General features: G+C 37.1%; 1 protein-coding gene across 1 annotated transcript; it reads left to right on the forward strand.

Annotated features, from left to right (window-relative positions):
- The first annotated feature begins 17,743 nt into the window (after nucleotides 1-17,743).
- WDR36 (WD repeat domain 36) lies at nucleotides 17,744-55,471 on the forward strand. The gene is made up of 23 exons (XM_029219103.1): nucleotides 17,744-18,152; nucleotides 19,405-19,432; nucleotides 21,084-21,184; nucleotides 22,625-22,742; nucleotides 24,547-24,679; nucleotides 26,154-26,208; nucleotides 27,437-27,569; nucleotides 28,140-28,315; nucleotides 28,634-28,754; nucleotides 29,260-29,325; nucleotides 30,295-30,381; nucleotides 31,583-31,728; nucleotides 36,501-36,615; nucleotides 37,115-37,280; nucleotides 38,068-38,176; nucleotides 40,168-40,247; nucleotides 46,239-46,346; nucleotides 49,047-49,144; nucleotides 49,569-49,714; nucleotides 51,950-52,069; nucleotides 52,257-52,338; nucleotides 53,820-54,007; nucleotides 55,129-55,471. Exons 1-23 carry the CDS (start codon nucleotides 17,991-17,993, stop codon nucleotides 55,276-55,278), a joined length of 2,688 nt encoding a protein of 895 aa, XP_029074936.1. The 5' UTR covers nucleotides 17,744-17,990; the 3' UTR covers nucleotides 55,279-55,471.
- The last annotated feature ends 16,618 nt before the right edge of the window (nucleotides 55,472-72,089 follow it).

Here is a 72,089-nt window from a genome sequence, read left to right on the forward strand (position 1 = left end):
CCCACGCGCCTAGAGCCCATGCTCTGCAACAAGAGAAGCCACTGCAATGAGAAGCCCACGCACCACAATGAAGAGTAGTCCCCGCTCGCCACAACTAGAGAAAGCCCGTGTGCAGTAACGAAGACCAAACACAGCCAAAATATATAAATTTATTTAAAAAATAAAAAGATATAGAGCTGACAGTGCTTAACGTTTTTCTTGTAGTTATCTCAAGCCTACAGTTTAAACTGATTATTAGTGCCAGTGAATGAAGACTAACACTGCAAATGAAATTTGGGGTTATGAATATTTTTGCTTTAGTACGTAATGATGCTTTCTTGGTACTGTGAGTCAGAAGTCAACCCCACATCTGCAAAATAAAATAATGTCTTGTACTTTATTAAGTGTTTGGTGTGAAAAGAATGCCAACTGGAAAGCATTATTCATTTTTCCACAGGTAGTATTAATGTAACATTTTTTTACTAGAAAGAAGAAAAGGGAAAAGATAAATCATATTCAACTCTTCATTTCTGCAAATGAAATTAAGCTATATAAAATATCTCTGTGCTGCTAATGCTGATCAATGAAATCTCAGAGTCTGGCCTTAAAATGCGATTTTTATATTATCAAAAGGAGTTTTAGAAAAAGATGAAGGAGCTCTATCACTTCTGCACCCACAGAGGAAGAGAGATCACTCTTGATCATAAACTATTCCAAAGAATCTGATTTGATAAAACATCATATTGCAAATTTCCACAAAAATAATCTGGTTTTCCTAAGAAACATTTGGACTTAAATAATCACAAATTTTATCAGTTTCTTTTCTGTCTGTTACTATAACTCTGATTTTGGAAGTGGTTTTTGGTCTGAGGATTCTTGTAAGATTTTAGATATTGTTGTCAATTCTACGATTATAATTTCTGCAAATAACCTGTAATTCTGATTGGTGCCATGTTCATAAAAGAGGGGTGGGAGATACCAGGAAGGAAAGTCAACTAATGTTCATTACAGTTTTTGATAGAACAAGACATTGAAAGTTCAGTGGGATTTTAAATTAATATTGTTTTTAAAGTATTATGTCATTTTAGTTTTAATTTCCTGAGAGGAGACAGTAGGAAAAAAGAGAACAAAGAACTCTTCTGCTAAGATCTTGTCCTGTAAAAAACATAAAGAACTCGACTTTCATGTTTACCTGTTAGGAACAGCATCTCTAAGTTGGAAATTTTTAGGCTCTTTGGACTGGAATATGCCAGAGTACAAGGAAATGATCTACTTATGCTTCAAGGTTGCTGCTGTAGCTGGTGGCAGGGACCACCTCCCTCTAGCAATGTTGAAAAATGCCAAAGAGTTGTTTTCTCAGCCTCCCCTGCCACTAAAAAGTGAGTGTAGAATGTAGTTTTAGTCAAAAGAACCTGAGGTAAGTCTGCTGTGGGTCTTCTGGAAGAGCTTTCCTTCCTTATTCTTTTTCTTCTTATTTTTATTTTTTCCTTGTCTATAAATAATGTTTTACTGAAACACAGTTATACGCATTTATTTACATTTTACTGTGGCTGCTTTTGGCTACAATGACTGAGCTGAGTAGATACAATAGAGACCATATGGCAAATCTAAAATATTTACTCACTGGCCCTTTATACAAGTTTGCCAATCCCTGATCTACAAAAGTGGAATTTTTTTTTTTAAACACATATGCTGGGAGTTATACTTGTTTTTTTTAACATCTTTATTGGAGTATAATTGCTTTACAATATTGTGTTAGTTTCTGCTGTATAATAAAGTGAATCAGCTATACGTATACATATATCCCCAAATCGCCTCCCTCTTGCATCTCCCTCCCATCCTCCGTATCCCACCCATCTAGGTGGTCACAAAGCCCCGAGCTGATCTCCCTGTGATCTCCCTGGGTTATGCGGCTGCTTCCCACTAGCTATCTGTTTTACATTTGGTAGTGTATATATGTGAATGCCACACTCTCACTTCATCCCAGCTTACCCTTCCCCCTCCCTATCCTCAAGTCCATTCTCTACGTAGGCATCTTTATTCCTGTCCTGACCTTAGGTTCTTCAAAACCTTTTTTTTTCTTTTAGATTCCATATATATATGTTAGCATACAGTATTTGTTTTCCTCTTTCTGACTTAGTTCACTCTGTATGAGAGACTCTAGGTCCATCCACTTCACTACAGATAACGCAATTTCGTTTCTTTTTATGGCTGAGTAATATTCCATTGTATATATGTGCCACATCTTCTTTATCCATTTATCTGTTGATGGACACGTAGGTTGCTTCCATGTCCTGGCTATTGTAAATAGAGCTGCAATGAACATTGTGGTACATGACTCTTTTTGAATTATGGTTTACTCAGGGTATATACCCAATAGTGGGCCTCCTGGGTTATATGGTAGTTCTATTTGTAGTTTCTTAAGGAATCTCCATACTGTTCTCCATAGTGGCTGTATCAATTTACATTCCTACCAACAGTGCAAGAGTGTTCCCTTTTCTCCACACCCTCTCCAGCATTTATTGTTTGTAGATTTTTCGATGATGGCCATTCTGACTGTTGTGAGGTGATACTTCATTGTAGTTTTGATTTGCATTTCTCTAATGATTCGTGATGTTGAGCATCTTTTCATGTGTTTGTTGGCAAACTGTATATCTTCTTTGGAGAAATGTCTGTTTAGGTCTTCTGCCCATTTTTGCATTGGGTTGTTTGTTTTTTGGATATTGAGCTGCAAGAGCTGCTTGTATATTTTGAAGATTAATCCTTTGTCAGTTGCTTCATTTGCAAATATTTTCTCCCATTCTGAGGGTTGTCTTTTGGTCTTGTTTATGGTTTCCTTTGCTGTGCAAAAGCTTTGAAGTTTCATTAGGTCCCATTTGTTTATTTTTGTTTTTATTTCCATTTCTCTAGGAGGTGGGTCAAAAAGGATCCTGCTGTGATTTATGTCATAAAGCGTTCTGCCTATGTTTTCCTCTAAGAGTTTTATAGTGTATGGCCTTACATTTAGGTCTTTAATCCATTTGGAGTTTATTTTTGTGTATGGTGTTAGGAAGTGTTCTAATTTCATTCTTTTACATGTAGCTGTCCCGTTTTCCCAGCACCACTTATTGAAGAGGCTGTCTTTTCTCCATTGTATGTTCTTGCCTCCTTTATCAAAGATAAGGTGACCATATGTGCATCGGTTTATCTCTGGGCTTTCTATCCTGTTCCATTGATTTATATTCCTGTTTTTGTGCCAGTACCATAATGTCTTGATTACTGTACCTTCGTAGTATAGTCTGAAGTCAGGGAGCGTGATTCCCCCAGCTCCGTTTTTCTTTCTCAAGATTGCTTTGGCTATTTGGGATCTTTAGTGTTTCCATACAAATTGTGCAATTTTTTGTTCTAGTTCTATGAAAAATGCCACTGGTAGTTTGATAGGGATTGCACTGAATCTGTAGATTGCTTTGGGTAGTAGAGTCATTTCAACAATGTTGATTCTTCCAATAAAAGAACATGGTATATCTCTCCATCTATTTATATCACCTTTAATTCCTTTCATCTGTGTCTTATACATTTCTGCATACAGGCCTTTTGTCTCCTTAGGTAGGTTTTTTCCTAGGTATTTTATTCTTTTTGTTGCAATATTAAATGGGAATGTTTCCTTAATTTCTCTTTCAGATTTTTCATCATTAGTGTATCGGAATACAAGAGGTTTCTGTGCATTAATTTTGTATCCTGCTACTTTACCAAATTCATTGATTAGCTCTAGTAGTTTTCTGGTAGCATCTTTAGCATTCTCTAGGTATAGTATCATGTCATCTGCAAACAATGACAGTTTTACTTCTTTTCCGATTTGGATTCCTTTTATTTCTTATTGTTCTCTGATTGCTGTGGCTAAAACTTCCAAAACTATGTTGAATAATAGTGGTGAGAGTGGGCAACCTTGTCTTGTTCCTGATCTTAGTGGAAATGGTTTCAGTTTTTCACCATTGAGGATGATGCTGGCGGTGGGTTTCTCATATATGGCCTTTATTATGTTGAGGTAAGTTCCCTCTATGCCTACTTTCTGGGGGGGTTTTATCATAAATGGGTGTTGAATTCTGTCAAAAGCTTTTTCTGCATCTATTGAGATGATCATATGGTTTTTATTCTTCAATTTGTTAATATGGTGTATCACATTGATTGATTTGCGTATATTGAAGAATCCTTGCATTCCTGGGATAAACCCCACTTGTTCATGGTGTATGATCCGTTTAATGTGCTGTTGGATTCTGTTTGCTAGTATTTTGTTGAGGATTTTTGCATCTATGTTCATCAGTGATGTAGGCCTGTTGTTTTCTTTTTTTGTGGTATCTTTATCTGGTTTTGGTATCAGGGTGATGGTGGCCTTGTAGATTGAGTTTGGGTGTGTTCTTCCCTCTACTATATTTTGGAAGAGTTTGAGAAGGATAGGTGTTAGCTCTTCTGTAAATGTTTGATAGAATTTGCCTGTGAAGCCATCTGGTCCTGGGCTTTTGTTTGTTGGAAGATTTTTAATCACAGTTTCAATTTCAGTGCTTGTGATTGGTCTGTTTATATTTTCTGTTTCTTCCTGGTTCAGTCTTGGAAGGTTGTGCTTTTCTAAGAATTTTTCCATTTCTTCCAGGTTGTCCATTTTACTGGCATAGAGTTGCTTTTAGTAATCTCTCATGATCCTTTGTATTTTTGCAGTGTCAGTGGTTACTTCTCCTTTTTTATATCTAATTCTATTGATTTGAGTCTTCTCCCTTTTTTTCTTGATAAGTCTGGCTAATGGTTTATCAATTTTGTTTACCTTCTCAAAGAACCATATCTTAGTTTTATTGATCTTTGCTATCATTTCCTTCATTTCTTTTTCATTTACTTCTGATCTTTATGATTTCCTTCCTTCTGCTAACTTTGGGGGGGTTTTTGTTCTTCTTTCTCTAATTGCTTTCAGTGTAAGGTTAGGTTGTTTATTTGAGATGTTTCTTGTTTCTTGAGGTAGGATTGTATTGCTATAAACTTCCCTCTTATAACTGCTTTTGCTGCATCCCATAGGTTTTGGGCCATCGTGTTTTCATTGTCATTTGTTTCTAGGTATTTTTTGATTTCCCCTTTGATTTCTTCAGTGATCTCTTGGTTATTTAGTGGCATATTGGCCTTCATGTGTTTGTATTTTTTACAGATTTTTCCCGTAATTGATATCTAGTCTCATATCGTTGTCAACGGAAAAGATATTTGATATGATTTCAATTTTCTTAAATTTACCAAGCCTTGATTTGTGGCCCAAGATATAATCTATCCTTGTATATGTATAACTGATTCACTTTGTTATAAAGCAGAAGCTAACACAACATTGTAAAGCAATTATACTCCAATAAAAAAAAAGATATAATCTATCCTAGATAATGTTCCATGAGCACTTGAGAAGAAAGTGTATTCTGTTGTTTTTGGATGGAATATCCTATAAATATCAATTAAGTCCATCTTGTTTAATGTGTCATTTAAAGCATGTGTTTCCTTTTTATTTTAATTTTGGATGATCTGTCTGTAGGTGAAAGTGGGCTGTTAAAGTCCCCTACTATTATTGTGTTACCATCGATTTCCCCTTTTATGGCTGTTAGCATTTGCCTTATGTATTGAGGTGCTCCTATGTTGGGTGCATAAGTATTTACAATTTTTGTATTTTCTCCTTGGATTGATCCCTTGATTGTTATGTAGTGTCCTTCTTTGTCTCTTGTAATAGTCTTTATTTTAAAGTCTATTTTGTCTGATATGATAACTGCTACTCCAGCTTTCTTTTGATTTCCATTTGCATGGAATACCTTTTTCTACCCCCTCACTTTCAATCTGTATGTGTCCTAGGTCTGAAGTGGGCCTCTTGTAGATCGTATATATATTAGTCTTGTTTTTGTATCCATTCAGCCAGTCTATGTCTTTTGGTTGGAGCACTTAATCTATTTACATTTAAGGTAACTATATGTATGTTCCTATTCCCATTTTCTTAACTGTTTTGGGTTTGTTATTGTAGGTCTTTTCCTTCTCTTGTGTTTCCTGCCTAGAGAAGTTCCTTTAGCATTTGTTGTAAAGCTGGTTTGGTGGTGCTGATTTCTTTTAGATTTTGCTTGTCTGTAAACGTTTTAATTTCTCTGTCCAATCTGAATGAGATCCTTGCTGGGTAATCTTTGTTGTAGGTTTTTGCCTTTCATCACTTTAAATATGTCCTGCCACTCCCTTCTGGCTTGCAGAGTTTCTGCTGAAAGATCAGCTGTTAACCTTATGGGGATTCCCTTCTATGTTTTTTGTTGCTTTTCCTTTGTTGCTTTTAATATTTTCTTTGTATTTAATTTTGATAGTTTGATTATTATGTGTCTTGGCCTGTTTTCTCCTTGGATTTATCCTGTATGGGACTCTCTGTGCTTCCTGGACTTGATTAACTATTTCCTTTCCCGTATTAGGGAAGTTTTCAACTATAATCTCTTCAAATATTTTCTCAGTCCCTTTCTTTTTCTCTTCTTCTTCTGGGACCCCTATAATTCGAATGTTGGTGTGTTTAATGTTGTCCCAGAGGTCTCTGAGACTGTCCTCAATTCCTTTCATTCTTTTTTTCTTTATTCTGCTCTGCAGTAGTTATTTCCGCTATTTTATCTTCCAGGTCACTTATCTGTTCTTATGCTTCAGTTATTCTGCTATTGATTCCTTCTAGAGAATTTTTAATTTCATTTATTGTGTCATTCATCATTGTTTGTTTGCTCTTTAGTTCTTCTAGGTCCTTGTTAAACATTTCTTGTATTTTCTCCATTCTATTTCCAAGATGTTGGGTCATCTTTCCTATCATTACTCTGAATTCTTTTTCAGTTAGACTGCCTATTTCCTCTTCATTTGTTTGGTCTGGTGGGTTTTTACCTTTCTCCTTCATCTGCTGTGTATTTCTCTGTCTTCTCATTTTGCTTAACTTCCTGTGTTTGGGGTCTCCTTTTCACAGGCTGCAGGTTCGTAGTTCCCGTTATTTTTGGTGTCTGCCCACAATGGTTAAGGTTGGTTAAGTGGGTTGTGTAGGCTTCCTGGTGGGGGGGACTGGTGCCTGTGTTATGGTGCCTGTGTTATGGTGCCTGTGTTATGGTGGATGAGGCTGGATGTTGTCTTTCTGGTCGGTAGGACTGTGTCTGGTGGTGTGTTTTGGGGAGTCTGTGCACTTTTTATGATTTTAGGCAGCCTCTCTGCTAATGGGTTGGGTTGTATTCCTGTCTTGCTAGTTGTTTGGCATGGGGTGTCAAGCACTGGAGCTTGTTGGTCGTTGAGTGGAGCTGGATCTCAGTGCTGAAATGGAGATCTCTGGGAGAGCTCTTGCTGATTGATATTATGTGGGGCCAGGAGGTCTCTGGTGGTCCAATGTCCTAAACTCAGCTCTTCCACCACAGAGGCTCAGGACTGACACTCAGCCAGAGCACCAAGATCCTGTCAGCCACACCTCAGAAGAGAAGGGAGAAAAAAAAGCTAGAAAGAAAAAAATAAAATAAAATAAAACGAAGTTATTTTAAAATAAAAATATATTATTAAAATTTAAAAGTAATAAAGAAATAAAAATGTAATTAAAAAAAGAAAGAGGGCAACCAAACCATTAAACAAATCCACCAATGATAACAAGTGCTAAAAACTATACTAAAAAAAAGAGAAAAAAATGGACAGAGAGAATCCTAGGACAAATGGTAAAAGCAAACCTATATAGACAAAATCACACAAAGAAGCATACACATACACACTCACAAAAAGAGAAAAAGGAAGGAAAAAAGATACATATTTTAAAAAAAGGAAGAGAGCAACCAAATCAATAAACAAATCTACCAATTATAATAAGCTCTAAATACTAAGATGAACATAAAACCAGAAACAAATCAGGTGCAGAAAGCAAACCCCAAGTCTACAGTTGCTCCCAAAGTCCACCTCCTCAATTTGGAATGATTCATTGTCTATTCAGGTATTCCACAGATGCAGGGTATACATCAAGTTGATTGTGGAGATTTAATCCACTGCTCCTGAGGCTGTACGGAGAGATTTCCTGTTCTCTTCTTTGTTCGCAGAGCTCCTGGGGTTCAGCTTTGGATTTGGCCCCGCCTCTGTGTGTAGGTCGCCCTCTGGCGTCTGTTCTTTGCCCAGACAGGACGGGGTTAAAGGAGCGGCTGATTCCGGGGCTCTGGCTCACTCAGGCCGGGGGGAAGGAGGGTACGGAGCTCGCAGAGGCCAGCGTGACGTTGCACCAGCCTGAGGCGCACCGTGCGTTCTCCCGGGGAAGTTGTCCCTGGATCACGGGACTCTGGCAGTGGCGGGCTGCACAGGCTCCCTGGAGGGGAGGTGTGGATAGTGACCTGTGCTTGCACACAGGCTTCTTGATGGCTGCAGCAGCAGCCTTAGCGTTTCATGCCTGTCTCTAGTGTCCGTGCTGATAGCCGCGGCTCACACCCATCTCTGGAGCTCATTTAGGCAATGCTCTGAAACTCCTTTCCTCGCACACCCCAAAACAATTGTTTCTTGCCTCTTAGGCAGCTCCAGACTTTTCCCGGATTCCCTCCCGGCTAGCTGTGGCGCACTAGCCCCCTTCAGGCTGTGTTCACGCAGCCAAGCCCAGTCTGCTCCCTGGGATCTGACCTCTGAAGCCTGAGCCTCAGCTCCCAGCCCCGCCCACCCCGGAGGGTGAGCAGACAAACCTCTCGGGCTGGTGAGTGCCGATCCTCTCTGCGGGAAGCTCTCCACTTTGCCCTCCACACCCCTGTTGCTGCGCTCTCCTCCGTGGCTCCGAAGCTTCCTCTCCCACCCCCACCCCCGTCTCCGCCAGTGAAGGGGCTTCCTAGTGTGTGGAAACTTTTCCTCCTCCATACCTCCCTCCAGAAGTGGAGGTCCCATCCCTATTCTTTTGTCTGTGTTTTTTGTTTTTCCTTTTGCCCTACCAAGGTACGTGGGGAGTTTCTTGTCTTTTGGGAAGTCTGAGGTCTTCTGCCAGCGTTCAGTAGGTGTTCTGTAGGAGTTGTTCCACATGTAGATGTATTTTTGATGTACTTGTGGGGAGGAAGGTGATCTCCGCGTCTTACTCCTCTGCCATCTTGAAGGTCTCTGCCTTATTCTTCTTAACTGGATATTTTGTTTCTGCATATTGTGCTTACAATGACTACATCCACCTTGTGACCATGAAGTGAAAATTATCACTGACTTACTGACAATGCAAAGTATAAAGTTGGAAAGTATCTTGGTCTGTGATGATACTGTTGAGTTAGTGAACCAACTCTGGGTCCATACTACCTCTAAATTCCTTGAAACTTGAGATAATAAATAGCTTTATTGTTTAAGCCACATTTAATTGAGTACTCTAGAACTTTCAGCAGAAAACAGAATCCATCTCTGTGTGTAATAGTGGACCTCCATTCAGCTGGCTTAAATAATGAGAAAAATGTACTATGTCATATAATAATATGAGAGAAAAGATGGTTTCAGGGTTTGGTAACTTAGTAGTTCAAATATATCATCAAAGACTCAGATTCTTTTTGTCTTTCTGCTCTGTTTTCTCATCATGTTGCCTTTTCCTCAGGATTTTCTCCCCATGGTTTTAAGGTGATTGCAGGATTTTTAGGTTTTATATGCAGATGCAATAACTTTAAGCAGAAGAAAGCCATTTTCAATTATGTCCCCCCCACCTTTTTGTTTAAACAGACAGACCTTTTCCCAAAACCTCCCAAAAGACTTCCCTTAAAATCTAAGTGGCCAGAATTAGGTCTCAAGCCTTTGCTTAAACTAATCTCTGGTGAGAAAAATATTAATTACCATAATTATATTAGATTAATAAATATTCACCTACTCAGGGGAGGGGATTAACCCTTAGTGAACCATGAGACCCTCTGCTATGTGAACATAGTGGGGATTCTGTTAATTAAGAATGAGAAGAAGTATGTGTCTGCCACAGAAAACAAGCACTAAGTGAAGTGATACTTAGGAATTCAGAGAAAAGAGAGCTCCTTATGGACTGAAAAAGTCAGAGAAGGGTTTGCAGAGAAGGCAGAACTTGAACTGGGCCGGTAATATAAGGGAGAATGTTTGCTATCCAGAGGGGAGCTTTGAGGACACTATGCAGAGAAAAGAGCTTAAGTAATCGCGTAACTATTATAACAAGGTATTTAATGTGTTCAAGTTACTATTGCTGTAAAATAAGCCACTCAAAACGTAGTGACCTAAAACAAACATTGTATTGTGCTATGGATTCTCTGGGTCTAGAATTCAGAAAGGGCACAGCTGGGATGGAGTGTCAGTTGAGAGAATTGAAATCTGGGAGTGACTCGACAGATATGAGCTGAAACATTCTAGCCCATACTCTCATGCCTGATGGTTCATGCTGGCTGTCAGCTGAGACCACAGCTGGGTGACAGGCTGAAATACTGCACATGGCCTCTCCATGTGGTTTCTCCACATGAACTATTTTGGGCTTTTTCTCTGAATGGAGGCTGACTCCAAGAGTGAGCATTCCCAGAGAGCAAGGTGGCAATACCAGGGATTTTTATGATCTAGTCTTTTTTTGTTTGTCTTGTAATATTTATTTATTTATTTTGATTTGAATTTTATTTAATTTTTTATACAGCATGTTCTTATTAGTTGTCTATTTTATACATATTAGTGTATATATGTCAATCCCATATGATCTAGTCTTGAGAGTCACATAGTACCATGCTTACCATACTTTATTGTTTGAAGCAGTCAAAGATCCACCCAGGTTCAAGAGGAGAAGACAGAGATCTCAAGACTCTATGGTAGTAATGTCAAGATCACACTGTATTACAGGCATGTGGGATGGGCAATAATGTCATGATCATTTTTGGAAACGATCTACTACAGGGTGAAACTTTTTCTAAAGTCTCAAAGCTGAGAACAATAAATGATAAATAACTCTCCTATGCCCATGAACCTTCTGAAGAAAACTTGCAAGACATTCAGTTAGGACTTGCTTAAGATATTGCCAGCCTGATCTAGTGACTATAACTGGATCACAGCCAAAGTAAGAGAAAGCTAGATAGTAATTAGAGGGTTCTTTGGAGAGAATCTGTAGATGTAGAGAGAGCTATGGTTTTCTCACCAATCTCACCAGGAAGGAGGGAAGTGCATTTCCCAACACTTCCAATTCTCAATCTAAGTATGTGGCTCCAAAAACAAAACAAAACAATTATAGAGACTAGGGTTATGTACAAGCATGTGAAATTGACGACTTACTCCAAGTTTGCTGAATTGCATAATCTTGTAGGCTCAAATCCATGCCCACCTAAATGAAATATAAGACAGTTCTTGGAAGATCCTCTTATGTATCTTTCCAGGTAAAGCACAGTGCATAGAAAATAATGCCTACCTCTCATTAGGAGAAATCTGAGGGAGGGAGATTAGTCAGAATAGCCTGTAATTACTGGGCTCTTGAAAGGGATCAAGAGTTGGGCAAGCTGCATGAGACAGAGGACATTTCACAGTTAAGAAAGTACTACCAAGAGTACCATCTAAATGGGATATTTTCTTCACATCCTTTTCCTTCCCTGATCCCAAAGGAGTAGACTCAAGATGGCAGGGGCAAGGATAGCAAAAATAAAGAAAGAAAGAAAGAAAAATTTAAAAATAAAAAACAGGAACTGGGCTGGCTGCTGTCCTTTTTGAAGCACCATTCTCTAACTTTTCCTTTAGTTCTATATGTAATCCCATATTGCTCCCATTCTTTTTCCCCCCATAGACTAGGCAGATCATTTTGTTTTCCAGTTTGCTTGTTTCGTTGTGTGTCCAACCCAAACATTTCCAACCAATACAGAAATAAAGGGTATGAGGGGAATGAAGGAGGATAGGTAGGGGCAAAACAAGAGTTTTCTTAGGAAAGTCAATTTCTTATTTTTGAAATATTTTGATAAAAGCTTTATGTTAAAAGATAACCTCTCCTATAGTGTTCTGATTTTTTACCTTAGCCTCTCCATCCAAGATTTTTGGAATAGAGCTGTCTTCTCTTGTTTTGCTTTGTTTCTTAAGGACTAGACATCGTGTGACATATTTGAGAATATAACCTGTTTTACTCAGTTATTTAGTCATCCACACACTCATACATTTGTTCATTTACTGCTTTTTTGCTAATTTCTTGATGTGTGGCGGGCAAGCATCTGATTCACAGGAAAATTGGAAAGTAACAGTTACCCAGAGAAACAGTAGCTTAACCAGAATTACAATCCAGGGATCCAATTTGTAATAGTAAAAAATTATAAATAGCTAAATGTTGTACAATAAGACCTGATTAAATAAATTATGGTATATGAATAAATTAAAAAGCAAAAGAATGATTATCACAGAATTAGTAACGATTATTTATGATTAGGGAGAATTGGGTATGTAATGTTGAAAAGTTACTTGGGAAACTTCTAAGTTACTATCAATGTTTAATTACTTTATGTGAATGGTGATTACATGGACATTTGTTTTATTAACATTATTTGAAAATACATATGCTATGTAAGTATTAAATAATATTGTCAATATTTAGTTATATGAGTTTAATATATTTTTTGTATCCTACATACTCATAATGTATATAGGATACAAAAAATATATTTTACCCAATATATTGTTCAAACATTACCTTTTCTATGAGAATTTACCTGGCAAAGTCTTTAAAATTGTAACTCTGACACTATCTATCCCTCTCTATGCTTTTTTTCCCCCAGAACACTTATCAACATCCTTCAAAGTTATTATTTACTTCTTCTTTATTGTCTACCTCTTTCATAGAAGACAAACTTCATGAGGACAAGTTTTTGTATGTTTTGATTATGTGTATGTCTGAAACAAGTCTTGTATATCTGATTTGATTATGGTGATATCAGAAGCATCTAGAAGTGCCTGGCATTCATTAGATGTTGTATAAATACTTCCTGAATAAAATGTAGGTTATTTAGGTGACAGGCATTCTCAGCATGAGATCACCAAACGGAAGCATCTGTAGGTCTTTTCTTTGGAACTGTCCAGTTTTCCTGAGTTTTCCTGCAATCTTCTAGGTGTATACAGGCCTGAAGGTTGGCTTTCTGGGAACATGGTGTGGAAGAAATTGGGAGACCCACTGGTCAGTGTGTGATGTTCACTTCATCTGCCAGTCTCAGCTGCAACGTCTTTCTGTGCCTGCTGTCCAAATCTGGATTACTTAGGGTTCACTTCTCTAGAAAATAAACTTTAGTCTCTAGAAGAGTAGAATAATAGTCTCATTATTCTTAAAGGGCTGCAAATAATTCTTAATGAGATTCAGTTATTCCTCTCCCTGGAACTTCCTTGAAGAATTCAGGGTGGATGTAATGAGATTCAGGACCATATATGACTGAGGTTTTCCATCATGCAAGACCATGTAATTTCAGCAAAGCCCTTTCTCAACTGGTGCCAGAGAGTTTGAAGCCTTGATAACAAGTACTGGAAGCACACATTCTATGATCTCATGCATTGCCAGTATCCAACAGCATCACTGTTTTCTCACCAGCCATTTCCTCAACAGTCAGTAGGTTTCAAAGTGGCTTGTGGACTACTGGTATCAGAATCACTTGGGAAGCTTGTTAAATGCAGATACCTGTAGTCCACCCCTCTCCCCCTGAATCTGAATACTGGGTGGTAAGGCCTCAGTGATCCTTTCACATACTGACCACCACCAGCGACAATAATTTAGTCAGACATTCAGCCATGTATTCAGTTATTTAGAATTCTAAACTGACCCATGAATATAGTTTTATATGGCCTTTTGAGATTTATAGCAGGATAAATTTAAAAAGGTGAAAAAGAGAACCACAAGAATCCATTATTCCTTTCAAATTTCTAGTTTTGGAGAGGTCTTTGATTGGCAGGGTATTGCTTCTGGGGAGACCATTTTTGCACCGGTGGATGCTAATTCTGTACCAATAAGATAAGCATGGGGAATTATGCACTCACAATTCTTCTTACCAATTTTCCAGGTTGGTGGATACCTCTAATCATAATATCCTCATTTTGTGTTTATTATGTACCTAAAATCTGCTCAAATCATATTGACAACAAACCATGCTCACACTGCCCTCTAGATAATTATATCATGAAGATCCATTGCAAGTTAAGAACCTCTAACGGTAACTGCTGGTTAATTTCTTCCATTTGTTCTTTCCTTTTCTTTTTTTTTTTTTCCAGTTCTCTTAGTCTCTTAGTGTCAGGAAGGTCTGATAATGAATGGAGAAGAAAAGTCTCTATTACTATCAATGTAGCATAGGATATTTTTTTAAATGAGGATAAAAGAAAGACAGTGACCTTACTGTCAGTGGGCCTACATGGGTCTAGTCTCATACCAGATATTCTATTCAGGGAAAAGACTTCATGGAATATTTAGGAAAAGCTGTTACATGAAAGGCAATGTCATTTGGGAAGGTCACATTTTACAAATCATTGTGGGGCCAGGATTTCTGGCACTTGGGTCAGAAAAGTCCTCAAGAGAACAGCAGAACATTGAAGGTCATTTCTACAATATTGTCATCTGATGCTGATAGCCCATGTGTCCTCTAATCCTAGCTCATGGCTATGGAGAACTTCAGCTTTGAGTTCCCACTATGACTGAAAAAAGAAGTAAAAGGATATTTAAAATAAAGAGAACTGCTCCAGCCTGACTATGGAAGAGGATAATGTTATGTGGATGCTTATACTGATGGCAAATCCTAAGCATACTCTTTCCAGAGAATTGACTCTTCTTTCAGGCTAAGTGCTACCATAGGCACTTTCAAAGAACTGATTCAGGGCTTCCCTGGTGGCGCAGTGGTTGAGAGTCCGCCTGCCGATGCAGGGGACATGGGTTCTTCCCAGTCTGGGAAGATCCCACATGCCACGGAGTGGCTGGGCCTGTGAGCCATGGCTGCTGAGCCTGCGCGTCGGAGCCTGTGCTCCGCAGCGGGAGAGGCCACAACAGTGAGAGGCCCGCGTACTGCAAAAAAGAAAAAAAAAGGATTTACACGAAAAGAGTTGAAAAGAAACGGTTTGTTGCTAAAGAGGTTTCTCTATGCTGCCACATGTAAGTGACATTTCTCAAGGAAGCTGACTAAAACAAACATTTCCTATAGTCTCCAAACTCTAGATCAGAATTGCCATTACAAGATTTTAGTGAATTGTACATGCTTACCTGTAGAACAAATAGATCTGACATATACAGCAAATCTCTTATTTCTACCCTGGTTAACAATATCTCAGAGCAACGTGTATTTTAGTGGTTCTGCTCAACCAGCAACAGACATGTTTGTGTACATTTTCCACCAGCAGAGGAAAAATTGGGGCAGCCAGAATGAACAACTCCCCAAGGTAGAAAGTCTTAGATTGAGAATAAGGAGTACTGATATATGGTGCCTGCTCTTTTATCACCTAACTTCACAGTTGTAGTCCTTAGTAGTTCACTCATCTGTGAAATAAGGGGGTGGACAAGCAATATCTTGAAACCTCCTTGGGTTTCTGACATGCTTCTGCCAATACGATGAAATGAACTATATGCATTTCTAAATTTGATTAGCAAGGTAAGTATAAATATACTGGTTATATATTAATGTGTAACAAATTACCCCCAAATTTAGTGGCCTAAAACAGCAATTAACATTTATTATGTTAAACAGTTGAGACTCAGGAATTCAGGAGTGGCTTAAGAGAGTGATTCTGGCTTAGAGTCTTTCATCAAGTTGTAGTCAAGATGTCTGCATGGCTGCAGTCATCTGAAGGCTTTCCTGGGGCTGGAGAAGATGTTTTACTCACATGTCTAGCAAGGTGGTGCTGGTGGCTGGCAGGAGGCCCTCAGTTCCTTGTCATGTGAAACACTCCATAGGACTGCTTGAGTATCTTCCCAATATGGCTGTTGAGTTTCTGCAGAGCAAATGACCCTAGAAGGAGCAAGTCAAATGCTTCAATGTTTTTTATGACCTAGCCCTGTTACAGGTCAACCCTATTCAGTGTGAGAGGGGACTACACAAGGGCGTGAATACCAGGAGGTAAGAGTCATTGAGGGCATCTTGGAGGCTGGTAATCACAATACCAGTAACAAAAAAGAAATGGTCTTTATTATATAAACTAATCAGAAAAGTCATATTTAACCCTTTTTTAAAAGTTAGATATGACAACACGACATAGCTATACTTTTAATTTACCTGAATATTCTGAAGTCCCAATGCATTGAATCAAATTGAAAATGATCATTTGTCAATGATCGACTACATCCACCACGTGGCTTGCAGGATCTTAGTTCCCCTACCAGGTATCAAACTCGGGCCCCCTGCAGTGGAAGCCTGGAGTCCTAACCACTGGACTGCCAGGGAATTCCCTACCTTTCTTTTATTCTAACTTGGGACTACCATCCTTAGGGGCATCTCTAAGTAAAAAGAGCAGTAGCTAGGTCCTTCTCTCCCACTACACATTCAAACACTTTGCTGGCAGCTAAATAGCAAGAAACTCAGGGAGGCAACTGATGGGGAGAAATGTACTCTGACCAACTGCTAAAACTGGAAAACTCACAATCAGCCCGTAACATGGTCCCTTTAAAAGATCACAGCAAAATAGCTAACATGCACGTCTACTGCTACCATATGACTAGATTTTCCATGACAGTTCTAATTTTTAAACTTTTGTCTTATTGTCCAGATGTAGGTCAAAGAACATAAATCTAATTGTCAGATAGGCCTACATTCAAATTGCTACACTACCATTAATTAAGTGACCCTGGACAAGTCAGGTAATCTCTGGGAACCTCAGGTTTCTTATCTAATGCGAACACACACCCATCATGTGGCCCATGATGTGATCTTGAAAATCAGATTGCTGAATGATTTCTCCCACCCTCCAGCTGCCCCTCAGTGATCTCTACTTATCCTTTTCTAAACCTTGTGCTAGTCTGGATTTTGGCACTAAATAATCTTGGAACTGAACAAATCATTTAATCCCAATGAATCAACTTCCTCATTTGTAAAACAACAATATAATTTTTGCCCTAAACACCTCACAGTCTTAATTTGAGGATTATATTAAGATAATGGGTGTCATCAAAGGCTTTGTGAACTGTAAAGTCCTGAACAGGAAACTTTTTCAATTTTCTCCCCAAACTGTCAATATAGACAGAAGTCTTTGTGATTATAAAAATAATATGTGCATTATACAAAATTTAGAGAACTCTTAATGTTTATCTAGTAATTAAAAACATTTGTACATATTTCCATGACTCACAGGTAAAAATTAATAATCCATTAATATTCCAATTTATATTTTACTTTAAACAAACTCAGTAAAAAGCAAACAAAAATATTTTTATTATGGGAAATTTTGATTTTAAAAGGAAGCAGAAGGACAGTATTATGAACTCTCACATACTCATTCCCAAGATTAAATAATTACCAATCTTATGTCATCTAAACCATACACCTCATTCCCAATTATTTTGAAAACAAATCTCCAGATACATAATTTCATCCATAAATACATATCTCCAAAAGATAAGGACCTTTAAAAACATAATTACAATACTACTATCACATATTTAAACAATAATGTCTTAATATCATCAAATATCCACTCAGTGTTCAAATTTTCTTGGCAGTCTCATCGTTTCACACGTTTTCAAAATCACACGTTTAACCTGACTCCATCTGAGTTAAGACTTCGGTTTCCCCTTCACCCTCCTGGCCCTTGTGCTCGCTTCCCCAGTCTTTCCCCTCCCCTAAGGTCCCGCTGAAAAGCGACTCGAGTGTCTTCCAGGCCCGGGAGAGCTGGGAGCATCGTTAAACTGCTGAAGACTGTGGACGGCGGAACTGAAGTCGCGCCTCCCCTTCGAGCTCCGCAGGGAGCTCTTTTTCAAATGCACTGAGGACAGTCTCCGCTCACGCGATTGGCAGCGGGGACCGGAAGCGCTTGGGAACCCGGCAAAGGATTGTGCCACGAGACGCGCAGAGAGCCTGGGTGCGCGGTTTCCACCGGGACTGGAGCCCAGAGGGAACCCCACCGCGGCAGCAATGGAGCGGAGCGCAGGAGACCGCACTGCCAGCGCCCTTTTCGCGGGGTTCCGGGCTTTGGGGCTTTTCAGCAACGACATTCCACACGTGGTGCGGTTCAGTGCGCTGAAGCGCCGATTCTATGTGACGACGTGCGTGGGCAAAAGCTTCCACACCTATGACGTGAGTGACTTCTTTCGCCCGCTTCCCGGGTATCACCCTCCCCGGCCCCCAACTCTGTGGCAATCCCGCTCTCCTCCGTCACCTACCAAGGGCTTTCGCCACCGCATTACATCCACGTGTTGATTTAGCGTTCGAAGTCTGCTTGGGAAGAGTTTCGGAGGCAGTCTGTCTAGGGGGAGGTACTAGAGAACATTTCAGTTCAATAGCAATGTATTTGCTCTGTAAATATTTGTTGTTCTCTTGAAGATGTAAATGTGATTTTAAAAACTCCCTGGCGCCACCACCTTCTTCATTAAAAAGACTTGCAAGCAATTTTGTGCAATTCGCGACAAGAGCTGGGTTAGAAATACAGGCTAAAAAACATTGGGATAACTGGAGGGGGTGCGATTAATTATGTTGTAGGGGACAGTCCACATTTGATAGCAAGCTAATTTCCCTAAACTTCCCCTGAGTAACTTTCTCAAAGTCACATAGCTGGATCAGTAACCATAAATTGGGGTCCACAAACTGCAGCCTGCAAGCCAGTTCTGCCAACAGTTTTTGTATGACCCATGACGTTTTTATTTATTTATTTTTCTGTGTATGTTTGTGTTTATTCTAATATAGCATAATCTCCAAGTAAAATTTGCATAGCAGTAGGATGCAGTATAATCAAATTTTGACGTGGGATGGAGACATCCATCTACTCTTGATTAAGACAGATTATTTAATTAATCTTCAAGGGCTCTTTCAGTCTTACACATCTCTAGGGTATGAATTTCTCCTTATACCCCTCTGAGCTCTGTGCTTCTGAGATGAATGGTTTTGACGTTTTTAAATGATTGGGAAATAATCCAAAGAAGAATAATATTTCATGGCATATGAAAATTTTGAAAATTACAGTCTATATCCATAAGTCAAATGTATTGGAATACAGCCATGCACGTTTGTTTTTGTGTCATATATGGCTGCTTTCGTGGTACATTATCAGTTGAGTAATTGCAACAAAAACCACACAGCATGCAAAGCGTTAAAATATTTACTACATGACCCATATAGAAAACTACGTGTGACACCTATCCTTCCATCTGATGAAATAGTAGAAAATATAAGCTTTCCTAATAATGAAAATTAGGGTCAGTTAAGTGTCTCTTTAAGGAAGGACAGAATAGCAAATTTATGTATGAGGTTAGATCTTAATCTTCAAATGTTAGATTATTATAGTTGTTTTTGTTAGTAAAAATTTAATCATTTCTTTTTTTTTTTAAGACAGGTTCAGAAACTTAGTCTGGTTGCAGTAAGTAAGTATAGACTTTATCCTGAATTTGTGCGTGTTTAGTATCTTAAAATTTTTTATAATTTTGACATAATTTAAGACTTGCAGAACAAGGACTCCAGTGTGTATTTATAGTAAACTTACATAGCAACAACAGCAAAAAGTCCAAGACAGGATCGTGTGTTGCCTTCAGTTGTCATGTCTCTTTGGTCTTCTTTAATCTAGACTAATTCATCAGACTTTCTTTGTGTTTTACAACATTTATTTTTTGAAGAGTATAGGCTAGTTCTTTTTTGTTTTTTTCTTTTTTAGGCTAGTTCTTTTTTAGAATATTCTTCAATTTGACTTTTTCTAATGCTTCCTGATGATTAGATTCAGGTTATGCAGTATGGCAATAATAACAGAAATGATGCTGAATTCTCAATGAACCATATCAGGAGGCACATGCTGTTGGTTAGTCTTATTCCTGGCAGTGAAAACGTTGATCATTTGGTTAAGGTGACATTTATCAGGCAGCTCCATTTTAAAGTTTTACCCTTTGTAACTAATAAATGTAATAAGTGGTAAGATACATTGAGACCATGTAAGTGTCCTTTTACTCTACAAAGTTTCAGCTACTGCTAGGTTTATCATTTAGTGATGATTCTTGCCTGAATCAGTTATTAGTAGGATGATTATCAGTGATTTTCTGATTCTATCATTCTATTGTAAGAAAGAGTTTTTCCGCATTTTGATTTTTTTTTCCAATGGAAGGAATTTTTTTTTTTTGAAAACTCTTTAATAGAATAAAGAGCTTGCCAGGGCTGAGAGATTCTAGTTTCACCATCAAATATGATCTTTGTAAGAGAAACAGAGCTATAAAGAATCCAGTGTACATGTCTGATAAACTTACATTTTTAAAATTATAGAAGGCAGTAGAAGGGCACTAAAACCTAAGTCAAATACTAAAGCGAATGGTAAACCAATAAAAATAGTATTTTGGAAATGAAATCCCAAAGCAGAATATCAGCATGAAAGATACTTAAAGTGATTCTCTATATTTTAAGCCTCCTGCCCCCAAAATAGGAAATAAAAAGAAAAGGCCAGTGTGACCATGGTAGTGGGAGAGGAATCAAGAAATCCTATCATAAGAAATGGCTAGAGGTGATAGGCATATTTATCTTGGAGAAGACTGAGTGGAAACCGTATTATTCACTTGAAAGGTCAGCATGTAGAATATCATATGGAGGTTTTTTTAGGTTACTCTGAAGGGTAGAGTTAGAGTTCTAGGTTTTGATTTACTTTTAAAATTTTCCTGCAGTTATTAGGAACTTGATGTTCCTGAAGGCATTCACATGAAGGCTAGGTGACCATCTGCCAGAGTTTTGTGTATTTAGTGAGGATTTTTTTTTTCCAAATAACGTCAAAAGCTTCTTCTCATTTCTTTAGGATTACATTTTTATGTCTGCAAATACCAGACATTAATTCTCTAGGGAAGGTCAAGGTGATGTCATATTTTTAGTGTGATAGTTACTATTAGATGTCTAAAATAACATTGAAGTCTAAATTTTATACTCTGATTCTCATACATACATATTTTTAAATTATAGTCAGGAAAAATGTTATACATATACTTGAGGTTTCTATTTGTTCCAAGATCTTAAAAATCCTTACTTCTTACATTTCCTTTTTCCTAGGTAACTCCCTTCCACAGGATATCTGTTGTATGGCAGCTGATGGGAGGCTAGTCTTTGCTGCTTATGGGAATGTTTTCTCTGCCTTTGCCCGTAATAAAGAGGTTTGTATCACTGAACTATTTTAATTTGTTTGTCTTTTGCAGTCAGTAGTTGATTGTCATGGTAGTTGAGGGAACTTTAATGTTGTTATTCTTCATCTGGGACACTCTGGACATTTTTTTTTTTTAATGTATATTCACTTTTCTGGAGGAAGAGAAAGTTGATTTCATCAAATTCTCAAAATTAGTTAAAACTGGTGCTTTAGTTCAGTTTTCTTTGCCAAGGATCAATGTTAGAATTATTTGCACAGCTCGTAAAACATTTTTGTGACCAGCCACGTCCTGTCTCTGGAGTTTTCTACTTTGTTTATTTGGTTGGGGTAGGATTTAGTTAAGAGTAGTTTGAAAATGTTTTCCTAAGAGATTCCTATTTGCACTACTGCTTTATGTGGATTGACTTTTTCATTATGAACAACACAGCCCATGACTCATTTTCTAAGAACCAAGTGCTTGTTTCCTACATAGAGAAAGCTAGATTCTCTGTTTTCTCTACTAAGGAAGGATCTTTTCTTGTTAATTTACTCATTCATGTCTAAGTTTGTCCTGGAACAACTGACTTGAGAGGCGACCTGGCTCTAGGGGTCCAGAATGAAAAGGGAAAGTGGCCATGGGGATGCCTAGATAGCCAAGTGATAGAATCACTGTGCTTTTCAAAGTTTAACTTGGACTGATGATGTTTGTTCCCAACATTTTCCATCATCACTACCTACGGCAGAGGAAGGCAACTTACCTGTACAGTTCTTTAATGGGAGTTGTTTTGACTTTTAGAGAGTCAGGAAAAGTGTCTTTTTTTTTTTGCAAAATATTGCAATTTGTAGTTTTCCCTGGGAGATAAACATAGAAAGTAGGGGTAGAAAGGTATCAGAGACTATCAACTGTAGGAAGCGGTTACCATCCCTAGGGCCAAAGGGACAAGGAGAAGAAATAGTGTTTCTGGAGCCTGGTGGGAACTGAAACCATGGGGGAGGGGACTGTAGTTATTGAGGATGCAGCTGCTGCTGTAAGGGTAAGGGTGTCTGTGTCAAGACAGAAAGATATATGGAAGGAGTATCCTCTATCTCTCTCCCTTGTCTCATGTGGAAGCCAGCTGGTGATGGCTGTAGAGGTCAGCCTTCTAGAACATACCATCAGCATGGAATTGCGCTGATTGGATGGGGTGAGGGACCCAGCTGTGTGCATGCTTCCTAAGCTCGGTTGAGAAGCTGAGCCTCAGAGATCTCATTTCTGTGTTCCTAGTTCATGTTTCCTTATTGGACTGGCTGGGGGAGCAGGTAAAAATGCCTGATTCCTTGCTATTTGTTAATCTAACCTTGGGTAATCAAAAGTTGGACCACATTTCTTAACACGAGCATCTTCAGGATTAGCCTGTTTTTGGATAATATGAATAATAATACATGATGAATGAATAATAATATGAAATTCCTTTGAACTTTGACATTGTAGGTAGTACATACCTTTAAGGGTCATAAGGCAGAAATCCATCTTTTGCAACCCTTTGGGGATCACGTTATTTCTGTTGATACTGATGGTATTCTTATTATTTGGCACATATATTCAGAAGGTAAGAACCAATTTATTGCTTTATCTTGGGGTAGTATGTGTGTAGCTAAAATTAAGTATCTAGGCAAGCATAACTTCTATATCAGAGGAGTAAAGCAGTAAAAAAAAATTTAAGAATCTTTAACACGTGTAAGGAAAAAGGTTCTAAGTAAAAAATGGGTAAGTATCAATAATTTTAGTCAGCTAGTTGAGCTAACTGTTTATAACCTGCTTAATGTGTTTTTCTGAACTAAGACTAGTTCAGTATTAGTATAGCAGTTCTCCAAGTTTAATGACATATTATTTTCTCTGTGGGGTGAATTTTGGTGTATGTTCACATCTGAGTAATACTTGGTTTGTATTTTCAACTTTCAGTAAGTGAAATTATAATAGTAAACTTGAAGATCCAGTAATCTGAAGGAAAATATACATCCTTTTTCTAAGAATATGAGTCAGTATCCTTTAACTGTGATATTCTTAAACAGTGTCACTGAGCTCTGTTTATAGGACCATGTTATCTTCAAAGGTTAGGAACTTATCACCAGAATATCCCCAGCTTTCTTCATGTAAAAGACTGTGGGGTCTCTCATGAATTAAAGCTTTTAAGTTTTTTAATCTGTTACATTTTTAGCTTTTGTTATCTCTTGATTAACTCATTTTTTGATGTAATGTGTTTATTTTTAGTAAAAATCCTAAAAAGATTGCCCTCCTGGGAGTCATTCCATGTTCTCGTTCAGATTAGTCACTGTTTGTTTTGTCTTTGCTCAGATGGAGGGAACAGAATTCCAAAAGTAGTACCTGTGCAGATGGATGTTAAAAGGCCTTTTATAAAATTAGAGAACCTGATTCTTAGAGTTCAGTAGGCTTTCTGTTGATCCTTATGTCCAACTTTTTGTTGCTGTTGCTGCAGCACAGTGTGTTCAGGGAGCTGTTTGTAGTGATCTTAAGTAAAACTGTTAGTTAGGAACAGAGGCAAGAATCTTTTAAAATAGTATTTAAGTAAAATTTGTGTAATTCTCACCTGTTAATCTATTCTCCTTACACTGGGGTACACATACCCCTGGGAGTGTGTAGCAACCAGATAGTATGTGAAACTAAAGATTAAAAGAAATGTACCTTCTCTGATATTCAAATTTATTAGGAAATTCAGTGAAAAATTGTTTTCATCGTGGATGAACTGTGAAGTAGAAAAGAAAATTCACACATAGGAATTTTAAACATACGTGGCATTTCAGAAATGTTTTGATTTGCAGCAAGAGACAGCTGGCTGTGCCATTTTCTACTCCACGGGGCTATAAGGTCTTCTCCTCTGCTAGAGGTTCTCCTGTGAAAATGTGAGAAGCACTGCTCCTTTCACTGAAGTTTGCCTCTGACTTTTACATGTTTGAGGAGCCAGTCAAGCTCTCTAGATATTTGGTCCTTCACTCCCTAGAATAGCTCAGCTCAGTGCATGCGCTTCACTTGGAACATTTGCTGCCTCTTGATCAAATTATAAAAATACTAAGTCTGATCCCTAGCATCATTTTTTTTTTTGAACCCTTGTTTTCATTCCTGTAAACCAATTTGTCAGTGAAATTTTAAACAGTATTGATATTAGAACTTTTAGAAAATTCTTGACAGTCAAAGTTAAATTTGCAAGTTGACCCTCATCACATTTGTTTAATTTCTCAGGGAATGTTTATAGGTTACCGTATGTCTTTGATTTATATTAGTACATAAATCTTTGATATGGTAGATTTTAAGTGCTAAATATATGGGTATATGAAAAATATTTTAAACTATTTTATTAAAAAGTTACATATTGTTTATAACTTTTACTTTCATAGAAGAATACCTGCAGTTGTCTTTTGATAAATCAGTATTTAAAATTTCTGCAATTTTGCATCCGAGTACCTACTTGAATAAAATACTTCTTGGCAGTGAACAAGGAAGCCTCCAATTGTGGAATGTAAAATCCAAGTAAGCACAATATTTAGAACATAAGTGATTCTTACCTAATCCTCATCACTACTCCCTGATGCGTACTTAAGTCTCTCAATTCTCCTTGCCTTTATATGTTTATTTGGAGAGCTTTCAGTAAATATACCTGTTTTGGGAGTTATACTCATGGCATCACATATGTGAAAGCTCAGATATGGTCTTGGAACATGGTAGGCAGCTTCATAAATCCTCGTTGAAAAGTATATACTAATGGCCTTAGTCACTGTAAAGAATTCATAAAGCTGTAAAGAAGGCTCTAGTACACAGGATCAGAAGATAATTATGAGATTGTCATTGGGAAGCTTTTAGTTCTCAGTAAACTAAGAAAGGTAAGATGGCAAAGCAAATCAGTGTTAATTTAGTGCTAGCATTTAGGATGGTTTTCAGGGTAAAAGTATATTGATCATCAACCACAGACATGACGGATATCTACTTTATATTATTGGTATAGCTTGGGGTCTAGATAAATGATTTTAGATACCTCTGCCTGTTATTTGAATGTTTATCCAGAGAAAAAAGTGTCAGCTCACTTTTCTTTGTATAGCATTAAAAGGGCAAACAAAAATATTTGACCATCCAAATTGTTCTTTCCAAAGCCCTTATAAATTCGAAAAGGGAAATAAGATTTTCAGAGGTTTAATGTTTGTCCTAGTTCTAATTCAGTGTTTCTGTTCAATTTAATAAATATCATCGACTACCTACTCTGCACTAGGCTGAGGGATAATGACTGAAATACTCTGTGCCCTAAGGTTATCTCTTTAGGTTGTTTATGTGATGTTTACACTCTTTATTGTACATTAAGTATCCCTTGGATAATCATTGAGTGATCTAATCTGTGCCCCTTAAAAAAGTTAACATATGCTTAAGTACTTTGTCATTATAACAATTTCGTATATCTCTGCTCTATGGATTCTTTATCATTTATGGCTTGATTCTGAAATTTAGAGCAGCGTCAGTATTGTCGTATAACAGTCATGTAACATACAAGGAGTATTGTAATTATAATATATTCCCTTTTGTGATATGTTTCTAGGAACACGTTGCAGTGAAAAATGAGATCTGCCAATATTCTAAGATTTTATTTTAAATTGTATCTGTCATATAACATGGTTACTCATGTATTTTTTTCTTTCTATTTAATTTCTTAAAGATGTTGCATAGTAGAGTAGTTCTTAGCAGCTTAGGATCTGGAGTTGGTCCTCTGGGCTCTGTCAATTTTAGCCATGTGGTCTTAGCTTGATTTTTTTCACATAATTAAGTTTCTTAGTTCCTTTATCTGGAAAATGGTGGTATCTACCTCATGGAATTGTTTTAATATATATACTTAGAATAGTGTGGGGCAGAGTAAGAACTTAATAAATATCACCTGTTATTATTTCATTTTTTAATATGTAGTTGATTTTGTTTCCCCCCCCCAAAAAAAAATAGCTTTCAACTATTTTTCTTGTTGTAGTAAACTTCTGTATACATTTGCGGGATGGAAAGTTGGAGTGACAGCGCTTCAGCAGGTTAGTATTTTTCTGTTACATCAAAGAAGAAATGAAGCTCATAGTAGTAGCATCTTTCATTTTCAGGGGCAACCATATTTTTGGACCTAAAGACAAAATAATATATAGACTAGTGTATCTTTACAAGTATTACCATAAAAAACAGTGTTTTGGAAATGTAATTGAAAACAGCGCCTTTGTCTATAAACGTTTGTGGAAACCTTTTTGCCTGGAATTAGGCTCTAAATCTGTGGTTGCTATGGAACCATGTTTACCAATCATTTTGTAAGCATGTAGTCCAGTGCCCTGTAAAGAGCGGAGATGAGTTTTTCAGTGAAGCAAGGGAGATTTTAGGTCGTTCGGAGAAATTTGTCAGGATGTTGAGATTTGTAGCTTGAGATAATTGGGGCCCAAATCTTAATAATTCATTAAATGCTTGACTTTTCCAGAAATAACTGCTTTTTGTTTTTATGAGTCTATAGGACATGTATGAATGAATGACTGTATGTCTGCAGAGAATCTTGTATCTGTTTTGGACACATATACAGCCATGTACCCTTGTCTTTCTAAATATCAGTTGCTTATACCTGCCCAGTTTATATACATTCCTTTATTCTCTCACACTACTGTCAGCCTTACTCTGCTTTTACCTACCTAGAAGACCCCAAAGGTATCAGATGATTAGGTCCTTTGAGGGCAAGACATCATACTTGTTTTAGTATACCCAGCTTCTACACAGGGTCTCATGCATAGTAGTTACTTGATGGCAAATTAATAACATGTTTAGCCTGATTCCATTTTGTAATGGTATTAGACGTTGATCTTGTGTGCTAAAATAAAGAAATTTATGGAGTCTGTATGTAAGACCATTTATAAAATGAAGATTATAGGGCTTCCCTGGTGGCGCAGTGGTTGAGAGTCCACCTGCCGATGCAGGGGACACGGGTTCGTGCCCCGGTCCGGGAGGATCCCACGTGCCTCAGAGCGGCTGGGCCCGTGAGCCATGGCCGCTGAGCCTGCGCGTCCGGAGCCTGTGCTCCGCAACGGGAGAGGCCACAACAGTGAGAGGCCCACGTACCGCAAAAAAAAAAAAAAAAAAAAAAATGAAGATTATAATCATAGACTATTAGATTAGATATTCCATTATTTCTTTTGATAACACATAAGTAATGATGTAATCATCAGTATTATTAAAGCTATTAATTTAATTTGATTAAGAAAATAAAAAGTTGAGTAATTTAATTTTCAGGCACCAGCTGTGGATGTTGTTGCTGTTGGTCTTATGTCGGGTCAGATTATCATTCACAACATTAAGTTTGATGAAACATTAATGAAGTTTCGTCAAGACTGGGGACCTATTACTTCGATTTCATTTCGCACAGGTAACTTAACTTTTTTTTTTTTTTAATTTATTTTTGGCTGCGGTGGGTCTTCGTTGCTGTGCAGGGGCTTTCTCTGGTTGCGGCGAATGGGGGCTACTCTTCGCGGAGGTGCGAGGGCTTCTCATTGCGGTGGCTTCTCTTATTGCAGAGCACGGGCTCTAGGCGCATGGGCTCAGTAGTTGTGGCACACGGGCTTAGTTGCTCTGCGGCATGTGGGATCTTCCCGGACCAGGGCTTAAACCCGTGTCCCCTGCGTTGGCAGGTGGATTCTTAACCACTGTGCCACCAGGGAAGTCCTTAATTTATTTATTGATGAAAATTAAGAACACTTGAAATGCATTAGTTAGTTTGAAGCTCATAGAGATTTTCTTAATATTTTCTTATAATTTAATCTAATAGAAATGAATGAAATACTGGAATATAAAGAGCCAAAGGAATATTGATAGATTATTGGTGTATAGTCTTTTTTTAAACTTTATATTTATGGATTAAAAGGATGGAGAGAGAAATTCTTAAGTTTAATTGTTTTATGTTGCATGTTTTTCTTTATGTATTCTATTTTAACAACAGATGGTCATCCAGTAATGGCAGCTGGAAGCCCATGTGGCCATATTGGACTCTGGGATCTAGAAGACAAAAAGTTAATCAATCAAATGAGAAATGCACATTCTACAGCAATTGCCGGACTGACATTTCTCCATAGAGAACCACTTCTTGTCACAAATGGTGCTGACAATGCTCTCAGGGTACTATGATTCTTATCTTTCTTGGCTCATGTGTCCTACCCTTTGGTTATTATAAGCCTGCTGTACTGTATCAGCCTGGAACCTAGCAGATGAAGGGAATATGGGATAAGATATTGATACAGATGAAATAGAACGCATAGCAGGTTACATGATTTTAGTAAAGTGAGAGAGTTACAGCTTAGCTTTTCCCCAGCCCCCACTCCAGGGTCAGTGGTCTGCACGCAATACCCAGTGCCACATTTGTATAGGAGATGATTTGACTGCTTGCAGATCACTTAAAACATTGTGGAAGAACCTTACTTTTTAATTTCTTGGCAGATATGGATATTTGATGGTCCCACAGGTGAAGGCCGGCTTTTGAGATTCAGAATGGGACATAGTGCTCCTCTTACCAAAATAAGATATTATGGACAAAACGGACAACAAATTCTTACCGCAAGTGAGTTTCTGCTTTGTGCATTAATTTATTTCAGCAAGTAATGAGAGCAGAGTGTTTAATATTTATTAGGTAATTAATATTTATTTGGTATTTACACAGTTTTAGATTCAAATGCCCCTTTGAGTGACTTGGAAATCTGGCTAAAATGAGATGATTGTTTTTGAATACTTCAGGGAACACTGTAGCTGCTATTACTTTTATTTGGAGTGTCATTCTATTTACTAATCCTCAGAGACAGAAAGGGCAAATTCCAGAAATGTGGCCCTTGCCTATACAGATAATCTACTGGCAGTTATTAGCACCTCACTTTATCCTTTGTTCTTACTAAATGGCATTCTGTGTGCAGTTGAATATGATAAATTAGGTAGTTGCAATCAGCTCGCCTTTTAAAGTGCTGCAAACTAACTTCAAGCTTCTTGTAGAATCTAATATTATAAGAGCTGTGATTTAAATGGTCCATTGTTTCGATGAAGCTTGATTAGGCATTTTCTCTGTATATCAACAGGTCAGGATGGAACTCTTCAGTCGTTTTCCACAATACATGAAAAATTTAACAAGAGCTTGGGACATGGTACGTCATTTGCAAGATGGAAAAAAAACTGGTGGTCACACACAAAAAATCATTTCAAGATTCTGTAAGATAATCAGAGGAGGTTTCATTGATAATTTCCTTTCTTCAGATGAAATAAAAATCCTTTGTATGAAAGAGTAGTAGTAAGATACTTAAGATCGATGTTGCTATAGAAGTGATTGAGGTGCTACTATAAGGTTATTGAAGAGTTAGATATCTTAGGTGGTAAAAAACATCTTAAGTGGTAAAAACATACTGCTGCCACCGAAAAGACATTAATGATCTAACTTGAGCCATCTGCAGACTATAACATTTTAAAGATGGAAGGAAGCTTAGAGAAAGCATCAAAGTAAGAAGCATCCCATCTTTTTGCAAAAAGGGCTCTTTTATTCTGTATCCCTTCCCATGGTTTCTGTTATTTGAAAGAGTTTGTTTATTAAACAAAAATGTTCAGTTTTATTTATAATTACTCTTCTTTGCTAGCTAATATTCCTGGCTATTCATGCATGTATATACTTCCAGATGAATTTCAGGATCATTTTAAAATCAATATCCAAAATAATTCTTCTTAGAATCAAATTGGAGAGATTTGATATTTTTAAGAATCGTCACATCTAGGAATATGATATATCCTCATTCAAGTTGTCTTTAATGTTCCTCAGTGAAGTTTTTTTAGTTTTCCTCCTATTGGTCCTACATATTTAAGATTATTCAGTGGTATTTTATATATTTTAATATAATTTGCTAATATTTATTTTTTTGCTAATATTGTGACTGCAGTCTGTTCATTTATATTTCTGTCATTGTTAATACTACTGATAATAGTGGTAATATCATCTTTATTTTGCACCTGACTTAAATGGGAATGTCTTGAAGTTTATAGTTATATGACAATGAATAGCTTTTTTTATACATACATTTTTCATTAAGAAGGATTCATAGCTCTATTCCCTTCTCCCCTAACCACAGGATTAATAAATAAAAAGAGAGTCAAACGTAAAGGACTTCAGAATACCATGTCAGTGAGACTTCCACCCATCACAAAGTTTGCAGCTGGTAAGAAACTTCATACTGTGTTTCAAGTTCTGCTCTGTCATTTATTTCCTCCTATGTATTTCTTTATTTCCTCCATTTTAATAAATGTTTTTACAAATATTAATAAGCATCCGGAGGGTAACTCAAAATATATTTCTTTATTTCTCCCATTTTAATAAATGTTTCAGCAAATATTAATAAGAATCCAGGATGCATCCCAAGTGCATGCTAGTCTTGTGTGAAGACTGAAAATGAGTTATCTATAATTTGAACTTGTTATCTAATAATTTAGGCTTTGTTCTCTGTAAGCTATTAATAAACAATATTTGCTATTTCATTTTGTAGCTCTTCTATTTATTCTATTATATGCCTGGTATAAGAAAGTCACTAATGTAAAAAGGTGACAACTGAGAACATAGAGCTCTGGCTAATTTAATAAACATCTGAACATACTGAGGTCTTAGTATACTGTGTCATTTGAGCAGTGCATCATTCGAAGAAGTGATTTTAAGAAAAATGTAAATAGGTGATAAGATTGTTGAGCGAAAACTATCATAGAAATAATTGTATAGGCACCATTTCCATTTCAAGGTTATTTATAACAACCTGATGACTGGTAATTTTTTTTTTTAACTTTAACCCCCCCTCCTGTTTATTTTCTATCTTAGAACCTGAGTGGTCTTTCTAAAAGATCTGAATCATGTCATTTATATGCTTAAAAATCTTTCATGGCTCCTTATCACCTTTTGGGTGCAACCTCCTCTCCTTCACATGGCTTTCAAGACCCTTGGTAATGTGACCTAGTGGCCTTGTCCTCCTCCCACCCCTCTCAAGACACTTACTTGCTGTGCTTAATTTTGTACAAGTTACTCTTGGGCCTGTGTGTGTGTCTCAACCTCTCTTTGATCTAGCAACCCCCGCCCCCCGATTAATTTCTACTTGTTTTACTTCTTTCAAGGACCATTTATTACTCTCCCCAGTTCTCTTAGTAAACTCTTCCTGAGTGCTCTTACAAGACACCATCTTACTTTATTGTAATTTCTTCTAATCAGAATCTCTTGTTAGATTGGAAGCTCATTGCTCTCAGAAATTACCTGTTTACCATCCTGTCCCTAGTGCCTAATTACAACATAGAATATTAAATGCTTAATAAATAAAATACATGAATGAATGAGTGAGGGAACGAAAAGCAATTTGATTTATGCTTTTAATTATGTTTTAGAGGAAGCTCGTGAAAGTGACTGGGACGGTATCATTGCTTGCCATCAAGGTAAGCTATCTTGCTCAACCTGGAACTATCAAAGATCTACAATAGGTGCTTACTTTCTCAAGCCAAAAGAGCTGAAGAAAGATGACATAACTGCAACAGTAAGTAAACTTGTTTTTAAGGGTGTTTTCTCCTGTAAAACTGTCTTGTGGTTATCTTATTATACTCAAGTTTAATAATGATAACGTTCATTGAAAGAACAAAGAACATAGTTTATTAACATTTTGAAATTTTTCCCTAATAGTGTTAAGTTTTCCAGCTTGGAGAGAATTATTTTAAGTTTAAGTTAAGTTTTGCTTAATTAGATGTTGTATATTGGTTATTTTAATTTTCTGATTAATATAGGATTACTCAGGATACACTTTGAGGGGGATTTCAGCATTTATCAATATACTTTCGTACCTGAATTATGTTGAGTATATAGTACTATATTCAGTGAAAGTGAATCTTCAGGTTTCTTCCTTCCTTTTCTTTCTTTCAATGTAGGAGTAAGATTCAGCTAAATCTTTAATGAGTTAAAGATGTAGAAGTTATTTAAATCCTTCATTTCTTACGTTTGTCTGATTGAGTACCGTCTAAGCCTTTTTTAAATATGGTTTTTAAATGCCACTGTTAACTTATAACTTCTTACTCTATTAAAATTTTATTTTGTTTTCTTTTGTTAATAATGTAAGTCATCTATTGGGTTCAGGTTTTAAGGTATAAAGAAATGATGTCAAATTTGGTTTGCAGAATCGTTGCCTCTGCTTTTTCAAAATAAGTTTTACTGATATATAATTCACATACCGTAAAATTCACTCATTTAAAGTGTACAATTTAATGGGTTTTAGTGTATTCATAGAGTTGTGCAGTTATCACCAAAATCTAATCAGTCTAATTTTAGAGCATTCTCATCACCTCAGAAAGAAACCCTGTACCCACTAGCAATAAGCCCCATCCTCTCACTTTTCCCCTTTGCCATCTCCCCAACCTAGGCAACCACAACCTACTTTCTATCTATAGATTTGCCTATTCTGGGCATTTCACACAGATAGAATCATACAATATATGGTCTCTGTGACTGGCTTCTTTCAGTTAGCATTTTTAAGGTTAATGTTTTTAAGGTTCATCCATCTTGTAGCATGTATCAATACTTTATTCCTTTTATTGCTGAATAATATTTCATTTTCAACTTTTGTTTAGCCATTGATAGTTGATGGACATTTGTATTGTTTCTAGTTTTTGACTATTATAAATAATGCTTCTGTGGACATCAGTGCACAAGTTTTTGTGTGGACATATGTTTTTGTTTCTCTATATTTACATCTGGGAGTGGAATTGTTAGGTCATAATGTAACTCTAACGTTTTTGAGGAACTGCCAACCTGTTTTCCAAAGTGGCTGCACAAGTTTATATTCCCACCAGCAATGTATAAGGGTTCCAATTTCTGTATGTCCTAGCCAACACTTGTGCTTATCTGTTCTTTTGATTATTGCTGTCCCAGTGTGTATGAAGTAGTATATCACTGTGGTTTCTGATTTGCATTTCCCCAGTGACTTAACAATGTTGAGCATCTTTTCATGTACTTATTGGCCATTTCTACATCTTTGGAGAAATGTCTATTCAAATTCTTTGCCATTGTTTAATGGGGTTATTTATCTTTTTCCTCTTGAGTTGAAATAGCTCTTTATATATTCTGGATACAGGTCCCTTATCACATATGTCATTTGCAAATATTTTCTCCCATTCTGTGGGATGTCATTTCCTTTTCATGTTGGTGTCATTTCAGCATAAGGGGTTTTAATTTTGAAGTCCAACCTTTTTTTTTTTTTTCTTGTGGTTTTTTGAAAAATATTGCCTAACTCAAGGCCATGAAAAATTTACTCCTGTGATTTCATCTGAGAGTTTCATAATGTTAGCTCTTAAATTTAGATCTGTAATCCTTTTCGAGTTAATTTTTGTGTATGATGTCATGTAGGCATCCAAGTTCATTCTTTACATTTGGATATCTAATTATGTCAGCATCATTTGCCCAAAACACTGTTCTTTCCCCATTGAATGGCCTGGGTACCCTTGCCAAAAATTGTTTGACATGAATGTGAGGGTTTTTTTCTGGATTCTCAGTTTTCTTTAATTGTTCTATATGTCTGTCTGTTTTTATGCCAGTACCACACTGTCTTGATTATGGTACCTTTCTAGTAAGTTTTTTGAAATCAGGATGATTGAATCTTCCAAGTTCTTCTTTTTTCAAGATTGTTTTGGCTATTCTGGTGTATTGCATTTCCATATGAATTTTAGCATCAGCTTGTCAATTTTTGCAAAGAAGGCAGTTAGGATTTTGATAGGGATCTTGTTGATTCCACACCTCAGTTTGAGGAGTGTTAACCATCGTAATATTACTCCTGATCCATAAACATGGGATGTCTTTCCACTTAATTAGATTTTTAATTTCTGTTAGCAGTGTTTTGTAGTTGTCAGTATACAAGCCTCATACTTCTTTGGGTAATTTTTCCTAGAATTGTATTCTTTTCAATACTGTTATAAATAGAATTCTTTCCTTAATTTCATTTCGGATTGTTCATTGCTAATGTATGGAAATATAATTGATTTTTGCACATTGATCTTGTATCTTAACAACCTTGCTGAACTTATCTATTAGCTCTATTAGTTTGTTAGATGCCTCTGCTTTTGAAAATGCATATTTAAAGTATAACCACATTTGATCCTATTTTGTACAAATTTTTTTTGTCAGTATGTATGCTCTGTTCTCCATAGTACAAACACCTACTCTTAAGCTTTTATCTGTAAGCCATAGAGAGTCTATCTTAAACTTCTTAAGTTTACCTGCAAAGTTTTGAGTAGCTATTGTAATAGTAGTGGTAATAATAATTACAGCTAACATTTTTTGTGTGCTTACTTTGTTCTAGGCTCTCTGCCTAGCACATATCAGTATTATATTATTTTCACAATAGTCCTATGATAATGGAGTATTGTTAGCCTCTTTTTATAGGCAGTAAAACTGAGGCTGAGGCTTACTGTAACGAGTAATATGCCTGAGATCAGTAAAACTAGTAAATGGAAGAGCTGGGATCTGAACCTAGGACCACTCCTTCTAGAACCTATGTTCTTAACTCATAGCCTATAATGATCACTCATAGAACATTGTGTGTGTGTGTGTGTGTGTGTGTGTGTGTGTGTATACACACACACACACACACACACACAGTGATACTTAACTGGTGCTGGGTTGGAGTCAGCTATCTGGAACAAAGCCAGGAGCCCATAAGTAGTAAACCAGTAAGTATTTATCAGAGAACCCATGTGCTAGAGTACAATTTGTCAATCAGAGGTAACCTTCTTAGCTTATTCATTTTTGCTTTGCTTGTGCTGTCTTCAACAATAGGTTAGAATGAATAAGTAAATAAGTAAAAGGAGACTTCCAGAAGCAGTCCCATTAACAACAATAAATCCTATTAAAATAAATGCAAGTTCCAGAAAGTCCAGCAGTCCCCCCTTATCCATGGTTTCATTTTCCATGGTTTCAGTTATCTGCAGTCAACTTTGATCTGAAAATATTAAATAGAAAATTCCAGAAGTACACAATTTATAAGTTTTAAATTGCATGCCATCTGAGTAGCACTGTCCCTCTCTGTCGTGAATCACCTTTTTATCTAACGTGTCCCTGCTCTATACACTGCCTGCCCATTAGTACAGGAAAAAACATAGTATATATAGGGTTTGGTGCTGTCTACTGTTTCAGGCATCCACTGGGGGTCTTGGAACATATTCCCTGCAGATGAGGGGGACTACTGTATAGCAGGGCCATCAGGGGCCATTACTTGTAGGTTATAGTCTAGTATCTTTATTAGTTCCTGAGAGCATAAATATATAACATAGCATAAACATTTATGAGTTGTTCAGAATAGGTAAAATTATGTTAGTGTTCTATTTGAGAAGATAGAATGCTTTATAAGGTTAGTCCATAATTTCCTATCTAAAACTTTTTTTAAGTTATAAGCTATAATTGTCTAGGAAAAATATAGATGTAAGTGGAGCATACTTCTGTGGATGCTGTGTAAAGATATCTTGACTCAGTGGTGTATCAGTCATATGCTGCTTTGCACAGTTAAATATCCTCTGTTGAATATTTTCTTTTAGGTCTTAGAAGTCATCTGTTTCTTTAGGCATAAATTCAACAGTTTTTTGAATTAACTCTTGGGTGGGTGACATCTGACTGATGCAGTGGCAATGAAGGATTTCTCTGAGCATGACCCACCACATAGCCAGTCTCATGTTTTTAACAGAAAAAAAGACATCTTTTTAATATAATATTGCTACTTTAAGTATTAAAATATGAGTTTATTTTACAGAAACTGCTTATAAACAATGTTTTCCATGCAGTATCTCATGTATTTCCTTCCTAATACGTTGTAATTAAAATATTTTGGGCTTTTTCATTGGACATCCCAACTGATATGGTTCCAGTTTTATATCCGCTGTAAAAGCAATTACAAAAGTAAGGTAATGAGAAATTAGGCAGTGGAATGCTTTGACTTTAGTACCGTTGTGAATAAATTAAAAATTGAAGACCAGTTGATATACCATTCTCCTGAGTGAATTTCAATTGAGTTAACTTTGGTTATGTTTTGCTGTCTTGGAAGTATGGATTTCTCCATACTTCTTAGAGAATGGAGATAGAATCAAACAGATATTTCTAATACACCCAAATATAATTACATTATGTTTAAGAAAATTAACGAAGCAATTCATTTATCATTCTTTTTTTAAAAATGAGATAATTAGTAGATTTAAAAAAATACTTTGGAAACCATAAAGTACAATAAAAATGTTAGCTATTTTCTGTGTCATTTGTGTTAATTTTTTTTCCCTTAAGGCAGTGGATATAACTTCTTGTGGAAACTTTGCTGTGATTGGTCTCTCATCAGGAACTGTAGATGTATATAACATGCAGTCGGGTATACACCGAGGAAGTTTTGGCAAGGATCAAGGTATTGAATTTATTTTTCTTTTTCTTATTTTTTAAAAAAGTAATATAGATAGATACAAGGCTAATAACTGTCGCTGGCATTTATTAAATTCTTGAGTGCCAGTCATTTTGCTAAAGTTGTATATGGGTTATCATCAGCCGTATGTGGCAGTTCCTGCCATTATATCTATTTGAAACACCATGTTGAAATAAAGAGAATGAAGTCATAGTTGTATTAGGGGAAAGTGGATATTATAGAAATTAAAGGTTCTTTTTTTCTTCTTGCATTAAGCAGAAAATCTTAGCTACTTTTTGAAATCTTCATGGCATCAACCTGATGGATTTTGTTATTACTCAAGTGGTATAATAATCTTCTCTCTGCTCCCTAAAATCCATATTAATTTAAAGAGTGTTAAATAGTGGGAACTTAGATATTTAAATAAAGGAATCACTGTTTGTGTAGTGTTCAGAGAGTCAGTTGCAATTCTTATTTCTTTTTTCTTTTAACATATGCTTTAAAGCCCATAAAGGATCTGTTAGAGGTGTTGCAGTGGATGGATTAAACCAGTTGACAATTACAACTGGTAGTGAAGGAGTACTCAAGTTCTGGAACTTTAAAAACAAAGTTTTAATTCATTCTGTGAGCCTTGATTCATCTCCAAATATGATGCTGCTACATAGAGACAGGTAAAGTTTTTCTTTTAATGATAATGGACTTTCTTCTTGATGTTTTTAGTTCTTAATTTAAGTACAGTAGACCTTTGAACAACACAGGTTTGAACTGTGCAGGTGCACTTTTACACAACTTTCACTAAATACTCACTGTAGCACTACATGATCCAGTGTTGGTTGAGTCCACAGATGCAGAACCATGGACATGGAGGGCCAACTGTAAAGTTAATATCATCTTTTTGAAAAAATTTTATTTTTGGCTGCATTGGGTCTTTGTTGCTGCACTCAGGCTTTTTCTAGTTGCGGCAAGCTGGGGCTACTCTTCGTTTCAGTGCGTGGGCTTCTCATTGCGGTGGCTTCTTTTGTTGCGGAGCATGGGCTCTAGATGCGTGGGCATCAGTAGTTGTGGCTCACGGGCTCTAGAGTGCAGGCTCAGTAGTTGTGGCTTACGGGCTTATTTGCTCCGTGGCATGTGGGATATTCCCAGACCAGGGATCGAACCCGTGTCCCCTGCATTGGCAGGCGGATTCTTAACTACTGTGCCACCAGGGAAGTCCCCCAGCTGTAAAGTTATATGCAGATTTTTGTCTGCAGAGGGGTGGCACCCTAACCCCCATGTAAAGTGGTCAACTATAGGTAATTTACCAAGTGGGAAAAACCAGACTTTTCATATAAAAGAACAGCATTTTGCTTAATTTCCCCCAGAGGTATACCTGATTAACAAAATTTAAATGACTGTGAGATTTTAGTTCAAGGGTTTTTTTTTGTTTGTTCATTAAAACTGTTGCATTTATCTTGCTAGTGGCATTCTGGGACTCGCCTTGGACGACTTCTCCATTACTGTTTTGGACATAGAAACTAGGAAGATTGTCAGAGAGTTTTCTGGACACCAAGGCCAAATAAATGACATGGTAAAACAAACTTTAGATGTTTAAATAAAACTTGATTCATTTCTATTTCTGTTTAGGTTTAAAAAGTTCAAATAATTGAAACTTATCTTTTAATAGCATTAAACTCATCATAGGAGATGTTCAAAATGAATAATTAGGAGACTAATTTTCAAAAAAGAGATTTTTAAGGAAAATTTAGAATTAAAAGAAGTTTAATATTTCTCAGGAAGTTAATGCCATTAAAGTATAAATCCCAGAGTTCATTTTTTTCTCTTTAAACAAGGCCAAAATATACTTTGGAGAGTGAATATTTGAAACATAAGTGTATCATTTTTGACTTAATATTAATCTAAGCTGAGAGAACTCATTTCTATTTTTCTACATTCATAATGAATTAATAGGAGACCTGGAATATCTGATTCTTGGTTCAGTCTAGTTTAGTGTTATTTCTACAGTTTATATATCTTAACTTCAAAAGAGTTTAATTAATAAAAATGTGTTTTAGCTTACTATTATGTTGTTATAGTGAGAAATATGGTAATAAGTACTCTAGTTTAAAAAGTGTAAGTTGAAGACTTTGCATCAATTGCAGATACCTTTATTTACTTGAAACAGAAAAAATAAAAGAAAATCCTACATAGTGACACTCCCAACAGCTACTTTTACTTACCAGTTCTCACACCAAAAATCTGAATTTGCAATGTTTACCCCCATTTCCTTAAAAATCAGAGGTGGGGGGTTAATAGTCGGGAAATTGTGTTATTCTGCAGATAAGAGATTGGCAGAACTACCCATCAACAGAATTTGTTGTGACAGCATCTATAGAAATGGGGGTGGGAGTGGAGTAATTTTGATGAAATTGCATTTTTGAAAACATCTGTCAATGCCATCTTGCTCTTCCTATTTCTTTCCTTTTCAGACTTTACTTTCGAGTTATACGTCTGGAGTTTCCCCTAGTCAATAACAAATTACTCCTGTTCCATTAAACCTATGAGCATTTATAACATGACTTCACCTATCAAAGTCATTTTCCCATACTTTATTATCTGCACTATCCTTCTGTAAATTGAGTTCTCTGCACCTTAATGTTTGAGTTTCCACAGTATCATCGCAGCCCCATGACCAAGTTGGAGTTCACTTATCCCACTATTATTTGCTAATCTGGATGGTCATAATCCCTATGGTGTGTTTACACTCCTGGATGAACAACCTACTACCATTATAAACCTTAAAGTTTTTCCTTTTGGGTCTTCTTTTACATTTGACTTGGTTTAAAGCTCATGTGCTGCAGGAAGAGAGCTATTATTTTTCCATTTTTATCTACAGAGAAGATATAACTTCTTCATGGTGGCATAAGTAGTTTATTATTTAAATTTATTTTGAAAATCTGATTATTGTGGTTTTAATTTATACTTCGGAAATAAAAGATCATTAAGGGAGAAAAGACTTTTAACTGAATCTATAAGTACAAGCTGAAGGACTTCTTTAGTAACTTCACTATATTAAGAGAATTTGCATTCTTCAAAATCATTCTTAGAAAGCCATTCTAATATATAGATGCTTTTCAAGGAAATGGAGCTTTTGTTGCTTTCACAGATACTTTATTATTGAAATTAGGCTCACAAAATATTTCTAATAGAATGTTCTCAAAACAGCAGTTTTATGTTAAAAACAATTAGTAGTCAGTTTGTTAACTGTCTATAAATATAGGAGATTATGGGGTAGAAATTGAAAATTGGGTGAAACTGTTCATTTTTAAAACTTTTTATAATTCATGTAAAAGCTTAGTCCTTAGCTGTATCCAAATCAGTGGTATATAAGATGGCATTTTATGTAATAAGATGTAAATTTTATACTTCAAACATTTTTTAATGAAGCATGCGTTATCTTTTCTTTTATTCTTTAAGCTGTTAAATATACAGACACAAACATACATACAGAAATACATACATATACACACACACATATATTTATATATGCATTCTTTTTTTTTTTTTTTTTTTTATTTAAAGGCTTTCAGTCCTGATGGTCGTTGGTTAATAAGTGCTTCAATGGATTGCTCTATTAGAACTTGGGACCTTCCATCTGGATGGTGAGTTTTTAAATCTCTAACCTTATCTGAGGTTTTCTCAGTCATTGTCATTACATGTGACTTTTACCTGTTGTTAATGGATTATGTACTTTTAGAATTTGAATATATTTGGGGAGTTTTTCTAACCTGACTATATTTTATCCTTGTAGTGTTTTTGATCTCAAACAGCAGAGATTAGTGCCATAAAAGATAATAGGAAAATCCAACCTCTTAGGTTCTCTATTCCTACAAAATTGAGATATAGAAGTGAGTTGCATAAACCTTAAGAAAGCACATTTGGCCTTTTTGATACTCCAAAGTAGAGATCATACTTTAGGACTACAAATTTTTATTTTGAGTATTTTTTTGTTTTTGTTGTTGTTGATACTGAATTTAGTTAAGAGATCAGAACACTTTGCTTTGTGTGTATTATATATTTTCTGTCTCTAACATAATTCTTGAAAAAAGACATTTAGATACCTTAAAGTAATGAAAATGTGTGTCTTAAGATTTGGGTAAAACCCAACAGGGTTCAGAAATCTGGCATAGATTGAAACTTGCTACTAAAACAGCACTTGAAGAAAAAACATTAATTCTGTTCAGTAATTTGAGAGAGAGAGTACTTTGTTGTTAAAAATTATGTAGGAATAGATACAATTTGAAATCATATCACTTAACGTAGAATTGCTTAGATTGAGTTTGAAAGGAGTGATGGGAAAAGGAACATACCATAAGAAAAGAGATATGTGAGAAAGATGAGAAGGAAGCTAGTACTTTTCAAGCTTTTGAAGTGTTCCTAAACTAAGTTTTGTCCAATTCTACTACTCTTCTTTCTCAGGAATTAGATAAGCTCATACCTGAAAGCAATTTGACCTTTAGAAAGGAAAAACCCTGATGTACTTATTTCCCTTTAAGTTTGATAAAGGAATGAGGCAAAGCTGTCTATACAGCATACATACTGGATTTGGAAATATGCACAGCAAGAGTGTCACTAATGGGTCCAACTCTAATAAATAGGGAATTTGGTCCACAGGTGGGTCTCTTTTGTACTTAGAGTAAAGCAAAATATAATTAGTTGCCTGTGTCCTTCAGCTTCAAAACATTCACCTCAAGTTGGTACTTTCTTAATTAAAAAAAAAAAGAAACACAACTTTTTCTAAAGGTACCATTAGAAATATTGATTAGTCTTTTGCTTCTTGGACTTTTGCTTCTATCTAAAAGTGAACATTATAATTTGAATTACTTTACAGTAGGAAAGTTGTACAGAAAATAGAATTGACACAATGCCCTTTTCATTTTCCTTTTTAGTAGTTTTAAGTTCATGTTAGATGGGAGAGACAGGTTAATGTTCAGTAGTACTACAATGGCAAAATATTTTTTTTTAAGTGGTAAGGTTTTTTTGGAATGGAAGAATTAGGATCTGAAAGTAGCATTCAAAGCCACCAGTCTTAGACTCAGCATTAGCCTTTTTTGCTGAATTTCTTATTTTAGTAAAAAGATGAACAGATTCAAATATGATAGATTTTCAACTCTGGTATCTTATGTTTTGGTGAACACAGGCAATTTTAAGTGAATACAGAAGCATTAAGCTGGGAGAAACACCAGAGCAAGAAGTGAGTCACATAGGGATTGTTAAAAGAAAATATAATGATTGGACCAAAGTATATTTTTAATAAAGGAAAAACTACTTTTTTGGTTAAGATTTGAAGTGGAGCAAATGAGAAAGGCTGAAAAGCAGTATCATACAACTGCTGCTGCCTAACTGCAGCCAAGCTAACATTTACCATGAGCTGCTATGCACTTGATACACTTTTATTTTTCATCTTTTCTCATATCCTATTAGGTATAGGTACTGTTTTTTAGTCCTCTTCTACAAATGAGCAAACGGAGGCTCAGAGAGAAGTTAAGTGATTTGCCCAAGGCGACATAGTTTGTTAATGAGATTTTGCTGTAATAAGCGTAGGGGAAAGACATTTCCCAATAGTTGTGATATCAGCCTTGCTTGGGTTGTGTCATATGTTCTAAGGATGATTTGGTTTTCTTGATGTAGAAGATAGTAAGGAAGTAAGGATCAGTATTTCACCATACAACCATAGGTAACTGTTGGGTTTTTTTGGTTTTGTTTTAATATTTATTTTTTTATCTTGGCTGTGCTGGGTCGTAGTTGCGGCACACGGGATCTTCACTGAGGCATGTGGACTTCTTAGTTGCGGCATGTGGGCTCTTAGTTGCAGCATGCATGCAGGATCTAGTTCCCCGACCAGGGATCGAACCCAGGCCCCCTGCATTGGGAGCGCAGTGTCTTACCCACTCGACCACCAGGGAAGTCCTCTGTTGGGTTTTTTGATTTCCCCTATTTTTTTAAAACATAATTAGTATGGCAACCTTTGGAGAGTCCTAGTTTTTTCTTCAGTAAGCAGTTTTATCATTTACATAACTTGTTAAATATGTAAAGAATGAATATACACATTACGAAGGCTAAAAAGTGATATGTATGAGTAAACCTTTGGTGTGTGTGGTAACATACAGATGTATCCATCTGGAATCGTGCCTATCTAAAACAAATTGCAGGGACTACTTGGTGGTGCAGTGATTAAGAGTCCACCTGCCAGCGCAGGGGACACAGGTTCGAGCCCTGGTCCAGGAAGGTCCCACATGCCGAGGAGCAGCTAAGCCTATGCACCACAACTGCTGAGCCTGTGTTGTGGAGCCCGTGAGCCACAACTACTGGCTCACGCCCCACAGCTACTGAAGCCCGTGTGCCTAGAGCCCATGCTCCACAACAAGAGAAGCCACAGCAATGAGAAGCCCGCGCACCGCAACCAAGAGTAGCCCCCGCTTGCCGCAACTAGAGAAAGCCTGCATGCAGCAACGAAGACCCAATGCATCCAAAAAAATAATTAAAACAAATTGCATAGGTACTGAACTGTTTACTGTAAAGGTTTTTTTGTTTAAGTGCTGAAAATTTTCTTGTGTTTGTAGGATTCTCAGAGAAGCAGAGTTGAAATTTTTTTTAATTTCTTTTTTTTTAATTTTATTTCTTTTTTTATTATTTTGATAAAATACTGCTTTAGCACAGGCTCAGCGGTTGTGGTGCATGGGCTTAGTTGCTCTGTGGCATGTGGGATCTTCCTGGACCAGGGATTGAAACCCATGTCCCCTGCATTGGCAGGCAGATTCTTAACCACTGCACTACCAGGGAAGTCCCCAGAGTTGAAATTTTTTATCCCTGAAATTATCTTTCATCCCCTACCACTACCACCTGTAATTTCTGGTTGCTTTTAATCTCCTAGAAGTTTAGGTTGAACTCTTTTGGGGGTGAGAAAAATATAAAATTAAATAGTTTTAATAGAATTTTGCATTTTTTTTCTGTCTCATTCACCTGACCTTGCTTTCTGAGGAGGATTACATGAGAATAATTGCAGTAGAACATTGTTTTGCATTTCTCACTGAGGCAAAACTATCCCTTTATTCTATTCATTAAAGTTTCCTTTGTAAGGTGATTCCGTCACTCTGGAGATTGAACATCTAGACATTCTCTGCATTTGTTTAGAATATAATCAGAAGTGGGTTCATGTTACCTCTGTTTATGAGGAGCTTTGTACTTGAAAATCTGATCCCTTAAAATGGGAATTTTTTTTCAGTTTTTCTCTCAAAAAACATAATTTACCTGAGACTTCATTTTGTAGGATTAGCAGGAGACTATATGGTAGTTAGGTCTGGGATTAAGCCTGTAGACTTAGGCTTTATGAACTAATTTGGCCATGTAAAATATGCTATGGATGTGGAAACCACCTTCCTCAGTTTGATGCTTTTACATAATGGAAGGCCAGCCTACCCACACACAACAGCTATGGAAGTCACACTGCACAATGAATTTGCCAAAGCAATTATAGTATCAAGTAAAATAAATTTGCTCAAGCAGTAGATTTCTCTTTTTAACAGATAGATTCTGAACATGTTAGGGAGTTTCACCCCTCACACACTTACACTTGTAGTGAACAAATATTAAGACAAAGAAGAAATGGTAAGATCTGAAATTGCTGAGTTTAGGTTTAATCATCAGTATACATGGAGATAAAGTTTCTGCTTTGGGTTGTTTGCATTAAATGAATTAACAAATAATTTTACAGTCTCTGGTTATAGTAAGTGTTTAGCAATCGTCCTTCTTCCCAATTCCTTTGATCCCCAAGAGCAGCTGTTCTTGTGAGTTTCCAAAGAAGGGGTGAGCAGAAATCAGACAGATTATTACTCTTTTTTCCCCATAAGTGAAAATTAAACATCAGTCATTGTCCTGAGCACACTTTGGTTTGCTTGTAGTGCTCCTAAATTTAGTCTTGTCCTACTACCTAGTTAAGGTTCACATTGTTAATCACTCTGTGAACACACTGAGAGAGATTTTATCATGGATAAGTCATTTAATGCTTCCATTGGAAAGCCTTCATTTTGAGCTGCTCAGAGTGTGCTTCATGAATTACCAGTGTAGGCATCTTTTGGGTGTGTGTGCTATCAAACTGTTGTACCTTTAGTTTCCATAATGGTTTTACTGAGCTTATAGTGATTAAGTGTGCAGACTGCTTGGTGACAGATATGGCTCAGTTACTTTCTACCTTGAGCAAGTTTTTAAATCTTACTGGGCCTCATTTTTCTAATGTGTATAGTTAGGACAGATCTGCCTCATAGGGTTGTGAGGATTAAATTAGTAGGCACAAGTGCTCAGGATACTTCCTAGCATGGAGCACTAAAAAAGGTGTTAACTCCTGTCATTTGCTTTCTTGAAATAATTTGGTTTATTTAATGTAGATTCTGAGCTTCAGTCATCTTGCCATGCCTTCTCATGGATAATGTATTGGCTTCAGTGAGTAAAGTAGTTTTTAAAACAGCCCTGATTAAAACCAGTATACTCCTCTTAAAGTATACAAGGTATTCACACTCTTAGCCAGCCTAGGAAGCCTCTTCTGCAAGATGCCAATGTATGAGGCCTTCCTTTTGCTCCTTAAATTCACCTCGTTAAATTTCCTGCTTCCACCGTCCTAGTTCAAATCTTCACTGCTTGTTAGATGACTACTACCATAATCTCACTGTTCTTTCTGTTCAGATATATTCTACATTCTGCTAGCAGATTTTCTTATGAAAGTGAAGGTTACAGCACTATCCGCTCAAAAGCCTGTAGTGACTTTCCATTTATTAAAAGACAAAAACAAACTCAGATGTTTGGTATTCAAGACCAAACTGCACTCCTCGCTAGACACTGTTTTCCCTCACCTTGCCCTCCACATTTCCCTCATCCAGAAGATGCTTTCTTTACCATCAACATCCATTGAATTCCTGTCCCTTTGTAAGGCTCACCTCACACACTGTTTTCTGAGAAGCCTATTCTGAGTCTTCTTCTTGAGTGTGATTGCTCCCTTTTCCTCCCCAATTTCAACCCCTGCTTATAGCTTTTTGAAGCTGTGAGACTAGTTTCTATAAGCTGCTTTATGGTTATGCTCTATAGACTGAATTTTCATGTTTCATATATAGCATGGTTACCTATTTGAAAAACAGAATTGCTCAAATTTTTTTCTACTACCATTCCCTTATTATTTATAATGATTTTATTACTTTCTTCTATTGCCTACACCTTTTATTATTTTCACTGAAATAACAAATACAGGAGAGTACTGATAATCTATTTTAAATGTGTGACATCTTTAGAATTGTTTCCAAGTCTGCCAAAATGGCATTCCAGAAAAACAGCATTTCCTCCTGTATTCTCCCTGTTGTTGAAGCTCTCTCCAGTTAATTGGTCTATTTAGTGCTCTGCTCTGGGTCTTTCTCATTAAGGAGATTATTTTCACATAGTAACTTAGTTAACAAAGCTCTTTGTTAGTGATGACTTTCTGGTGTTGGTGATTTAAAAAAAAAATTTCTGCATCTCTTACCCTTTGATTTTTTAGCAAAAATGTATTTTGTGAATTATATCCTTTTTGGTAGAGTTCAAATATTTTAACATCTTGATTCTTTCTATAGCCTTATAGACAGCTTTTTGTTGGACTCAGCTCCTCTTAATGTTACTATGTCCCCTACCGGAGACTTTCTGGCCACTTCCCATGTAGACCACCTTGGAATTTATCTATGGTAAGTTCTTGTATACAGTTCTCTTTGGGGTAAGAAGGAAAAGGAAGATGATATTGTCAGACAATCATAGTTGCTAACATTGCCCTTTAGGTTTTTTTTTTAACTTATAAAATGGAAATGTCACATAGTTCACCATTAAGTCTATGACTAAGTCAACATCTGCTTGATAATTTAGATAGCTTTGCTCAAGTGTGTATTCTAAACCACATGATTGATTTTTATCTGTTATACTATTTGGCTTTTATTTGCGGAAAGGATAAGTGAGTTTAAAAATCTTAAAAAAGGGATATCCCCAGCCGGGCTGGTCTTCCTGCCACTGCCTCAATACCCCTTTATGACCTTGGCTAGTCACTTCTCAACTTCAGACCCCTTTATCTATAAAATAATGCATAAGTGTGGGCAGAATGCTTTCTAAGATTCATTTTAGTTGCATAACTTTTCATAGCCATGTACAGATCTTAATGGTGGTCTTCTAATGGTGATGAACATAGAAGAGTTCAAAATAAATGATCCATTATCTGGGTCTAGAAAATTTTTTGTTTGTTTTCTGAGTTTAGATGCCTAATTCTTTTAACTCTTATTATTGAGGAAGAGGAAAAAATGAATTCCTTTTGTAATTACAAGATTTTCTAATTGGCTTTTTGGGATATGAAAGTAAATTCACTATATAATAAAAATAGATTCTGGCCATCTTAATAAGCAAAATGGGGTATCTCCTGGAATCTTTGAGGCTTGAACAATCAAGACAAGAGAAGAATGGTAGCTGTGGTGCCTCAGCAACAAGAGCATATAGTACAGCTATTAACTCAGAATCTGATATTTCCAATTTTTATTTTCCATTCCAGATTCATTATGTTTGGGAGACAGAATGTGATTAGCCCACTTTGGGACAGGTATCCACATCTTGATTAGTCATCCAAGGCCATGGTGCAGGGTCAGGTAGCGCTTAGAGGACCTTCTAGAAAGGAGAAATCCATGATTGTTCAGCAACCCCCCAAGAATCTGATCAGCATATTCTCTCTCTGACTTAATTCTCTCAGTCCATCTTTACTTCATTTATAATTTCCTTACATGAAGGTTGCCATTTGTCAAAGGAACATAAATATATGGATGTTATGTTACCTTATAAAAGTATTAGCCATTACTGATCTCTCAAATAAATATTGGGTTGGCCAAAAAGTGCCTTCAGTTTTTAAGTAAAAATAAAAGACACATTTTTCATTTTTTACCGAGAACTTTATTGAACAATGTATTCACCCTTTTGTTCCACTACCTTCTGCCATTTTTCAGGCAACTTCCTAATTCCACCTTCCCAAAGCTTTTTGTCTTTTTGAGCAAAGAATTGTTCCAGGTGCCTTTTCAGTCTTTCAAGGAATTGAAATTTTTTCCATTAAGAGAATTTTGTAAAGACCGAAATAAATGGAAATCCGAAGGTGCATTGTCTGGTGAATACGGCAGATGAATCAGAACTTCTCAGCCAAGCTGTAACAGTTTTTGCTGGTCATCAAAGAAACAAATGTAGTCTTGCGTTATCCTGATGGAAGATTATGTGTTTTCTGTTGACTAATTCTGGATGCTTTTCGTCGACTGCTGCTTTCAGTTGGTCTAACTGGGAGCAGTACTTGTTGGAATTAATTGTTTGGTTTCCTGGAAGGAGCTCATAATAGAGGACTTCCTTCCATTCCCACCATATATACAACATCACCTTTGGATGAAGACCGGCCTTTGGTGTGGTTGGTGGTGGTTCATTTCGCTTGCCCCACGATCTCTTCCATTCCACATTATTGTACAGTTCCACTTTTCATCGCCTGTCACAATTTGTTTTAAAAACGGAATGTTTTTAAAACGTTTTACGTTTAAGTAGAAAATCACATGCGGAAGTACGATCAAGGTTTTTTTCGCTTAACTTACATGGAACAGAAACATCAAAGCGATTAACATAACCAAGCTGGTGCAAATGATTTTCAATGCTTGATTTGGACATTTTGAGTATGTTGGCTATCTCCTGCCTAGTATAACGTTGACTGTCCTCAATTAATGTCTCTATTTGATTGCTATCAACTTCAACTGGTCCACCTGACAGTGAGGCATCGTCCAGCAAGAAATCTCCAGCACAGAACTTTGCAAACCACTTTTGACATGTTCTATCAGTCAAGGCACCTTCTCCATACACTGTGCAAATCTTTTTTTGCATTTTGGTTGCATTTTTACCTTTCTTTAAATAATAAAGTATAATATGCCAAAAATGTTGCTTTTCTTCTTCCATTTTCAGTATTAAAATGGCTACACAAAAATTCACCAATTTGCTAAGTCTTTTTCTAAATGTACGCTGATACGACAGCTGTCACATACAACCTAACAAAATTGTTTCGAATGAAGTTGAAGACAACTAAGTGCTACTAGAGCCATCTTAGGGGAGAAAACGAACGAACCTTTTGGCCAACCCAATAGTTTTTTGTGCTACATTAGAAATAAAGACTCCATTAATAATGTGTATGCACACCTTTCTTGTGATGACATCTATGATATGAATCAGCATTTTCAAATTAATACTATCTATTTTTGAGATCTTTTTTTAACTTACAAGTGATCAGAATTTATAGCCAAGTTCAAGATTGTGGAGATTATTACCAATAATTGAAGTTTCCCTGAACATATTTTTATAAGTTTTACAATATTGCTTATGTTTTTGTTTCTCAGGTCCAATATTTCCCTGTATTCAGTTGTTTCATTACGGCCACTTCCCACAGATTATGTTCCTTCAGTAGTGATGCTTCCTGGTACTTGTCAAACCCAAGGTAATCACAAAATAGTAGTTTTTGAAGTGTAATATAATAAACCTAACGTGCGGGATATTGCTACTGAAGGCAAAATTTAATGCATTCAATCAAAGTATTTTTTAGCTTATATGAAATATTTTGAATGACTTCATGAATTTATGCAAAGATATAATTGATGTGGTATTGATATCGAATAGTATACCAGTGGAGAAATGTTTTGAGTCTGGTGATGGGAACTGTAGTTAATATGAGAAAATAAGAAGATGAACTAAATAGAAAGATTTTACAAGGCTATATTGAGTGAACATGTTATGAAATACTAATGGAACTAATTAGTTCTAAATGAACTAATTAGTTCATTTAGAATGAACTAATTTGCTTTTATATGGTAAAAATCTCATTCAGCATTAATTTGTTTTACCTGAAAATTTTTTGTTTTAAGATGTAGAATTATTAGAAGAAACCACAGAACCAAGTGATGAAATGATAGAGTATGACTCCCCAGAACAGTTGAATGAGCAGCTGGTGACTCTGTCACTCCTTCCTGAATCCCGGTGGAAAAATCTTCTAAATCTTGATATTATTAAGGTAATACTATAGTACACTTAATATTGGCCCCTAAAGACACATTCCAAAAGTATTTTCTTTAGTAGAGATAGCTTCCCTTACTTTGAGGGCTTTAGGAGGAGCAGGTGATGCCTAAGGTAGTAAAGAGAATACCATTTGGTTAAATGCTGTTTAATCTAGTATGATTATCGCAAGATTTTCTCTCTATATATGTATCAACTTTGAGGGCAATCAAGGACCTCTGGATATAGCAAAAGTATAGCCTGCAACTACAGAGCTATTAGAAATTGGATGTTTTAAGCCCAGCCTAATAAATTACTTTTTTAACTTCTGAAATAAGAAAAAAAAATATTGCCATAATGTGTGATGTTTCTATTCCTAGACATGTTGGGGATTAGAATACTTTCACTGGTCTTTTTAAAAGTAAGCTTCAGTCACCCTTTATCATACCACACCCTGCTCTGTCAGCTATAAGAAGATTTGCTGTTGGGTTCAGGCACATAATTTAATATGAACTAGGTATGGGGTAGTGTCCTGAGACAGCAGTGGAAAAAAACTTAGGCCCTTTGTCCTTGAGTTTACAATTTTACATTAAAAATGGACAATTATGGCATAAATTAATTTTTTAAAAGCATGTTTCATGACCCCTATTTGTGAGTAGCAAAAGCAATTGAAAGGTATAGACTAGAGTAGAAAATTTCAGAGACTATCCTTTGATAATTAGGGTAAGTATTGTTTTATGAAATGCATACAGTCACCAGAGGTTATGTGTGTACTAAGTCACATTAAGGGCTGGCATTAAAAAAAGTGTAAGGAACACTGACATAACTATGACAAGGTGCAGCAAGTATTTTTGTAACTAATAACTTAGCATAAGAAAAGTTGTGTGTGTCTTGGGTAAGAAAAGAGAGGTTTTCACATGTTAATTTGACGCACAGAATTTAAAAGTGCTTCTTTCGCTCACTTTTTGAAAGATTGGGCATCAGCATAAAGGTGTGCTGTCCAGGCACATAGTTAATGAAATCTCTCCATTATGTTGTCTAGTTTGTCAGCCGTAAAGGGACAAAATATCTGCTGCTCAGATCTAGTTTGTTCTGCATAAAAACATCCAGAAACCTGAGTGAATGCTCTTTATGAGAGAAATATGCTAACACCTCCAATATTTTTATTTCCTTCTGAATGAAAGAGGTTAGAATTTTTATTTTTGTCCTTTGGGTAACTTTTCTGCTTTAGGTTTTCTTTATGAAATTAGGTGATTTCCAGAGCCCTGTGGAACTTCTCCAAAGCCCTTTGTTTTTATTTACAACTCAGTGACCGTCTGCCTTCTAACTCAAGAACCATGAGTTAGAAGAGTAACTGTGACTTTTACTATACTTTCTACCATCACAAAGAAGGGCTGTGCTTTCATTGCTAGTGGCAGTGCTTTGTCTGGCTTTCATGTAACAACTTTCTTTTATGCTGTGCCTCCAGGAGGCCACAAGTACCCCTGGCTTTCTTTCAAAAAGCAACTCCCCAGGGTTCCTAAAGAATGGAAGAGGAATAGTGTAAGGTAAAACTGTGCGACTCCTTTATTAGGCAGTTTACCATATGCTCCTGAGAGAGTGATCTGTAACAATGTAGTCACCAAAACTGAATTCTGTCAGTGGGAATTCCAAGGGAGGTTTTCATGATAGAATTTTGCTAACACTTGAAATATTTTATAAATGAGCAACAGGATTCTCTTTTTAAAAGCACAAAGTACTAAGGAAAAACAAAAATTCCAACAAAATAGAAGAATGAGGGCCATGCTTCACAGAAAAATTTCACCAAATTACTTCTAATGGTGGAGTCTAACTCTGGCTCCAAATTTCTTTTGGAAAAAACATTTGAAAAGCTGTTGAGCATTTATGTAAATTTTGCTTTCTAGCCCATTTTGCAGAAAAGGTTGTATTTCAGTAAAAAGGAAGTTCAAAATTACTTGTTACTTCTTCACGTAAATATTCATGTTTCAGGAAAATGGGCTGTTTTTGCCTTAGAGCTTCTCCTGAACTCTGTCATTTTCCTTCTGCCTTATCAGCAAGAATACTGGAGGGTTGCACTGGGAATCCCAGTTTAAGGATATCTGTGGTTTTGGTTGGTTGGGATTTTATTTTAGCAAACTAGTCTGAAAAAGTTTCATCCCTTTCTTTACTTTTTGGACTTTTTAAAAATTAAGTGGGAATTAAATACTTAATTACTTACTAGTCTTTTTTCCTTTTCTCATTTTCTCTTAATTAGAAAAAGAATAAACCAAAGGAACCACCGAAAGTACCCAAATCAGCACCATTTTTTATTCCAACAGTTCCTGGCCTTGTACCCAGATATGCTGCACCTGAACAAAATAGTGATCCTCAACAGGTAAGAAGCAAATTGGAGGGAACATTCTAAGTATATGGGGTGCGTATTTTGTGTTTTACATTTGTAGTTTTAACCAAGACCCAGTTTTACAGATACAGAGTAAATTACTGATAGCTTTTAATTATAAACTATAAATTTTTTGTTACATTTATGGTTTTTGAATAATGTGTATTTGTTTCTGTTTAAGTCTAAAGTGGTAAATCTTGGAATTTTGGCTCAAAAATCAGATTTCTGCTTGAAACTTGAGGAAGGACTGGTAAATAATAAATGTAAGTTAAATTATAAAATATTTTACCAAGTATTTCAGTTTATTTTACTTTATATGAAGAGAATTGAGTGAAATATTAGATTTCTCAGTAGCTGAAAGTAAAGACCAGAAGGACTGAAATTTTGGTTTTAATCTTAAGTAGTTTTAGCTTTGTGTTATATTAAATGAGTGACACTAAACTCAGATGATATTGAGATTATAATAATCTTTTGAGAACCTTTCATTCTTTATGGAAAATTGGATTTTTTTTTTGCTTTTGTTTTTACTTACAAATACAGTTTGCAATATAGTTTGCAATACAGCAGAGACTTTTGTCTTAAATAATTTCAGATATTACCAAATTATCACATAAAAAGGTAATTTTAAAATTTATTGAGTGTTTTAATAGATTTAAACTTTGAAAGCTACAGACTGTAGCTAATAATGATAGTAAGAGCTGTAAGCAATTAACAAAAATCACATTCTCCTGTTTGACTTATACTCTTGTTTTCTGATCCAAATGCTTTGTTTTCATACCACTGTCACTCGAGTGCACATTGGCAAAAGTCAAAGAATGGTACTGATGGCTAAAGAATAGCAGGATTAAACAGGGAGTAACTTGTTATATTTATGGGGGAACAAAGAAAAAAAGCACTACTATTTAATGTATACTGAAGAACAGAAAATAAAACGTATTAGACTTTTGTCATTGGTGTTCTTCCTTTTCAGAAAGCTAAAAGCATAGTCATTGCCATTGTAATATCAAATATCTCGTATAAAATTTGTAAGTGTATAGAATATGTTTTCGTAGGATGCATATGAAACAAGAGTGCTTACTTCTAGGGAAAAGAAGTAGATTTGGGGTGAGTAAGATTAGGGTGGAGTCTTTCCCCACATATATTTCTGTAGTGTTAATGTTTCTTAATAATCACGTGGTATTTTTATAATTTTTATAACGACAGAAAGAAAGAAAAATAAATTCCCTCACCTCATCTTGTTCCCAGTGGCAAATACTATTAATAACTTGGCGTATACCTCTGTAGCCTTCTTACATTTGGATTTGTTTGACTGATTTATGAGCATATTAAAATGTCTGTTGCTAGGTATTAATTAGATTTTAACAGCCTTAATAGGAAAAAAGCTTACTGAAAATGCAAAACAAAAATTAAGCCATAGGGCTTCCCTGGTGGCGCAGTGGTTGAGAGTCCACCTGCCGATGCAGGGGACACGGGTTCTTGCCCCGGTCCGGGAGGATCCCACGTGCCTCAGAGCGGCTGGGCCCGTGAGCCATGGCCGCTGAGCCTGCGCGTCCGGAGCCTGTGCTCCGCAACGAGAGAGGCCACAACAGTGAGAGGCCCGCGTACCGAAAAAAAAAAAAAAAAAAAAAGCCATAGAAGTAATTTCTTGTGCAATTTAAGTATATGTCGGGTTTGAAATGTAAACTAGTTTCCTAAAAGAAATGACTGTAGATAATAACTGGATTCTTATTAAAACTTAATGTAGATGAAGCTGCTCTTAACCTTCTGAAAGAATTAGGCCCGTCAGGAATTGAAACAGAGCTGCGAAGTTTGTCTCCTGATTGTGGTGGTTCTGTAGAAGTTATGAAGAGCTTCTTGAAAATGATCAGGATGATGTTGGACAAAAAGCGTGACTTTGAGTTAGCCCAGGCATACCTTGCGTTGTTTTTAAAGGTAAGTCTAATATATAAAAAAGTACTTCGCAGCTTGCCCTCCTCTAGAGTAGTGCTGTCTGATAGAACTTGCTGCAAAGATGGAAATGTTCCATATCCACACTTACCGTGTGTGGCTACTGAGCACTTGAATTGTGGCTAATGTGACTGAGAAACTGAATTTTTCACTTTATAGAAATTTAGTTAATTTAAATAGCTTCCTGTGTCTAGTGACTACCATACTGGATGGCTGGATAGTGCAGCAGCTTGTAATTGTTTTTTGTTGGCTTTTGTTTTTTAACACAATTTTGACTCAACCTCCTGACTTTTATGTGTCATCCATTTGATCAGTATACTAAACTTAACTTTTTAATGTAGTTACATTTTGGCAGACTTTTTTTGATGATCATGAAGAGAGTCAGGTTTTATGTTTATTTTTTGTTTTTTCTACTGTTGAAATCAAAATATTTACTTCTGTCCTGGTTGAAGGAGTTTCAAATGATTTGACAATGACAGTTGCTTTTATGACTAATATAATAGAGAACTCATGTTTATCTCAGTAGTATAATGTATTGAAGGAGGTAGATGATGCTGATTTTCAGTAATAGCAGATATGATTCTTCATTTATCCCATAAATATCTAAAACAACTTTTCACTTGATCCAATTATTTTAAATTATTTGAAAAGTAGTATGTAGAATTAAAAATAGAAATGCCATAAATTGTTTCTATATTCTTTCCCAAATTTACCTTCCTGAATATGTTTACTTAAATCTTTAGAAAATAAAGCAAAGGGCCCATAGGTCATTCATTAACAATGGGTTACTATGAAAGGAGAAACTTAAAAGAAGCACAGAAATACAGATTTAGTGTTAGAACTGGGACCTTGTTTCTGGATCTGTATCAGGACTGTCCTTATGTGGAGGAGAGTGATGACCACTTGAATTCTATTAAAAGAGTGACAGTACCATAAAGGAACTCATAATAGAGGAGAGGGAGATGGGAGATGGTAATAAACCAGCATTTAAGAAAAAAAATTAAGAATAGTACCTTCTGAGCTTCCTTGGTAAAACAGTTAAATCCAGAATAAACAAAATTTTAATTTTCTTAAATTAAATGTTCAACTATCGTTTTTCTTTTCAGTTACACCTTAAAATGCTTCCTTCAGAGCCAGTACTTCTAGAGGAAATGACTAAGTTGTCATCACAGTTGGAAGAAAACTGGATCCATTTACAATCACTCTTCAATCAAAGCATGTGTGTTTTAAATTACATTAAAAGTGCTTTGTTGTAAAAATAAACTTAGGTGACTAAATAAAGACTTTATATTAAAGAGACTGAGTTTAACTTACAACCTTGTTTTCCAAGTGTCAATGTGAAAAGAAAATAAATGCCAGCACTACCAACTAGTCCGTCATTCTCCACTTTAAATGCTGAATACTTTCTTGAAATAAAAGTATACCTATTTTCTGTTTTAAAGACATAAAGAGTATTCTCAAATGATTTATTTTCTGAGTCTCTTCACATCAGTTACTTGGATATGACTTCTTTTGAATTGTCATCACCAAGCTCGTGTTTTTTGAATATTTGTAACATATGAGGTACGCTGGGTGTTTAATGTAGAATATTGCTGAACTAAACTGAAGATAAAACCAATACATAAAACAGTTATGAAAATGCCTTCATGTTATAAGGTAAAAAGGCATGTTCCTTCCTTGGTGGCCTTTGATGAAAACATAGTTAGAGCCGGAAGGTGTGTCAGACAGTGCAGCCCTCTTGCATTGCAGAAGAGGAAACTGCTGAGGTCTGCTCAGGATCTCAGAAACAGATCCAGATTTTCTAACACTGGCCTAGTTAGTCTTCTCTACATTGTAGCCTTTCTAAAGGAACTTATTCTTTTATTCTTTTATATGAGAGGCACTTTCACAAGGCAACTTGCTATAGGAGGCAGTTGAACACATACCTAGGATAGGCGAGGGAAATTCCGAATTCCATTGAAGATATCCTTCAAAGGTTTTTCTTCCCCACTGATGACCTTTTTATTTGGGAAGAAACTGCTGACTGTACTTTTCTGTCATAACCATTGTGAAACCAGATAGTTCTGGTACTTTTTTTTCTCATCGTCATTGTTTTTGTGGTTCAAGATTTCAATATGTGAATTAAAAGTAAGCAATTCTCAAAAGCACACTATTCTAAAAACTTGTTAGTTTTTACACTCAAAAGTAGTGTCATTCGTAAAATTCAGCTGGTCGTATTTGAACACCAATACTATTCTATTCTGATTAGGATGTAGCTTTACAGAATAATCTTCAGAAGGAATAGTCCTCACAAGGAGATGATCAACGATAACTTTAACTATCAAAGTGGTTTTGTTTAATGGTGAAAGGTAGAATTAGTAAATGGCTGAGGAAGTAAGCCAATCTGGTTTGGTACTTTGTTCTTTTAGAAATGTGTATAAACTTAAGCCATCGACTTAAATGTTAATAATGATTTAAGTTGTAACTTCAAAAACTGTATTTCCCCTTGCCCCAAATACTATATTCTAAAGATACGGCAAAATTTCAGTATACAATTATGTACTATGTGAAGACTGTAAATATCTAAAACAAGAGTTCTAAACTGAAATTGTATTGCTGTGACAAATCTTGAACTGAGCTTTCTTTTTCAGGTGAGAATAGAGGAGTGTATTGTTTTTATTGGAGGTAGCTTTAGATAGTATTAAAGCATCATTTTGGCAGGTAATCTTCTAAAACCTTTCCTGTATGTTTGCCATCGAGGAAGGGAGGGAGAAAGAAATACAAAGGATAATTTTTTGTGTATATTTTTTCTTAAAATGTATCACTCTGTGCATATTGCTTTTTCTTTACATTTTAAATTACAAGTGTAGTATATGACTACATTTTACTTGTAAAACCATCAAAGACAAGTCCTTTTTTTTCTTTTTTTTTGTGGAGCACAGGCTCCAGACGCACAGGCTCAGTGGCCATGGCTCACGGGTCCAGCCACTCCGCGGCATGTGGTATCCTCCCGGACCGGGGCACGAACCCGTGTCCCCTGCATCAGCAGGTGGACTCTCAACCACTGTGCCACCAGGGAAGCCCGACAAGTCTATTTTTTATAGTCACCTTCAATCCCAATACCTTCCCTAGAAGTAACTGTTGTTAACCTTCCATCTAGACCTTTTTCTGTGAATATATATACATGTTATGTATAGCTACAGGAAATAAAATGTATAGCTTCAGTTTTTACATAAATATATGTATATCATTCAACTTTTCTATGTGATTTCTTTACTTGAGTATAATCTCACCTGTTTACATTTATATAGTGTGCCACAAGCTATTTACTCTATAATGGACACTATGGTAGTTTCCCTTTCATTTTTTGTTTACAAACAATGCTGAAAGAATGTCATCCTGTATGACTATGTGCATATAGGGATTTCTCTAGTGTATGCCTAAGCTTTGAATTGCTGGGCCAGAGTTAGGCAGTTTTAAAGAGATACTTCATTTGGCTTCCAAAATGACTGGTAGCAATTTACAGCTTCTCAGCAAGGAATGAGTACCTGCTCCCCATATCCCTAATCAAATCCCATTTGATTTAGATTTTTAAATTTTTTTTATTAATCTAATAGGTAAAAATTACCATTTTTATTGTTTATATTAAAAAAACTGACTAGTGAAGATGGGCATCTTTTCACATATTTATTTTAGACATGTGAATTGCCTTTTGCCAACACTGCTCATTTTTCTGTTGAATGATTTGTCTTTTTATCTCATGGATCTGTTAGGAGTTTTTCATATAGTTTGGATAGACATTAGTCTTTTATGACTGCTGCAATGTTTTCTCCCAGTTGGTCACTTAAGTCTTTAGCTTTACTTTTGGTGTCTCTTTTAAAGAGATGTTTTATATATAGTAAAATTGGTAAGTATTTTTATGACTTTTATTTCAAAATACAGAGCATATTCTGTATTTTCTTTTAAGATAATTATGTATGCATCCAGATCTCCATCTGGAATTGATTTCTGTGAAGAGTGCAAGGAACAGAGCTACACTTAAAGTCCAAAAACCATTTGAAGTTCATTTTTACTGATTTGGGATGCTGTTTTATTATGTGTTAAATTCTCTAATTAAGGTATTTGATATTCCTAATAAATAATGCATTGCTTATAGTTTCTGGTATGTTTTCAGAGATGGGGGTAAAGCATTCCTAATGTTTTTCAAAAATTTTTGGCTATTGGTGAGCATATCTTTTTGAAGTTTTGATTTTAGTTGCAGTAAATTTATAGTATTGATTTGAAAAGAATTACAGTTGACCCTTAAACAGGCAGGGGTTAGGGGTGCCAACCTTTCATGCAGTCAAAATCTAAGCATAATTTATAGTTGGCTCTCCATACCTGTGGTTTCTCCATATCTGTGGTTCTGCATTGTGGATTCAACTAACTGCAGATTTTGTAGTACTGTAGTATATACTACTGAAAAAAAAACATGTATAAGTGAACCCACACAGTTCAAACCCATGTTGTTCAAGGGTCAACCATACAATAGTATTTCTTTTTGAGAAAACTCTATATCTTCATTAAACCAGGAGTGGGCTTCTCTTGATTTCATAAGATTTCTTTATATAATCATATATTTTTTTGACAGACTCTTTTCTGGGGATTTTATTTCTGTTGTTACAGTGAAATATACTTTTCCTAATATATTTTATAGTTGGTTATTGCTGTCATGGTAAAAGCAATTTGCTTTTTATGTGTTGATCTTTTATGACACTGCAGAACTCTTAAAAGTTTGTCAGTATAGGGCTTCCCTGGTGGCACAGTGGTTGAGAGTCCGCCTGCCAATGCAGGGGACACGCGTTTGTGCCCCGGTCCGGGAAGATCCCACATGCCTCCGAGCGGCTAGGCCCGTGAGCCATGGCCGCTGAGCCTGCACGTCCAGAGCCTGTGCTCCACAACGGGAGAAGACACAACAGTGAGAGGCTTGCGTACCGCAAAAAAAAAAAAAAAAGTTTGTCAGTATAGTCTTAGAAAATCCAAGAGAATCCCATCTTCTTCAATTGATTGGCCTTTATTTTCTATCCAGTATTCATATTTCACTTGTTTTTAGTTAGGATTGCTTTAGCAATCTGGCATAGAATGTTGGATACTAGCGGTGCTTAGCAGAGATTTTTGTGTTGTTACTGACTTGAGTGGAAATGCTTTTAGTGTTCCATCATTAAGGATAATGTATGCTCTGAATTTCTGGTAGATATCCTTGGTTAAGTTCTACTTTATTATTAATTTGCTACTTTAAAAAATTTAAACTAGAGGTATAGAATTTTATCAAGTGATTTTTTTCAGCATATATTGGAAAATCAATATCTTTAATTGTTGTAATTGGTGAATTTTATTCAAAGATTTCTAACACTGAGTCATTTTTATTTCTGGAATAGAACTTTTTATAAGTGAGATGAAACTGGTGCATTTGTTTGCTTCATGGAATTCAGCTATCCTTGATATATTTTTTTAAACTTGTCTAGTCAAAAGGGAAAAAAACCTTGCATAAAGTCTTTATTATATGGTGATTTTTACCTACTTAATTTTTTCTGTGGTTACTGAACTAATTGGACTTCCTGTCTCTTCTCAAGCCAGTGTTGGTAAACTATATTTTCCTTACAAATCATGACTTTAATCTAGATTTTCAAATTTATTAGTGTAAATTATATTAGGATTATGCCTTTTTATTAATTACTAGGTTGCAAGTGACCAAAACCTAACTCAAATACATGAGTATCTGCAAAGTCCAGGGATAAAAATTGGTTTTGCCTATTGATGGATCCATGGGTTCCATAGGAATTAGTCCCTTTCTCCGTCTCTCCTTTTTATTCTCTGTTCAGTCAAGATCTCTCTTCATTCCCTGATTCATCAGATATTTATTGAGAACTTAGTATGTGCCAGCATCTTATTTGTGCTGGGAATATAAGCGATCAAAACTTGAAAAAATACAGCTGCCAGCAGCTCTGAATTTACATATTTTCCACTTAAACTAATTAGAAAGTGATTATCTTTAAACAAATCCTGAAACAGAATTTCAATGAGCCTACTTAAACTTTGAACCATAGTTAAGGGTGACTGTATGGTGATATATTTAGGCAGAGGGAGAGAGGCCTGTAACAGATCACAGTTTTCCATGACTGTGGGTGACATCTGGAGAGCTCTGAACTTTCCACCTGTTCACGAGAGGAACGAGGGAGAGCTGAAAGTATAGTGTCCACAGGCTGGCTGCAGAGCCACTGTGACACAGTGAGCCATGACCCCATAGCAGAGTGTAACTGCACCATCCTAGCCCAGGGTGCAGCTGGAAGGCTAGATGAGACTTAAGGCACAGGCTAAATGGGATGACAGTGGTGGGTGGAGGGAGGAGGAAAGGATCTGGCAACACAGAAGGTTTTTATCCACATGCCATCTTGGTAAGGAGAAGGGAGTGGATTGAACCACTGAGAAGAAAGCAAGCCTTAGTGGATAATTTGAAAATAAAATTTCACAAAATGTGTATTCAAAAGAGCCTAAACTAATGTGAAAGACACTGAGATACTTTTTATTTGGTAAATTTGTTTCCCCCAACTCCTGAATCCAGTGGCATGACGGTTTAGGATGAAATTCAGAATTCTGTGGGATTTTTTTCAGTGTCTGTACTGTAGGCTGAATTTCCAATTCCAATTATGCTAATTTCCAATTACAGCTGAATTCTACTAAATATCTCTAAAGGAGTACATAAAGTATTCATTAGTTTTCATCTTTTAAAGTGATTTATCTACACAGACATGCAGATAACAATGATTTAATGTTCATGGGAAAAAATAAGAATGGCATAAATCCCAGACAATTTTTAGCAATACCATTTATTTTCTATTACAGCCAGGAATGTATATTTCAAATCAAAAGGTTTTGTTACCATTTTAATTTTTTCCACTGTCTCTGACTAACCAGTTACAACTTATTTTGGCTCTTTTTCCCTACCCGAACTTTCCAAGTCTGGCCTCTATCCCATAACTCTGGCTTTGTTTCCTCACTCCTAGTCACACCCTGCTGTCTAGAGTAAATATTATGCAAGCACAGTGGCCGAATTAGTGGCAGGTGCGAGGATTTTCTGGCCTGGATTCACCTTGCCCTGTTGATTGGGTCTCTTAAGCAGTATAACATACGAAAAGGTGACAGCCTCCCCACCCAGCACAGTGTTTCGCTCCTTCCTTCAGTCACTGACTTACTCATTCTGCCTCATCAAATGCTACTCACTTAGCACCTACTCTGTCTCAGGTGCTGTTTTATGCTCTTGAACTACTTCAGAAAAACAAAACATACAAGGACTCTGGTCCTTGTGGGGCTGAGTTTTAACTCACCATTCTTTCAAAATCTCTTGGTTGGCCATTTTCCTTTGCTCTCTTTTAGTGCAAAGACAAAAGAGACCGTTTCTAAGCCTCCACACTTCGCAAAACCAGCGACTGCCCGGAGTTTGTTACAAAGCTTAGACCCCGTGTGCGTGCGTGTGTGCGTGCGTGCCTGACAGAAGGTCTCAAGCAGCTTCTAAGCGTGCAAGATACCTACGTGAGAGAGAGTACGACGTGAGGAAACGCCTGCTTGCTCTTTCGCTGCGGTTCTTTTTTAACAAAGGATTTGGTTATAACTTAGAAAAACAATGCATATGAGATTAGATAATTAAGGGGGGGAAAAAAACCTACGTTTTTTCTCAGAAGATGCCACCTCTTCGTTCTCTGGAGACAACGGGCTGTTACCAGTCGGCCAGATTTGAGGAAGCGGAAGCGGAAGCGGAAGCGGAAGCGGAAGCGAGGCATCGGCCCGGCCCCACTTGTTAGACTGGGCTCATGGATCTGAGGGCCGCTCCCCAGGCGGCTGGGTGCCAGTGTTCGCTCTTGGCACACTGGACACAGTATGACCTGAAGGGAAGGTGGAGACAGGATGCCTGTTGCTGCGGTGACAAGGTGAGGTGAAGGGCGGGGACTGTAACGGGTGAGGAAATAATAGGTACACGTGGGGACCGTGTGCTTCCCTCAATCCATCCCATTACCTTTCCTCAGTGGTTCATTCACAATCCTATGTGGTATTGGACAAGGTGTTGGAGATACCGACGCAAATAAGGCAACTTGACCCCAAACTCCAAGACATGAGCCACACAGGAGGAGAACATCTGCCTCTGTGAGCCCGGGGAAGGCTGCGTGGAGAAGAGGACAACTATCAGGAGAGCTCAAAGAGAGGTGGGTGGGGCTTCCCTGGTGGCGCAGTGGTTGAGAGCCCGCCTGCCGATGCAGGGGACACGGGATCTTCCCGGTCCGGGGAGATCCCACATGCCGCGGAGCGGCTGGGCCCGTGAGCCATGGCCGCTGGGCCTGCGCGTCCGGAGCCTGTGCTCCGCGGCGGGAGAGGCCACGGCAGTGAGAGACCCGCGTACCGGGGGGGGGGGAAAAAAAAAAAACCACTTAAAAAAAAAGAGAGGTGGGTGGCCAGGGGAGTGGTGGAGTAGAGAGAAACAAGAATTCAGAGACCAAGGGGAGATGAAAAAGGCAGTGGAAAGTCAGGGGTGGCCACTTGCTCTTTGTTACCTCTGGGGGAGTGTGGAGACCAATGGTCCTTGAACTAAGTGCAAAGGAAACGAACTTTTCTGCAATATTTTATGTATTTTTACTTAAAATTAGACAAAATCGGATAAAATGTTGATTCTGGGTGTTGTATGCTTACATTTCAGTACTCTTTATATTTAGGTGTTTGTCTGGTTTCTTTTACTCTATTTTACTTTATTTTTTACTCTTCATTTAGTTTTTCAAATAAAATTTGTTTATGTATATAGCTTAACATCCATCCACCCAAACGTACATACATCCTGTTATGCACAGATATTCTATGTGGCTGGCCAGAATTGCATTTCCTCCCGGAAGGCACCACTGGAGCTACAACTGTGCTTGCTGCCCTAATTACTGGACCTTCACCCAGACCTTCAAACTTAAGCTGATGACACTCGCTTGGGGTTGCAAGTCCCTAGCATTGGCTCTTTGAGAGGAGGTGATACTCTGCAGTTCCCGTCTTCTCTCGGCACTTGGTTGACATGAGCTGGGATGTAGGAGACCCATGGAAGTGTCCATGACTCACCTGGCGCTGGGCTGAGCCTGGAGTTCTTCCAGGAAGTGGTGGGAAGGACAACTGGCAAAAGAGATCCACACCTAAATAAATGGTGTGGTGCGTGCCTGAAGTTTCCCAGAAAGCTTGAGGAATATTGGGGCTGAGAGTTTCACTGTTCTTCAGCGGTAAGCAGAAAGAAATAACCCACTTGGTTCCTCATAAACTAAATGTCTAATAGAGACACAATATCACATTAGCTTATCTCTTTACCCTTTACTAGAGCCCACAGAAGGAAATTACTATTCTCCTTCCTGCTGGGAAGTAACAGTCTCACAACAAATATACCACACCTTGTATCGCTTGAAACCAAGCTTATCTTTAAAAAATACTAAGCCTTAAAAAATTATTCTTTATTTGAAACAAAAGGCCTTTTTTTTATAGTTCTTATGTAGCCAAAACCCCTGAACAAAGAGCATTGCCCAGAGACACTTAGGGTAAATTTAGATCATATGGGAAAGTGTCTCTCATTGTTTTCTGTTATCTTCAAATTGCTCTGCCTGGTTGGTTTCCTCCTCTTCTGTTAACATGGCAGTCATGTTCTCATAGATCTGCCTCTGTTTGTGCTGTCACCTTCAGCTGAACTTCCAGATTTGGTATAAAGTCCATTTCAGTGTTGTGCACACAACAGGTGTACAATAAATACCTAATTCCATCGTTTTCATAGCGTGATACAGTTGCCTGGGGGTTCCTGAAATGCTTTCAGGGGGTCAGCAAAATATTACAAAAAACCATTTTAGTAATAAGACTCAGAAGTTAGTTGCCTCTTTCTGATCTCGGTATTTCAAATACAGGAATATTAATAGGTATAATCTATATAACTAAAGCTTGGTGGCACCCTTAATAAGTTTTAAGAGTACAGAAGTCCTGAGACCAAAAATGCTGAGAGTTACTGCCCTTATTAATTGGCTAAAGAAGTACATAACCTCACCAAGAGGTGCTAGCATAAACTATGCAATACCTTATGCTCATATCTGAAAATGCCTTAAAACCTGATGTTCCAAGATATGGAATATGAATCAGTACTGCTCTTAGATTCTCTGAGAGGGCCAGTGGGACCAGGGCAGCTGTCAGGTTTTGAGATCCCATTCAACGTCATATTTAGTTGGAATCAGTGGTCTGTTGAGTTCAGTGAGGACTAGATGGCAAACTTTAGGCTAAGACAATGAAGTGACAAATCAAGAGTGCTAAAATTGTTAAGATAATGAAATGAATCAATCCAAGGTGTTTAGAATCAATTTTAGCTATTTTCAGCAGAAAAAAATGTTAAAGAACATTAGGGTAAAGTAACTACAATAAAAATTAATTTAAAAAAAAAAGAACATTAGGAATCTTTCCAAATCTTTTGTGGCCTTTGTAGTTAAGAACGATGTCCAGATCACCCCAAGTCACTTGCATGGCCAGCCCTGGGTGATGGGTGTCTCTGGTACCTCTGAAGGCTGGGGATCTTGGCAAACACTCTCAGTGGAACAGATTCTGTACAGTACCTCCTCCATGGCAATGACTTACAATTCATATTATGTGGACACATCCAATTGGAACAGTCTAAGGCTCATGCCTATATCCAAGCCACAAGGGAGGCCAAGAGAGTGAGGTTCTGGATTCTGTGTTGGGGATCCAGGGACTTTAAGTGAGAAGAATGTTCAGGAGGTGTTTGGAGTGAAGAAGTAGGATAGATATCCCTATAGTTCTTACCTTGGCTGTCCAACACACATCCTTCTTCCCAGCAACAATAACAGCAGCAGCAATAATAAAATACTATCTTTCATACAAATAAAAACACACTCACCCTTTCTCTTAAATGGAGAAACAATTCTCTATCAGTTATAAATGATTTGAGGATTAAGTAACAGAAAATCCCAACTAACCATGATTAGAACAAATGGGGAATTATTTTTCTCATACATCAAGAAGTCTAGAGGTAGGTAGTTTTTCCCATTGGTTCAATTATTCAGTGATGCTGTAAAGGGCATAGGGTTTTGTTTGTTTTGGGGGTTTTTTGTGTTGCTTTGTTTTGTTTTCCTGCTTTCCCTGCTTCATTTTTATGACAGGAACATAGTTCCTCATATCTGTCATTTGTAGTCTTAGGATGGCTGCCAACAACTGTAGACATCAGACCTATCAAACCTTCCCAAGCATGAAAGAAGGGAGATCGGCAAAATTATTTATTCTTCTGAGGCTTTGTTCTTTTAATAGGAAAGACCCCTAATCACCACCCAAACAGATTCTGCCTAAGTATCACTGGACAGAACTGGCTCACATGACTACCACTTGGCCAGTCACTGATAAAGAGAAATGATTAACTTAGACCAAACATGATTTATCCCCAAGGGCTGGGAAAGAGAGCAATGGGCACTATCTAAACATGAAATTGGGGTGCTATTAGAAGGGAAGAAATGGCAGACATTGCAATAGACACTGTCTTTGGTTCATAATAACCAAAAACATAAAAACTACATTCATTGTCTACTGGAGATTGTTCTTATTGAGTTATGAGTTAAATATGATTTAAATGAAATTTGGTGTATAATTTAATAGTGGTCAAATATTTTAGTATGAAATGAAAGGAAATGGATATTAAGGGATGAAAATGGTCCAAATAGTCCCGCTTATTCTGCCTTGTGAGCCTGGCTCACCATTTCTGAGTAGCTATGAGTGATGAACACAACACTTCTAGAATTGGCAGCAATGTGGCTCTTAGAAAACAATCTAGAAGGGAAGATTTAAAGCCAAAGGTGACATTTGTGACAAGGTCTGACAGTATTCTCCTGTATAAATTTGCTTTTTAATAGCAGCCTAAATTCCAGACTTCCTTTCAACTCAGGGGGTGGTGCCGGGTGGTCTCGTTGCTCTCAGCTGCCCCACCCGCCTCAGGTCCTCACTCTGCTAAGTCATTATGAGCATTGTAGCTGCTCACATAGTTGTGTTGTTTTTTTGAAGTATAATTGATATAAAAAATTGCATGGAATGTATATGTTTTCATGAGTTTGGGGCATATGCATAGACCCATGATAGCATCGCCCCACCTTGGCTGAATCAGAGTGCCCTCTGCTGATTCCCAGAGTCCCATGTTCATTCAGCACTAACTAAAGCAGTCTTACTCAGGTCTAGTCCAGGATGTGTGGTCAAAGTGCTGATGAGTCAGTCTTCTTGGCACCTCATCTGTAAGCAGCAACACCTTGTGAAAATTAAGGATCGAAAGGACTTTTCAATCAAGGGATGGCAAACAGCTGATTCTATCTCTTTCTCGCATCTAAAAATGTTAAGTAACTTAATATCGGAAAGAAGATGCTAGGGAAGATTTTAGAACATTTTCCAGGGGTTTATATTGAACTGAAAGCCATCTCAGTATCATCTGCATGAAAATATGTTACATTCAGAAAAAAGAATGTTTACTTTTAAAAATAAAGGCAGCTATAAATTTTACTTTCCATTAAGAAGAAGTGACAAAAAGAGAAATGACATGTTTTAAGGAGAGAACATGTCACGCCACTTTCCAGGAACAGTTAACTAATGCTACGTTTTTAAATGAAATGCTACGTTTTTAAAGAAAACAAATGTAAATAACATAGAATATAGAGTAATCCATGTTTTTCTCATTAAGCCTAATTATAGCAACTTAAAAATATATCTCTTCCTCTCCTTCCTTCAAAAACAGCAGCCACAAAAGTGCCTGCTTAAAAACCGCATATCATTTGGCACTTTTTCAGTGACCAGAAAGTTGTTGGCTGTGGAAAACTGAATTGCCAGTTGTAGTTAGTACTCCACTCTTAGGGTTTCCGGCTGGGCCTGAGAACTAAATTGACACAAACCAATTAACAGGAGAAAAGCATACAGATTTATTCCATATAAGATTCATGTGCCGTGGGAATCCTCATAAGGAAATGAAGACCCAAAGAAGTGACAAAACCTAAATGCTTTTATACTAGGTTGAATGAAGAGAGGCAATTGTGGGAAAGTAACTAAATATATGGGGAGGCTAAAGGAAGATGAGAAGTATTTTAATAAGGTGTGCTTATACAGAATTCTCTCAGCCTTGACTCCCAGTCTCTGGTGATAATGTTTCTTTCCCCCAGTACAGGGAGAACATCTTTCACATGGGAGTTTTCTCTTCTGTTTTCAAGAATAAAAGCTGAGGTCAAAGCACCTTTCTTATACCTACTGCTTTTCGAGTCTTTAGCAAAAAATAATCCTTATGCCCAAATAGCATATTTGGGCCATTCTGCAGTCACTAAACTGTCTCCACTTCGAACTTACAGTTGGGCACAAAGTATGACATTAGAAGACTTTGGAGTCAGAAGCACCTGGCTTCTAAGCAGAGCTCTGCCACTTGCCAGCTAGGAGATCTTAGCTTCTTTGACTCTCAATTTCCTCATCTGTAAAGAGAGGATAAAAAGAATTCTACCTCATAAGGTTATTTTGAGAGTTGATTCCCTATTCTATTCTGGCTTCTGAGAGGCCTAACCCTCCTAGTTTGGGGAGCAGTCTGAGAAATAGGTTAATACCTATTCCCTGTCTGAGTCACAATGGCATCACTGAGTGAGCCTCCACTTTTTTCCAGAGAGAGAAACAGCAGGTCTGCAATGCCCCAAAAGTTCTCAAACATACAGGACTAGATTTACAAATTTTCTCACAATTGTAAACCCCTCTTCCTTTGTTCCTTCTGATTTCACCCAGATGCCTACCTAATGCTTCCCTTGAGGTGGTCTTTGCACCCGAGGTCCCAGTTAGCTGTGTACATCTGCCTCTTTGTACACCATGTCTTTATAATGTATTGGATGGTCTGGTATCTTAGTCTTTGTTGACATCTGCACTGTCTTTCCTTGGAGTTATCCTTATTTATTCTTGATATTCTATTCATCGTAGGCCAACGACATTACGCTTTTGTCACATGCAAAGAACCAGAGATTTTCCTTCCATTATGCCTTGTAGACATCATTTGTCAACACTAGTTTATCTGTCTGTATTTTATCAGTCCTTGACTTTTTTTCCCCTTGTTTATTTATTTTGTGCAGGACTTTATCCTCAGATTGTCTACTTATTTCTAAAAATACTGTTTAATTTAAACACATGAACACATATTTTAACTAAGTTCATTTTTTCCCAGCAATGAAAATTATATATGAAAAGTATGAAAAAGCATACAGCATGGGGATCTGATGCAAAGGTTGACACTTAATATCTGAAAGGTTTTGATGAAAACAGACTTTAGAAAATACTGTTCATTATTAGATGCTTCCTTAGGTCTGTTTATACTAAAGGAGCAGCTACTGACAAGCAGTTCAGTCAGAGTCTATTCAGAAACTATCCATTTGTAAGATCAGAGAAACAGGGAGAAAAGGTTGGAATTGTTAAAATGTAGAAGCTTGGAGAAGGGGCCTCTGAGTAGCAGGGATTAGCAGGATCTCTGAGGCACGCACCCTGTCCAAATACTACTGGTGCCCTGGATCTGGAACTCAGAATGCTGAGGACAGTGGTGCAGCCTGGCTGGTTACTTTTGCCTCAGGAACTTGGAGGAGGTGCCAAAAGGAGATAGAACAGATCTCTAAGGAGGCTGCTTTGGCCAACTGGTGCTGTTGCCTCTGAGTGAATACTGTGAGGCCCTAGTAGTCTGGAAAAACTGCAACCTGGAATCAACCATTGCTTCTGGAATAAACTGCTGCTTCTGGATCAAAGAGTGTTGCTAGAGGTCTGCTGAATAGAGCAGACAGCAAACAAGAAAGAGAATGTCTCTTCTTCCAACTCCAGCTTCTCGTCTTGTAGTCTTCCTTCAGCAGCCTCTTATTGGTGGAGCCTGACAGGACTCTGGAGAGAATCCCAGTCTTCCCTACCCCCAGGGAAATAGTAGCAATGTAATTTCCCTGTGGTTATCAGGAAAAATCACCCAGACAGTAGACCCTCTCTCCTTTGTCTCCTTTTGCCTGTTTGTTCAGTGGCACAAGGAGCCTAGTAGGTAAGTAGAGTCTCAACTTCCAGTTCAGTTTGATTTGTTCTCTGGTGGAAGCATTCTTCCCTTAGGAACCAAGACTTCCAAACCAGAAATGCTGAAAGTTGAGGGGAAGGGAACCAAGCACTCTGAGAGAGGGTTATTCATTGTAATAGGTCAGTCACTCCCACTTTTTCACAACTACTTAATTCTCAGATTCAGATATTTTGATTATGGGAGAATCAGCACCACATATTGGTTGTAGAATCAAAACATACACTGCCTTCTGCAAGATAATATCCGTCCTATTTTAGGGCATTGTCTCTAAACTAGCATCATAACTGAGTCTTCACTAAACTATTCCAATAGTCTATCAGGTCACGTTCTTCTGAAGTTTCAGGGTCATGGTAAGATCAGTGAATGTCATAAGCATGAGCCCTTTGGTGTACTTCTTTTGCTATGGCATGAGTTTCTTAACCTGAAAAAATATTGTGGGAATGCCATGGCGGTGACAAAGGCACTCTGTAAGTTCATACATGGTGGTGCTGGCAGAAGTATTAAAAGCAAGGAACACAAATGCGTATCTGGAATATGAGTCTATTGTAGTGAGGACGAATTGTTGTCCCCTCTGTGATGGAAGAAATCCAGTATAATTAACCTGCCACTGTATGGCTGGCTGGTTCTCTCAGGAAGTACAAGCATATTAAGGGCTCAGCGTTAGTCCCTGCTGTGCAAAAGCAAAGCATGCAACAGTAGCGGTAGTCATATCAGCCTATGCATGTTTTAAAGCCTATGCATTGCTTTCATCCCTGCCTCCATGGCCATTTTGTAACATGGGCGCTTTAAACAAGCACTAGGGTGGCTGGGGAAAGAGGCCAGCTGACATCCACAGTATGTGTCTTGTCCACTGGATTACTGAAAGCTCCCTCTGTAGTGAATGCCCTTTGGTGTTATTCACATGGGACACAAATACTTTCACTTTTACCCACTCAGAGTCATTGCTCTCAAGTTGTACAGCTGACCAAAATTTACATATGTTGTCTGGATAGAAGAGCCCAGCATACTAATTAGCCAAATGGATTAAGCCCAGGGCAGTTCTTGTCTAGGTGCAGATGCAGTAGCCCTTGAACATTATTTTAGCTATTTTATTCATCCAGAGTGATGCACCATAATGCTTTTTATGCGTTTAATCGATTGATATCAGTGTGGAGAACGCTAGAATCATCATATTCTGTCAGAGACCTCAGGTCTCACGTGTATAAAATCCTTGACAGAAGCTAATAGATAATGCAGTCTCGGAATCTGTCAATCTATCATTTTAAAGATATCTTGAATCTGCTAACATGTCCCACTTTCTCCTCTGACAGTCACCTAATGTGATGATGATATATTTCTCTGCCCTTGCAGCACCAAGGATCTATTAGGTAAGCAACCCCTCCCCACCCTTTCTCCCTCCCAATACTTCAAAAGGACTATATCTCAATACTGCCATGCAGTCAAGAGTCATAAACTTCTAAAGTTAAAAGGGCATGGGGAACCTAAGTAGTAATTAAGAATCATCCAAGTGATTGGCTCTCTTATTCTTCCCTAGTGCTTACAAATATTTTGATATTTTCTGTAGTAACTGTGATACTCCAGAAGCAAGTAGCCTGATAAAATGGTGGAATAGCTTACTAAAGACTCAATTATGTTTCTGAGGAAGTGTTTTTCTCAAAAGGAAATCAGAGTCATCATTTTACATATGTGTCATGCAGATTTCTGAGGAGGTTTAGAAAGACTCTAACCTCAGAGTTTATAATTATTTACCTCACTTGATTACTCCAAATAAATCATCTTGTTTTGGGCTTCCCTGGTGGCACAGTGGTTGAGAGTCTGCCTGCCGATGCAGGGGACACGGGTTCGTGCCCTGGTCCGGGAAGATCCCATATGCCGCTCTGCGGCAAGGCCTGTGAGCCACGGCCCCTGAGCCTGCATGTCCAGAGCCTGTGCTCCGCAACGGGAGAGGCCACAACAATGAGAGGCCGCGTACCGCAAAAAAAAAAAAAGTATTCAGATTAACTGGAGTAGATTTCATGCAAAACTGTGAAAGGAGGGCATATATTTTGCAAAGGGGAGGTTTCTCTAACAAAAGTTCATTCCTTTTCTGAAGAAAAAATAGGATTGAGTTTGTTTTAGAGCAGAGAGGATTTCAAATGGACTTCTAAATATTCTTAGCTGTAAGATTTAAGGGACATGGAATTCTCTTCCATGGGAATATGTGGTATCTCCTTTATTGAAGGACCTTAATGATGCTGATTCTGATTGATTTGGGATAATTTGGATGCAATTCAGAGGCACAAGGAAGGACCAAATCAGTATACTTCAGATGTTATTTTTACCCCCAAGATGATTTAGCCACCATTCTTTCAAGGAACTACTTCATTAGCTGCATGGTACAGACATGTGCTTTGCTGTTTCAATAGACTTAGTTTTGCTTTTAGGCAAAATTTCAACTTCCCCTGATCTGCTGAAATCGAACTCTATGCCTCATTTGTTCAGTCGTTTGTTCATTTAACACATGCTTGCATACCAACTCTGAGCTTTGCGAGAAGTTAAAGTTGAATAAAACTTACTTATTTTGACATTATTTGAACTGATTGATATCTCTTATAAGGGCCCAATACAAAAGCATTCTGTGTTATTGCTTGGTATATAGTTAAGATGCTAAACACGTACGTTGCAAACACTAGATTTATTATGGCAAAGACCTGGCTTGTGCTTTTCTCCAGACTGGGGGGTAGGATAATCAGACATGCTGAATTGTGGCAGCAGGGATCTACATTTAATCTTCATTCTGGCCTCTTCCCTCCTACTCATTAACTCCTCCCCAAGGAAGGATGAGTGACTTATCTGGTTCATGGATATGGGAGGAGAATTTGTGCACATTCAGCTCAGCTCTTCTTTCCATTCCTCTTCCTTTAGAGAATGTTATTGTCTACAGTCTACCACAGGGTAAAAGTGGCCTACCAT

Source organism: Monodon monoceros, unplaced genomic scaffold, assembly GCF_005190385.1.
Source record: "Monodon monoceros isolate NGI ecotype Baffin Bay Population unplaced genomic scaffold, NGI_Narwhal_1 Super_Scaffold_12, whole genome shotgun sequence".
NCBI lineage: Eukaryota > Metazoa > Chordata > Mammalia > Artiodactyla > Monodontidae > Monodon > Monodon monoceros.

Coding starts and splice junctions, on each gene's coding strand:
- WDR36 (XM_029219103.1), top strand. CDS start 17,991: ATGGAGCGGAGCGCAGGAGACCGCACTGCCAGCGCCCTTTTCGCGGGG. Junction 24,680..26,153: donor TTGTGGAATGTAAAATCCAA/GTAAGCACAATA, acceptor TTCTTGTTGTAG/TAAACTTCTGTATACATTTG. Junction 49,145..49,568: donor TGGTACTTGTCAAACCCAAG/GTAATCACAAAA, acceptor TTTTGTTTTAAG/ATGTAGAATTATTAGAAGAA.